The sequence below is a fragment of the Streptopelia decaocto genome (genome assembly GCF_964273445.1).
Source record: "Streptopelia decaocto genome assembly, chromosome: Z".
NCBI classification, from domain to species: Eukaryota; Metazoa; Chordata; class Aves; order Columbiformes; family Columbidae; genus Streptopelia; species Streptopelia decaocto.
The window spans coordinates 24,292,142-24,364,230 of record NC_138657.1 but is presented as its reverse complement, the minus strand read 5'-3'; positions in this window follow the sequence as shown (position 1 = coordinate 24,364,230).

Genomic DNA, 72,089 nt, shown 5'->3' with positions numbered 1-72,089 from the left:
AATTGATGCTTTGTGAAGTAAATGGGGCATATTGATCGTGCAATGGGCTTGAATGGGGAACCTTGATCACCCAGGGATCTTAGATGTGATCACAGACTAGCCAGAGGGTAAGCATTTCAGAGTATGGCCAGAAAAGGAGGTGATATGTGCTGAAAAGGCCCTACTGTATAATAACCTAATAGCAAATAGCTTTCTGCAGCCTCACCATTTCTGCACCTGGCTTTGCTTGCTATCTTGGCGGTTCATTACGTAACACGAAGTATGTTTACGTATTGGATGTTTGCATTATAATAGGGGCAATGTTTGTATTCTGAAGTGGTTCACTCCTGCAGCTGGCTCTGCACCATACATCTGTCTGGCAGAAGAATAACAAGCTGGATCAAAGAGAGGGGAGTCTCTAACAGAGCTTATAAGTCTATTTTGATATATTCCATGTGCTTGTCCAGTGAGCAGGTGCTTCAATTTAAAATAAATGGTGAGGCGAACAGGATGTGAACTGTAAACAGTTCAGTTTCCTTTTACTCCCCAGAAACAGTCATTTCTTAAGGATAAATAGCAAGATACTATGACTTTGTAGATGCCTTAATGCTAAAATGTCACAAAATACATATATCCATGACATGAATAGTGAATAAAAGACCATGAAGTTTGAAAGACAAAGTTAGTAAGCTATTAAAAAAATCTGTAATTTCTTAATAGGTGTTCACATAGAATTTGTCTTTGCAGAACAGAAAATATATGGACCTTTTGAGAGCAACACAACTTTTCCATATTATACAATGACTATGTATTGCAAATATACATAAAGAATAGAGGAATATATGTATATATTTCCTTGCCAGTGATTTTTCTCTTTCTACTGGGAGCAATAACCTTCTGTACTTCAAGAACTGTAGAGATTTTTGTTTATTTTTCCAAAAAGAATTAGATGCAGGCAGTTTCAAATGGATGTATGACCCATGGGAGTAAAAAGGTCCCTCAAAGGTAAGATCATTGATGAGCCAGAAGAAACTCATCCCACAAATGTTATCCATTGATATATGGATTAATTAAAAACAAACAAACAAAAAAACAAACAAACAAAAACAAAAAAACAAAACCAAACAAAAAAAAACACAAAAACCAAGACCAACAAACCAAATCAAACTCCCAACAACACAACAGGACTACAGACTTATGATTCTTCAGTTATCCAATAGAAAACAACAGGCAGAAACACGTTTGCTCAAACTTGTTCTACAAATTCATCCCCACCTCTTTCTGGTGACCACCACAGTTCTTCATCTTTGAACAACATAAATTTAAGCTTTGTGTAGAAGTAGTTATAAAGAGTGTCAAATGTCACCATAGTTCTCCAAATAATATCTTCTAATAGAGACTACTGGAAATAAATCACAAGGATCAGAAAAACACATATCACATATATATTGGTCACTACATGTCATTCTGTGAACTGTTTACCTTGTGGTAGTGAACTGACTGAGAATCCTGAGGGAAGGAACTGAAGACCAATATGGCAACATCACTGAAAACTGAATGAAGTGATGAGTATCTTTTGAATATAGATGAAATTACATGACCCTGCAGCTGAATAGCTGTCTGTTGGTTTTCAAAGAGCTGAAAATTCAGGCAGCATTGGCATAGACAACTAAATTGTTGTATGAGTATTTGAAAATGTTTGCATAACAGTTTGGGCATGAAAAAAGTGAAACAAAAATTAAAAGAACAACCCTACCCTTATTCTTACTAGGTATTATCAGTTTTGTACATTGTTAGCTCATTAGAAACGTAGCAAGGGAAATATATTTAATATCTAGTGGATATACATATATATATATATATATATATATATATATATATATACAGATTTAGAAGGCACTTGGAAGTCTTGAGCCATCTGCTGTTCCCCTGTCGTGAAGGGGTTGGAGAAGGTGAACTAATTCTGACAAGATAAAATGAGTCATGGAAAAGAACTACTATACAAAGTATATGAAGCTGCAAAAACTGTAAGAATATAAATGTACTTAAGTGCTTTGTAGAAGACACTGCCCACCTGAGACTTAGTTGGCATAGATTTACTTCGTGGTTATTTTGAAGATATTTTGAAAGGCCGTTATTGCAGCTCAGCCCTGGTTCTGGAGTACAGAATTGTTGAATAACATGTTGGAAAGGGTATCTGGAGTTGAGCTGGTCTTAGCCCTGCTAGAATTAAAGAAGACTTCCCAGTGCCTTGTCCAGGTCAGTTCTAATTGTTTTCAATTAGAAACTCCTCTGGCCAACCTGGTCCAATTTGTGACTGCCTGCTTTGTGAAAATATTATTCCTAATATCCAATTGGAATCTCCCTTTATACAACTTATCTCTTGTTTCTTGGCCTGTCACCTTGCCTATATACCTCCAAGAAGAGTCTGAGCTTGTCTTTTCTAACATCAGGTGTGGAATGAAGTCAGCTGTAGTCATCATTTAGTGTTGTTCTCTCAAGGCAGATCAAACTTGATTGTCTCAGCTTCTCCTCATGGGTTGTGCTCCAGACCCCTATAAACATCTCTGTAGCCCTTCACAGAACTTGCATTGGTATGTATGTCAATGATCTTCTTTTACTGGGGAGAGCACAAGCAGACCCTGCAATCTCATAATTGTGAAATACGAAAAAATATCACTTCCTTTCTCTTGTTTAAGTAGACTTTTGCTAATATAGTGCAGGATGTAGGCAGCCTTCAAACCTTCCAACACACACGCTGAATTGTGGTCAGCTTGTCTACCAGGACATCTTAAGTCTTTTTTTGCAAAGCTGCTTTCTAGTTAGTTGGTATCCTGTACTGCTGCTTGGGATTATTCCAGCCCAGACTGAAGACATGTGATTTGCCTTTAGTAAGCTTTGAGAAGTTCACATCAACTTAGTTCTCCAGAACTCCAAAGTAGCAGTCCTCCTCTCCACCTTAAGACCTCCTCCCTCCAGTTTGCTATTATCTGCTAGTGTGCCAAAACTGTACTCTGTCCCATTGCCCAGGATAATAATGAAGAGGTCAAACAGCACCAGCTTCTGAGAAACACTGATAGTAGTTGGGTGGTAGCTGGACTTTGCAACGTCAAGTTTGTGAACTTCCGTAAGGTTGCAAACAAGAATACTGTGAGAAGCCTCAGACACGTGGCAGAGTTATGCTTTTACAGCATCTTCTGGTCATCTGAATTTGGGGTCAGATGGGCTTCACAGTCTCTTCTGGGTACCTTAGCATCCTAAATTTAGAGAATGGTAATTATGATAAAGCAGTTCAGAAGATTAATTTCCACTGGCACCAGTGAGGGATAAGTGGGAAAACAACCCATAGATATTAAGTCAATAATTTCTGACAGTTTCTCACTGCAGGGGGTGGTGATTCAGCTCTTTTTAGTTTTTTACTGTTGAAGACAAAACTGTCTCTTGCTGTGAGGAAGGTCCCAGAACCACTCACAGACAACTGGGACCATATGAACTGCTGTGAGGTGCAATTTATTTCCTGCTATATCACAGTCCACTCATTTCATTTGAGCATGCTAGCAAATCAAAATGACTTTTCAGTATGATTTCTGATACGGTGAAAATCCATTACGGATATAACATATTCTAAGTGGGCAGTAAGAAAAAACATATCTCTTTAAACGACTAAAGAAAATTGAGCATTTCTGAAAGTCAAGCATTTCTGAGATATTTCTAAGAACCAAAAACTAGTAACTAATGTAAGAGAACAGTAGCATATTTTGAAAGCAGAGAAGACAACATAAAAAATAAATGGAGAGAGGCAGGAGGTTTGCATATATTTACCAGCTGCCAGGACCTTGTGACTCATATTCACTGCTATCCAGATGGTCTTTTTAGAGCTTTAGTGGATGCTAATTCATTACCTCTAATACCTTGGCAAATAAATCTGAAACCTTAACCTAGAACATAATGAAAAAAAAAGGGAGAAGGACAGGTAAGGATGTAAACAGCCTGAAGTGAATTATTTCATTTTTATTCCTTAGATGGAATTTGGAAAGAAAAACAAACAAACAAACAAACAAACAAAACCCCACAAAACAAATGAACAAACAAAACCACTAACTAAAAATATCATTCTAATTTTCAAGAGACTCCAGATGGATGTTAAGTAATTTCTTTTAGTTCCCAGACACAGCAAACTCTCTGGTTTTCTAAGGCAGTTTTATCAGCTTGGACAATGTGACCTTAAAATCTAAATAACATTGAACCAGTGACTTTAATGACTTTTTGTGTTTTGGACCATTATATATAATACCGCTGTTCAATGCTGTAATTTGCAACATAGATTTTATCAGTTAGTCATAAAAGTCAGATGCAAGAAAAAAAAAGCAACAAAGGATCAAATTTAGAGATCATTTTAGTGGAATGATTAATGAGTCAAAATTTTATTAATTTTAAACATAAAACCAGCAAGCAGTTTCTTGAATGGAAACAAAAAAGTGAGCATTTCATAAAGAAAAATTGGTCTGAATTTTTAGTTTTGCAATATAAATTATCAGGAAGAGAAACAAAATTTACAATAGGACTCTGGCTTTAACTTTCATAAAAGCTTCAGAAGACAAAAGGAGGCAGAGCTAGCATGCCATGAACTTGCATTTAGACAATTTTAAACCTTCTCCTTGCTTTTTGAGCACACTGTTTAATGTCACAATTACACTGAGTTCATTCTTTTTTAAATGTAAATATTTAAAATAGTTTGTTCAGGAAATTATTAAATATTATCATAATTTTTCCTGAATCAGAACCATCAAGTACTGCCACAGATTTTGGAGAAGACAAAGATGCCAGGGACATAGGAAAAAACAACCTGATTATTCTTTTTCACTATTTACCATTTGAGCTGAATGGACCAGTTGTGACAGATCAAAGAAAGCACAAGGTAGTCTGTACTTGCATGGGATTTTGAACCACACTGAGAAGTGTGATAGGAGGCATATCAAACAACATGACCAGCCATGGTTTACTGGCCTCCACAAGGAGATGACACCCTTCCTTCCTTCCTTCCTTCCTTCCTTCCTTCCTTCCTTCCTTCCTTCCTTCCTTCCTTCCTTCCTTCCTTCCTTCCTTCCTTCCTTCCTTCCTTCCTTCCTTCCTTCCTTCCTTCCTTCCTTCCTTCCTTCCTTCCTTCCTTCCTTCCTTCCTTCCTTCCTTCCTTCCTTCCTTCCTTCCTTCCTTCCTTCCTTCCTTCCTTCCTTCCTTCCTTCCTTCCTTCCTTCCTTCCTTCCTTCCTTCCTTCCTTCCTCCCTCCCTCCCTCCCTTCCTCCCTCCCTTCCTCCCTTCCTCCCTCCCTTCCTCCCTTCCTCTCTTCCTCTCTTCCTTCCTTTCTCCCATCCTCTCTTCCTCTCTTCCTCTTTTCCTCTCCCTTCCTTCCTTCCTGGAAACATAGGTGCCTGTGGACTTCATTACAGTCGGAAACTTATGGAGCAATTTTACTGGAAGAAACAAAGACTTGAAGTAAAATCAAGCAAGCAAGCAAACAAACAAACAGCACAAAAAACACCAAACAAAAACTAGCTATTTTTACTACTGTTTCGTTTTCTTGTCTGTGACTTTTTATTTTAATTTACTAATCATTATTGCAATTTTGGAAATGGGCTCCATAATATCAGCATGATCAAAGACACAGGAGTCCTTTGCCTGTGACACTAGTGATTCAGAACTCTAAGGGTAATTGTGCATTTAATTTTGAACAAGTGAACTGTAATGTTTGTAGCAGATGAAATCCCCTGAGAAAAATTCTCATCTCTTTCATGCCTTTCCTGAGGCCTTTCACGTTGTGGAGTTATGTTCCTGGAAATAACACTCTACTATGAAAATTGCTGATCACAAAATCATTTTAATAGAACATTTTGTTTCCTGGCAACCTGGAATGTTAAGAAAACCTTAGGATGCCACTGTACGTGATTAACCTTCCTTCTCTAACCCCTATGACATTTCAGCTTCTGTTCAATAAAAATAATTTTCCTCTAATAGGAGTGTTAGCATAATTTGTGGAACTGGTGATCACTCAAAAGCTAAATAAGCATTTTCCTTTCTTCCTCTTTGCTTCAAGAAAATGTGTTAAGAGATTTCAGATGTTTATGCATATCACAAAAGGTGAAGGACAAGATCAAAGGAAGAAGCAAGGTTCCTCTGGCATCCTACAGTGTTGGAGTTAAAAGTCTGTGAGAATTTCAGAAGAGTTGCTGTAAGTTTCATTTTCTGGTATATTTTTCACTTTTTTTTTGGTAACAAATCCATCTGTGTGTCCATGTAACAGGGATGTAGCCTTGCATAGAAAAAGAGACCCAAGGCTTATCATAATTTCCTGGCTAATCAATTTTAAATTACCTGAACTCAAACTCCAGTTATGGAGGGCTGCAGTAACTACAGTGCCACATTGTTAGGGACTTCAGCTCTAAAATTTGTCTGAAGAGCTTTTCTGTGACTGATACCTCATTATCTGGTAAGATCTGATCCTTAAGGGGCAGATGAGGTGGACTAAGAGCAGTACACATTTCCTAGTTAATTTCTGTTTCTTTCCCAAATGAACACTAATTTTAAAGTTAGGTAAAAGCTCTGTCAGAGAAAGAAAAAAAAAAAAAAGATATAAGCATAACAAAAGCTAAAAGAAAATGTAGAGTGAGACCAATACCCTTAGATATAGAATACAAGGAGCTAATTAAAGAATAAACAAATTTTAAAAGGAAATTACTGGAAAAATCAGTTTTATGACACCACCAGTGGGCTTTTTGTAGACCACAAACATGGCAGTAAGCAAGCTTTATTACAAACCTGTGTTCTTCTAGCAAAATGCAGGCTTATGAAAAGGCTGTCAAGGCTTATGAAAAATGGGGCTGTCAAAATGTCCAGGTATCACCCATTTAAATTGAAATCTTATGTATTATTGCTGAGTCCCATGTCTCTACATTTGAGGAAAAACCCAGAGGTAATCCAATCTAATTTGTTAAAAATCTTCCATCTCACACCAATATAAAAGTAAGGTAGTTCAAGATGGGAAAAGAACCTGCCATTAGCTCCTGAGGGTCAATGTAGTGACCATAAAAACAACAATCCCACAGAAGTCTGATCAACGCTTTTGTGCCAGCCTAGCCATTGCTGCAGGGAATGCTCAATGTTGCTGTACATAGCCTGCTGTAGAGGTGGTTGAATACCATGTAAACATCCTGATACTCCATGATACTCTGTTCATGTTGGCCACAGTTCTGATCCATTGCATTTGCTGACACTAGTGTACTTAGCAAGGATTTCCTCCAGATATAAGGATTTTGAAAAGCTAAGATTTAATTTAATTTTTAATTTGCAAATTTGCAAGTGTAGAAATACTTTGTCTGAATCTGGTTTTGTTTTGTTTTGTTTTGTTTTGTTTTTTTCTTTTTTTTTTCCCCTCTGGAAGCTGCCTTTGCTATTACAGCAATAACGGGAGTTCCAGCAGGGAGCAGACAGCAGTAAATGTTGCTGCTTCTTGTATCAGCTTACTCTCTTAGCAAAATAACCCACCTGGTGACAACAAAAACCTGCAAGCAGATAACGAAATAATTGAAAATGTGTATTAGTTGTGATCCTCCACCATCTTCCATAGCCATTAATATTGAAACAAAGTGAATGCAAAATGCTGGTAAGCCTGATAATTAAAAAAAAAAAAAAAAAAAAAAAAAAAGTATAAACTAAAGAAATGTATTTCCCAGATTTAAAGACTATGAATTGAAACCCTACTTTATTTGATATATAAAGCTACAGGAGGAAAAACAGTTACCTGCCATATTTCTGGCTTTCCTACTCACCTCTGCCAACCAAACACAACATCAAAACCATCCAAACTGTCCAGTTGCAGTATCTGTACCTGCTGTGACACGTCACTGCTATGCCAGTCAAATGCCAGCTATCTACCTATGCTGGTACTGATTTAGCTTATCAAAAGAGTGAGGAACGTCAGCTGAAAATTAGGATCTTGTGCCTAAACTGCAGTGAAGTTACTCTAGGCACATGTTGCCACAAAACAGATTCTGACCCATATAGATTTGCCTCTGTGTTACACAAGCATACAAGTTCAGCAGGTGGAAGTGATTAATGTCATGCACATGGCAAATGCAGTGCAAGTTATCATCAGGGCCAATGGAGGAAGACACAACTATTGGCAGCTGCCTGAACTATTGGCCAGACAGTAGTCAAACCAGTCCATAATCCCAAGGGTTGTGTAAAAGTGCCCTCCTACAGTCAGCAATCCAGTCTATCTCTTCTCTTCAAGCAGCTCTGCTGGACATGTGGTGTCCACGTGCTGAAAAAAATTCATAGTTTTCCCATGCATGTGAATACTGAGTGAAAGAAGGAACATGCTAGAGCAGAATACTTTCAGAGGCAAAGGTGAAAGTCCTGGATTTTCAATGAATGGCAGAGGTAAAGGGTAAATTTCTTGATGTCTTCCATGAAATACAACAATTTTCCTATGCTTCCAAAAGTTTCTCCCTCCCTATTTGTACACCCTGCTTATTTCTCACACTTGTTCCTATGCAGACAACTTTTTCATGAACAGCTACCCTGATAATATTTACTTCAGGTTTATATCTTGAGCATCATCTTACTCTCTCTTCATGCCTTAGGTATATCTCGATTTGAAAAAATAAAAGGATAAAGAATCAGCTTAACAGGTTGTTCTATAGTTAGTCAGCCTCACATTGTAATGATACTTAGGATCATGCATTGCTTATATGTATTAATCTGGCTTCAATATTTTCTTATTAGAGAGTTTGTTAGTGTATGATTTTTTGCTAGGTAGAAACAACTGGCATTCACAGAAAAAAATAATGTACTTTAGGGGTAAAAAGGGGAATTGGGAGGTACATATATTGGTACATTAGTTTTGTTTGTTTATGACAACTGTAGTTGTTCATCCAACAGATGCTTTCAGTTTCTTATTAATTTCTTGTTGATTTTCAGTTGTCCTTCCCCTCTCATATGCTGCATCCCCCACCCCCAGTTTCTTCTTTTTATTTGCCACTGACCTTGCACTGGCTTTTATTTAGGTTATGCAATTTATGCCAGCTGTTCCTCTAAGTTTCTCCTATAGAATACCTCTCTCTCACTTGCATTATTGTATTTTAATTTGTCCTTCAAATCAACTTCATTCAATTTCTTTGGCAAATTATATACACCTGATGCTTCTCATGGTTCGAGATTGTCCTTTATTTGCCTACCGAAAATGTAATAGGTCACCATTGCTGGTTCCTAAGCAACAAGGATTAATTAATCACTGGACTGGAACCATTAATCTTTATCTTCCAAAATTAGATTGAAACTTAAGATACCTCCTGTCAGATGCAATAACACTTGCATTGGGAAAATAATCACCAAGAAGTTTTATAAATGTTAATGTCATGTTCCAAGTTCTTCTCAGAATCCTGAAAGGCTGTACAAGAAAATTTTCAAGACCAGGGTAGAAGCTGTGGGTATGAGGAAGGCCTCAGACAACAATGAACCTGAACAAATGAACAAAAAGTAGAGGAAGCAGGCTGAAATAAAAGAGCTACTTGTAAGAGTCAGTCTCAAGATGGAGCAATATTTGCCTGAAACGTTATAATCGGGAACTGAGAGAACTGAGGCCCTGACAGAAAGAATGCATGGACAATTACTTGAAGAGAGGCCTGAGGAGAGGCATTGTGTTGCACAGGTCTCTCTGATTCAGGGGTGCTACTGCTAACAATGGCTGTTGTATGGACTTCGCCTGCTGCCTCAGCCAAACTAGCCCCCCACCTCCTAAAAAGGATTGTTATATGGGTCTCTTCAACCCAGGGACAATAGTTGCCATACAGAAGATGGATTCTCACCTGCAGCCTCAGTCACACCTTGTCCCCCACTTCCTCCCTTAGACAAACGCCAACGAAGAAGAGCATGCCCAGAAGCTCGCCAAGGGTCCTGAGGTCACCCAACAGACCAGAAACAGACCCCTGAATGCGAGGCCATGCATGCATGGATGGGTCCTGGCAAGAGAGGCAAGGATCTTTTGAGCCTGCATAGTTTAAGCCTGGGTTGCAAAACAAAGGTGGAGACTAGCCTCAAACAATGGGAGTGAGGGGGAGTAAAGAAGCATAAGAGATTACTCCCAAATGGACACTGTTGAGATCTCCCCACCAAAGGATCACACATCATGACAGAGGACCGGCAGGATGCTGTTCGGGACCTGGGACCATAGGTACACCTTTGGACCTGTGGTGGTAACCAACCCTCTTTCCCCCTTCTCTTTTTCTTTCCTTTTTTTATCTACTTTCTCTATCATGTGCCGCTTTATGGGCAAAATAATAAGGTAACACTGTTTGACTGAATTATAACCCCTTGGCATTTTGGTTGCCTTAATTTTGTGCTTCGAGATCAAGGTAAACGAACCATCATGAGTCCATCACCGAATGGACCGTGACATTAAATTGGCGACGAGGATGGGATTCTGGGAAACAGAGGAGTGCAGGTAGTGTAGAGGCATCTGTCTCTCGGAATCAAACCAAAATATCTCAGAGTGTGAAGGGGGTGTTGCTTTCATGTTGATGGGAATTTTCTGCTAGTGAGAGTGAGGGGGTAATCTTGTGTGTTAGTTCAACTAAGTTGAGCCTCCCTGTAGCAGATTCTTGGCCCTTCAACCACTCGGGAAAGAGAAGGGTGATGCAGCAGTTGCTCTGGCTTTTGTAACTAAGTTGTGCCTTCCTAGAGTGAGCTCCACCCTTTGGTAATAGGAGATGACTCCCAAATGGACACTGTTAAGATCTTCCCACCAGAGGATTCCAAACCACGATGGAGGACCAGTAGGACTCTACAGGACTGGAGACCAGAGGGACGCCTTTGGAACTCATCTGGCGGTAAACCAATCCTCATTCCCACCTTTTTTTTTTTCCCGTTTCTTTTCCTTTCCCGTTTTTCACTACTCTCTCAGTATCACATGCTGCTTTACAGGCAAAATAATCAAGTAACACTGTTTGATTGAATTATAAGCCCTCGGCATTTTGGTTGCCTTAATTTTGCACTTCGAGATCAAGGTAAATGAACCATCACGACTCCATCACCGAATGGACCATGACGCCACTTGAGACCATGTCTTCTCTGTGTCATCAAGATTGCTGGAGAGTGATGACGTAGCTCCTCTATTGTTCGCTCTGAAGGAGACTGAAATACATGGGAGAAAATTGCAGGAGAAGAATGACATAAACTATCCAGAGCTATTAAGTACTAAACATTCAGGAAAGCCATAGTATTTACTGAAACAGAAGAGAATGCTGTTATTACTGAGATGGAAACAAACATAACAGTTTTATTACTGTAATGTTTGTTCCTGTTCTTATGTAAAAACAGAGTTCATGCTGACCTCTACTTTTCCAAAAGAAGCTAATAACAGAAATACCTTTCCGGAGAGTATAAAATTTTGCTAAAAAAAAAAAAAAAAGGTTAAAAACTATTATGAGTTCTGATAAATCAACTTGGGCAAATGGAATGTTATCCTCCTTTCTCTTTCCATTCATCTGACAGAGAAAGTTCAAAGGTAAAAATATTCTCCAGTATTTCCTTCTCTCAACTTATAATGGTATCAGCAGGGAATTCAGATTCTGTTGAAAATTAAAGTTGTGCAGCTGTGTGCTGTTGACTGACCAACCCAAGAATCAGCAGTAGTTCTCTCAGTTTCATGGCCTTTGTTGGAAATCACCTTCTTTTTCTAATCCATTAAAAATTCTATTTACAGACATTTCGTTTTCTTTCGATATCTACATTGAAAAAATAACCACTTTGTAGGAAAGGAATGAATGTACAATCTCTATACACTGGTTTTACTTTTAAGTGGCAAATTCATGGCAGTAATTTGCATTAAAGATAAAAGCATATAAGGCTTCTCTTGGATTTTATAGGTCTTTTTGACAGAAATGAAAATATCATACATCTAACTAAAATGGATGGAATGGTTCAGTGCACAGAGTGTTCTTTTCATCAGTAAACAACCTGAAAACTCCAGCATGTGAAAAATGAAACACTGATTTAGTCTAAAATTGAAACCTCTCAAACACCCTTCTGCTTAGAACCATTAGCTTTGGGCTAAAGTCAAAAAGCATTAGCAAGTTTTTCCTCTGGAAATACACTATGTCATCATTAACATAAAAGACATTTCTAACAGCACCAGAGAACAGAGGAAAACATCAATAATCCTCAAATAAAGAAAACCAAAGCCCAGCCTGCTTCAGCCGAGGGCATCCAAACTCTGTTCAGCTACAGTTTGTGCCAGCAATACACTGGGAGAATGCAGGCTGCATATAAATTACTTGTAATACTGATGCATCACCCCTGAAGACTATCCTTCTGTCTTTCAAGAATTAAATCAGTCTAATTTAATGTGCAGTGCATGACTGCACAAGTAGCACTGTGAAAAGTTCAAGTAGTCATAATCTATGCAAAGAGAGAGGGGAGTTTGTCCATATTTACTGTTTCAGTAACAGTAAGAGTAAAAAAGTGCCTTCTCCTTTGGAGTACAGGAGCGAGCCCTGGAGATACATAAACATAAACAATCCTTATATTAGCATTTATAAAATTAATATATATGCAAAACCTCACCCATATATATACACATTCATAACTTCACCAATCAGTAACTGGTTTTACTAGGTCAAATATTTTGCCATAACACCTGCTTTTAAAATGTAATCATAAAGGGCTGTTATTCTGGAGAATTTTTGTATATACAAGAAGTAAGTCAATAGAACTCCTCCCATTATAGTTTTTTTATTTGATAATCTTTTAGTCAAAATCATTTGCAAAGGCCCATGAAGACTTATTCTCACACTACTCTCAATTTTGTAAGCATTGGTAGACCACAGAAACATACAAGAAGTGTGACATACACAATCTAAACCAATCCAAAATATTTCTAGTAAAGCATAATCACCCTCTGTCACCTTCTATCCCTCCTCCAGTTAGTCATTCTGCAGTTGCTAAAAGGTAACATAAAAGTTAATATACTGCCAGTCTCTTCTTTTTTTTTTTTTTTTTTTTTTGTCCAGAAAAAAATAATTTATTTCCATCATTCCAAAAATCTGACTTCATCTAAGAAAAGCTATGGCAGCACCTTCCTAAACACACATTGCCTTGCAATCTATCTGCTGGCTAATCTCTCTAGAAAACACACAAAACTAGATTTTTATCCACTTAGGTTAGCAAAGATCCTCAATGATACTGTGTTTAAAAGTCATGAATTTAGAAAAAATACTTTTAAAAAGAACTTTGCCACTATTCTCCATTGATTTTGTCTTTGCTTGGTACAATACAATTATTTAAAATAGCAAAATCTGTCACTGTCTAATCTCTTTATCAATGATCTGAATGAAGGGATTGAGTGCACCCTCAGTAAGTTTGCAGATGACACCAGATAGGGTGAGAGTGTTGTTCCACTGCAGGGTAGGAAGGCCATACAGAGGGATTTGGACCAGCTGGATCATTGGGCTGAGGCCCATTGTCCTAGGTTACACGAGGCCAAGTCCCGGGTCCTGCACTTGGGTCATAACAACCCCAGGCAGCGCTACAGGCTCGGGGAAGAGTGGCTGGAAAGCTGCCTGGCAGAGAGGGATCTGGGGGGTGTTGATTGACAGCTGGCTGAACATGAGCCAGTAGTGTGCCCAGGTGGCCAAAAAGGCCAACAGCATCCTGGCTTGTATCAGGAACAGTGTGGCCAGCAGGACTAGAAAAGTAATTGTGCCGCTGTACTTGGTGCTGGTGAGGCCCCACCTCAAATCCTGTGTTCAGTGTTGGGCATCTCATGACAAGAAAGACATTGAGGTGCTGGAGAGAGTGCAGAGGAGACGACGAAGCTGGTGAGGGGCCTGGAGCACAAGTCCTGTGAGGAGCAGCTGAGGGAACTGGGATTGTTTAACCTGGAGAAAAGGAGGCTGAAGGGAGACCTTATCGCTGTCTACAACTACCTGAAAGGAGGCTGTAGTATGGAGAGTGTTGGTCTGTTCTCCCGAGTAACAAGTGACAGGACAAGAGGAAACAGTCTCAAGTTGCACCAGGGGAGGTTCAGATTGGATATTAGGAAAAATTTCTTAACAGAAAGGGTTGTCAGGTATTGGAAGAGGCTGCCTAGAGAAGTGGTGGAGTCATCATCCCCGGAGGTGTTTAAAAGACATGGAAATGAAGTCATTAGGGACATGGTTTAGTGGTGGACTTTGTAGTTTTAAGTTAATGGTTGGACTTGATGATCTTTTTTTATTATCTCCATGGTCTTTTCCAACCTAAATGATTCTATGATTTTATGAATATATAATGCAATGAGCAATGCAGTAGTGCCCATTATACTTTACGATACATTTTGTGACACACCTGTCACTGTTTTTAGTAGTCCAGGTGCCATGTGAGACTGCTTCTTCAAAGGCTAAATGTGGGATTTTTTTCTTTTTTTTGACTGTTATAGGAGAGTAAAAATTTTTATTGCTGTTTCTAAAATACAAATCTAGAAATTAAAATTTATCACTTTTTAAGGTAAAATAGTGATCAAATATTCAACAAACATTGCTGTAAAATAAAATGGAAGGATGAATGACAAGACTTGCCATGGAGAACCTGTATTCAGAGAGAAATCTAACTGTTCTATGCTTTCTTTCTTTTTTCAACAGGGAGATAGCTCTGAATGCTCTAAAAAGCAATGGATTTGTACACAGAAGGAACAAGCAAAACTCCTAGTGTGCAATTTCCGTGAGCATCTACTTTTTTTTTTTTTTCCAAAATGGAAAAAAAAGTAATAGTCCTCAGTAAAGAACTTCCGTTTTTTCTTCTCAGAGGCTGCTCAAATATGAGAATCAAAAAATACGGACTTAAAAAAAAATTACTTCCCACGATTATCTTTGCACAATTCTTGTAATGATTTTATCTATATTCAAAATAGATCATGCCTGCATAGTGGCCTACCACTTCATTTTAAAGATTCCAGCCAAGGTTCTTTTATATGCAGAATCTCACAGATACAAAAAAAAAAAACAAACCTGTTTTGAGCATGGCTAAAGCTACTTTAAATTCAAATACATAATAGAAGAGATAAAGTTATAGTAAAACATAAAGTACATGCAGCTGAATATAGCATTCTTTTGATTTGCATCCATTACGTACGGAATTAGACAAGTATTTCGCTCCAAAGTATAGTTCTTAGAACTCATATCTATGAACAGAAGGTTACTAAGGAAATAATTTCAGAATGTTAATATTTTTGTCATAAATACCAGGTATTGAGTAAGATGCTATGGCACAAGATGCCACAATACACTTGGAACTGGAAAGAAATTAATTGCTTGTGCCTGACCCACTTGTGTATAGGACGTAGTCTAAGAATGAAAAAATGATCCCTCTATCTTCTCTTAGAGGAACTGTCAGCCTTGATGGAATGCAGGGCTGACCCAGATTTTATTCTGGGTTGTACTAAACTGTTTTTAGAAGTGCACCCTGCCTATTCCAGAAGGTAAGAATCACTAAGATTAGTCTGTATTACCTCTTGTTTTCTGCATTGAACTTGTGGAAAAAGTTAGGATATAGATACAATCAGATATTAGAAGATTCCTGCAGGACCTGAAGAAACCATGAAAGAAATTCAAAGCCTGGATGAAACCTGAAGTACAGGACCCAAACCAGTATTCTGATCTGTGTTACCTTGATAACAGTGCATTAATTGAAGTCGAAGTATATGATTTTCAACATTTTAAAATAAGTACAATAAAATACACAACTTTGCCTGACATTCAAATTTATGTTTTTATTCTCCAAAGTAAGTACGGCTAGAAAAACTGAGACAAATCCTGCTTTGATTTGATGTGAATTCCAAAGCATAGATCTATTATTGTTGAAGGAAAGAGCATATTTCACATTCCAGACATGTTTGGCCACTTTTCAATCATACAATCTCACATTAGGATTAGGCCTGTTGTTTAGGGATCTTGTTCCAGTTCCCAGGCAGAATAAATAATACATATAGACTTTAAAGTGATTTCACACTTCAGTATTTCAGTAAGTGGAACAAATTTATGAACCTTGCTGATGCCCACTTAGGGATTGAGACTTGCAGGGTTTGGCAGCACTGCAGGGAATATTTTTCTTCTGGTATTCCTTTGCTGGAGATCAAGCCCAGCCAGTCCACCGTGCAAAACATCAGGTTTTATTACAAGTACCCAAAGCAGCCGGACTCAAAGGATAGCCAGTTGCAAATGTGCAGGTTGTTTTAAGTAGAGTGCTTAGGGACTGAAGAGTGAGAAAGAAATGATGACCATCCCTCAAGGGATTTTGTGAGGTTTATGGGTTGTGGTTTATTCTTTAAAGACCCTTATGCTTCTGCAGAAGCCCAGCCTGTGGTCACTAGTGCTGTACCCACCCAGATCACCTGGCAGAGCAGAATGGAGACAGACTGAGGCATGTTACTGCCTTTTCAATGGAAAATTTAGTGCAAGATTATATTATTTAGGTAATGTGAACCCTAGGTGTGTCATCTTCTGTATGAAATGTCTTCATACACAGCATTCCGCTCACCTGCAGTTGTGCTGTAGAGAGTGTGTGTGGGGAGAGGTCTATGCCTGATCTTTTCTTAATGGGATCAGCTACAAGCCTGGGAAACAGCCTCCTGAGAAGGATCATCCTGCTGTGTTTTCATCCCAGCATGCAGGGGCAACACACCACTCTCACCTTCCCCAGGGTAGCAACAGCAGCTTTATAGATCCAAGCTTGGCCACAGTTGTACAGGAGGTACATCTCTCATACGTTGTCAAAGCTCCTTCTACAGAGGTCTCACATATGCAAGTAAACAAGGAGGAAGTGCTGCAGCAAGTGAAAAATTACTATATTCTTATAAATTCTCAATGCTGATGAAGATGAATGGATATCATACACAGCATCTGAGACTGTGAATTAGCCATTGAATGGTGGCAGAGGGTCATACTGTGAACGTGGCAGGACTGCTAATGAGAAAAGAACTTCAGGGCAGGGAAAGCATTCACAGGTGAGCTCAACACAAAACTGACTCAGAAGATGATCAAGAGAGAAGTGCAGAACAGGAGAGTGCTCCTGAACCCAGAATTAAGCCAAGAGTTGCTGCCATTGTTTACAGGTGCTTGTCCTTTCCCTTGACCCATGGAAAGCAATGCCAGTTTGGAAAGGTGAACTAGCAGTTCAGTAAAGCAATCCATTCTGAAGGTAACCTCTGTCCTCTGGCTGGTTTTGAGCCTTAAGAGCTCACAGAGAGCTTTTTTACTGTGGCCTTCCTTATTTGTGTTGGCTCTATTGGTGGACCTCTTAAGCCTTAATCACTGTTGCCTCTATCTTGGTCAGACACAGATTGCTCTCAGCACACAAGGGTGTCTCTCAGCTGAGTCACGGACTTTTAGACTAGGCTGCAGACATGTGATGTTATCATCTTGGCTAACCCACGAAAGGTGTGAGAAATGTCTTCCACAAGACTTGCTCCACCTCTGCCATGCAAGCATGCTATCTCAGCCACTGTCGAATCCAAGTCCTGAGGCCACCTCTACACTGACTTCACTGCACTGCATTGATTTCATGTTCCTGAGCTAGCAATCTGTTGAACTGTAACCTTAAAAGGCAAGAAAAAATTTTCAGCTGCTGTTTGACGGGCTTAATCTTAGTCATGAAACATGAGTTCACCTCTCTGGTAAGGTAAGAAAGAGCTGAGACTTGGGTTTGCTGTTTAGCAGGATGTTGTTTACCTACAGTGCACTGTACAATGCTTACAAGAGCAGCAATACACATGGTAAGAGGTTGGGAAGTCCAAAGAAAACATCATTTACTATCTATTGTTGCTGTGGCTTGTTCATACATCCACAAGAGACAGGAAAGTCAAATTGTTAGTTCTAGCAGATTACTTTATATCAGCTATTAATGGCCACTTGTAGTGTAAAGTAGGGCTTGCACTGAACTGAAAGTAATACAGTAGTTGGCTGCATTTCTTATTGTTTGCTGCAGCTTGCTTTCTCTCAGAATGTAGGTTTACAGCCACAGGCAATACAGAAACTTTTGTTTCATTTCAAGAACTCCAGAAACAATAATTTCAATTCCTCCACTGAACACAACAAAAAGAATTTGATAAAAACTGTAAAATAGACCTCCCTCTCTCTTCAAATGCAACAAAGTTACTTAGAGATACAAGCCAACAGAAGAACAGGAGGTTAAGATTGCCAATGTGGGCTGTCTTAAATCCTTAGATTCCATTTCATTTCCAAAATTTCCCATCAGCATCCATCTTGTGACCACAGGGTCTGCCATTAGCCCACAAGGAGTGGCTTGAGAAAGGGTGGGCTGCCCAATATTGTTTTCAGAGGCGAGGTGTACTGAAGATAGGCTTCAAGACTCATTGCACGGAACACAGAGAGACATGAGATGGAGGAACATCATAAGCACCTGCTGCTAACCCCACCTAAATTGCAGTTAGCAATAGGACAAGGGGGCATGGGCTTAAACTCTGCCAGGGGAAATTTAGGCTGGATATTAGAAAGAAATTCTTTACAGAGAGAGTGGTCAGGCATTGGAATGGCCTGCCCAGGGAGGTGGTGGACTCGCCGTCCCTGGAGGTTTTTAAACTCAGATTGGACATGGCACTTAGTGCCATGATCTAATAAATGGACTAGAGTTGGACCAAGGGTTGGACTGGATGATCTCTGAGGTCTTTTCCAACCCAGTCGATTCTGTGATTCTGTGATTCTGTAAATAGCTCCTGGGGTGTATGGCTTTCTTAAAGAAGGTGGTTGCTTACTTTGGAATATCAAACATCAGATTTGCTAAGCCTTCACTTTTTGTTACCTTTATCAGTATCTCTGTTTTCTTTCTTGTGTACTAAAACTTCTTTGGATCCAAATCTCACACTGTAAGTAGGGACAGGTGATGGATTCTAATGCTCTGAGCTAAGCCAAACCTCTATACAGTTATCCAAGGATGTGTCAGCTGTACAAGGTCCAAACAAAGAGCAGAAGGGACACACAACAGTAGAATTACAACATGCAAACAACAGCAGCATTTTTATTCAGTGCTAGGTACACAGAATCAAAGAATCACAGAATGTCAGGGATTGGAAGGGACAGATGATCGAAAGATCATCTAGTCCAATTCCCCTGTCAAAGCAGGAACACCTAGATGAGGTTACACAGGAATGTGTCCAGGCTGGTTCTGAATGTCTCCAGAGAAGGAATCTCCACAACCTCCCTGGGCAGCCTGTTCCAGTCTTGTTACCCCTACTGAGAAGAAATTTCTTCTCATATTTAAGTGAAACCTCCTGTGTTTCAGTTTGTATTCATTGCCCCTTGTCCTATTATTGGTTGCCACTGAGAAGAGCCTGACTCTATCCTCGTGACACTCATCCTTTATATATTTATAAACACTAATAAGGACACCCCTCAGTCTCCTCTTCTCCAAGCTAAAGAGCCCCAGCTCCCTCAGCCTTTCCTCATAAGGGAGATGGTCCACTCCCTTAATCATCTTCATTGCTCTGCGCTGGACTCTCTCCAGCAGTTCCCTGTCCTTCTTGGACTGAGGGGCCCACACAATATTCCAGATGTGGTCTCACCAGGGCATAGTAGAGGGGAAGGAGAACCCCTCTCCACCTACTAACCACCCCCATTCTAATACAGCCCAGGATGCCATTGGCCTGACTGGACACAAGCGCACAGTGCTGACTCATGGTCATCCTGCTGTCCATCAGGACTCCCAGGTCCCTTTCCCCTACACTGCTCTCTAATATGTAATCTCCCAACCTATACTGGAACCTGGGGTTGTTCCTACCCAGATGTAAGCCTCTACACTTTCCCTTGTTATATTTCATTAAATTTTTCCCCGCTCAACTCTCCAGCCTGTCCAGGTCTCACTGGATGGCAGCACAGCCTTCTGGCGTGTCAGCCACTCCTCCCAGCTTAGTGTCATCAGCAAACTTGCTGATAGTAGCTTCAAGCTGGTTGTACCCTGTTGGACAGCCTCAACCTTCTGCTTTCACTTTGCTGGCTAACTAGCAAGGATAATCAGATCTGGTACCTCCCTCAGGAAATATAGCTACTTAAACCAGAAATCCTGTCTCTTTCTGAGAATTCAGAAGTCCCGTGAATAAAAACAGCTAGCAATGGAAGAGGACCAGTGACACCTCACCCCTAGAGGAAGAAACAAATTTGAGGATCTTAATCACATAGCTGGAGAATCAATAGAAATTGCCACATCTAGCAAAAATACAGGCCATCTGTAAAAAAAAGTCGTATTGCAAAAATTTAAGAGTTTCTTTGAAAAATCTAGCCTGCCTGCCTATTTAATTATCAGGTATAATTTTATATGTGTTTATATGGGTAAATTGTAGATATGACCTTTATTTCTTCCTCAGACTTCACTTAGTTTCCATCTACCCTTGCATAAATTTAGAAAAAGTCTTCAATAGACTTTTAGTAGGAAATTTTTCTTTCTTTTTTTTTTTTTTGCAATGATATGCTGTAAAGAGTACTAAAATCTCTCTTTATCTATGCATTTAGTGATAGAGTAAAACAAAAAACCCAAGTTGGAGTGTCTTCTAGAAAGCAATGGGCTATGAATTGTTGATTAGAGAAACAGATTGCTCACTTAGCTCTTCCACATTTGGTGGCAATTTTGTTGATAAATATGCCCATTATCAATCTAGTTCCTGGAATATCCTCATACACTTTAAATGAAGAGTTTAATATATATAAAGACATATATGTTTGTATTGTATTGTTATACAAGATGAAGGAAGAGTGAGGCACAACACTGGAAACAAAATGAAATCTGATACATTTTAAGTAGATCAGCACTGTTTCAGTCTTCCTTATCTCCCTGGAAGTGCTCAGAAAAGTTGTAGTAGATTCCACCCTGAACAAATTTACACTCTGCTCTTGGAATAATAAATAGTCAAGAAAATAAACATTTAATTGAGTGCAGGGGCAATGTTAGGTCAAACACATATTTTGCACAATTACACTTTGGAAGCGTCTGTGGTAACAATCAACTATTCAGATTACCTTAAAGCTATTTCAACTGCTATTTTGTTCCCTATTGACTTTTTGCAGATGTTGGTAAATAACATATTGTAGAGTTGGATGTTGCAGGTCACCAGTTATCCACAAGAACTTCTTATACTTTTTAGCTATTACAGCTTAGTCATGACATCGGCATCATGGATCCACGATGGTGTATATGAATATAACAGTGCCAGAGAGGACTGAAGAGAATTAGCATTGGTCAGAAGCAGCACAGGCAGGCAGTACAGCAGTCTATACCTGCTGAAAAGCAGGTGCGTTACTCCACAAACACTTTCGTAATATAGCTATAACCTTGCTGTTACCTGAGTTAGCTTCTTCAGAGATTTCTAGGAAATCTGTGCACACCTGAGAATTAACATAGACTGAAACAAGAGTCGGCACTCTGATTGTTACAAGGAGAACACTGTATAGGTGTATACAAACCAGAAAATAATAAATATGCTTTGCTTTTTGCATGGGCCCTAGAGGCTCTGTCCTTTTTACTCCTCAATTACTTTAGCTCCTGGCTGTTAGCCATATCCATTCTATCAATCATAGAAATTTGCTAATGGCTGGTATAACCACGAAAAAAGTACTAATGCCACATGGTGTCTCCTCAGCAGTCAGTTAGCCCAAGACTTTAGAGTTCAGTGCTGCTGATAGTAGCTTGAAAACTGCAAACAGAAGACTTCTCAAGCAAAATGCTTTAGCCATTACAAATCTATTTGTGTGTGCAATATTTGCTGACTTTTCCACAACATTCTTATTTCATAATGATGTTACTCGCAGAAACAGACATGCAGAGCAGAAAGAACAAAAGTAATCTCATTATACTTATCTCAAAATAAAGCTTGCAAATACAGTTATGTTAGATACGCACTTTAGCTCTGCTTCCTGTGCTGGTTATGTGCTTACACTGTGAGCAATGACAGTACATTGTCATGTCACAGAAGTGAAGAATCATATCAGCTTTAGATAGGTAAAGCGTAGCTGGCTTCCCAGGCCTCTCTTCAGCTGCATTTCAAACTTCTGAGTCCTGTATACCACATAGTGAAAGGGTCTAGCTGTAACTTCACTTACCTTAACATGGACCAGCTATCCTTCAGGTCTTTTTTCCATGATAGCTGCAGGCTGTTGTTGCTCTTAAGTTGGAAGAATGTCACAAGAGTAAAAACAACCCTCTCTTTACCAATTTTCTAGCCTTCTTCAAGTCACAGCCTTCCCATTTATCAAGCTATCTCATGACTAATTTCCACAGTTGAGTGGGCCTCTTAGGTACCCAGAACTTAGGCAAATTTAATTCCAGCTTGCAAAGAGTTAAAATTATGCCATTGCATGCATCTACAATTTACCTAGCTGATGTTGCCCTCCCATAAGAAATCAGGAAAAGAGCTAGAAATTAAACAGTAACAAAGCTGAGGCTTCATTTTAAGGAAGACCAGACCTGTATGCAGTGCAGGACAGTGGCAACGCTCCCCAGTGAGGTAGTTGCAAACAGGGTTTAGGAGAAGAACTGCCTGTGAGGGATGCTCTGCTGCTAGGTGAGACATCGAAGGCCAGGTCGTATAATTAAAATCTATAGGATTCTAAAAACGTTTTGAAAGTTATATTCCTGACAATTACATTGGTTCAATCAATAGCCTGGAAGCTTGAGTTTATAGCCGTGTTCTGGAATCAATAGGAGTTCTGGCTGCACAAGATGTGCAGAATGTTGCTATTCATTACCGACACTGCTGTTTATTACTGTAAAGACTTTTAAAAAATGAGGGAAAGGAAAGAATGGTATGCTAATCTTTTTGTCACTGAAGAATATCTATGTCCAACAAGTACCTAAGTGTCTGAACCATATCAAAATAACTTTGCCAGCTGTTAAATAAAAGGAAAATTTTGTTCACCAATTATTATATTTTCTATGAATACCTAGCAAGGACTTTTATTTTCAATGAGCTACTGCTGCTATATCTAGCCCCCAGCCCTCTTGTAATCTTCTGAAGTGTTGTCAGAAGATGTTGTTTGGAAATGCTTGTCTTTTCTAACTAGTTATTATTTGGAAAAAGACAGTAGCATAAGACCGAGAATTCAAAATTACTTATTCCTTAGTGCAGAAAAATAAACTAGAGATCAAAAAAATTATATTCTCATTATAATTTGTCAGCACGAGGGTATGCTATGAAACATATTAAAAATGTGATACATATTTAAGTTCAATTCTGCTTAATAGAAGACAAAAATATACGTATATGCATTTGGAAAACATATCTAGCTACTGAAGATTATCAGTAACTATTGCTGTTAGAGGTTTTTTGGTATATTTTTCACAGAATAAAAAAAAAGGCAAACAAAAATACAAATAAATGTGGAGGAAAAGCTTCAGGAAAAATGTCACCTCAGAGATGGAGCAGTTGATTTATCTAAACATTGCACAATGTTTTTTAATACAGGCTTAAAATTAAAGGCAAGTAACTGAGCATCAATCTAAGCTTCATGTTTCTGTGATCACTTTAAATGAACGTGTGAATTCCTTGGTAGCTAATAAGCAGATACAAGAATTTCCATGCCACACGGTCCAAAATATCTGTATCCTCTCTGGATAAGAAGTAAACTGAAAACTTTAAATCTGAAATAGAAGTATGGGGAGAGAAAAAAAAAAAAAAGAGAGAGAGAGATGTGAATATTTTCAAGAGATCAGTGCTTCAACTGAAATCAAAAGATCCAGAAAGGTTTGTCTCACATTAATGCTGATGCTTTATTTCTTCATAAGGGCATACTTTTGATTGATTATTGTAGTTTAGAAGCCTCTGTCAGTTCTTTATGGGCCAGGTACACCAGAACAGATTTCATCTTCTTTAAAGTAACCAGGGCCACAAGAGTAGACAACACAGTCAAGGGGATCTCCCACTACCTTTATCAATGACAGAAATACTATTTTAAGTGGCACAGTCTGTAGGAGAGCTAGGTCTTATACACAGTTGCCACAAGGGAGTGAACAAAAATTAATCCCACCTGTGCTAAGATCATGTGCAGCAAAATATCAGGCATAATTATGAAAAGGTCTATATATACTTAAATATGTATATGTGTATATATGTATATGTCTTTATACAGATATTTACACATACATGTATAGGTGCATATACACACATGTACACACACATATATCTATACGTGCTAATCTACTTAAGATGAAATATCTTCTATCAATTTTTTGCAATTTCTTTTAATGGCAAAACACTGTATTGAAAACCTTATGACAAAAATTACTTACTGATAAAAAGCATCTAAACCAATTTTCACTAGCTGAACATGTATTTAACTGTTTGTTCATGGAAACTGTACATACAAGGATGATTTCTGTGTACAGGATGTACAGTTGCATGCCCCCTGCTTAGAAACTCTGGAATGGAGGAAAGACAGAAACGTTCAAAGGTAGCTCACTTCTAATTGGAAGTCTGTAAAAATGCATTACACCTATGCTTGCAAAATATTGTGCATATTTTAAAAGCTATCATATCGTCATTCTCTCAAGTAATTTTGCAACTTGTTTTTTAGTCTTTAAACTCCTGAGTCATTGCTACACTCACAGACCAAAGCAGGACTGGGAAGAGTGGAAGTAATTTCTGAAACGTTCTGCAAATTGTAAAGATGTTTAACATGTGTCCATGCAAAGACCAGATGGGTTCTGAGGGTTAGACACACATCTAAGGAATGTTTGGCCAACATGGGAGAAGATCACCATGATGAGAAGGCGATGAAAGAAAACAGCTTGCAGCTCTGCCTGATCTCTGTGATCCGTGGATGTAGCCAGATAGCTTCTGACAGAAAGACAATAAGGCCAGGCAGAAGTCAGGCAGAGACCATATGTGGTGTTGTAGAACCACTTTGTTTATTCATACCATCATCTCCAGAGGCCTCAGGAAATCATCAGACAAAAAGAAACACTGGAGAGGTGATGTGTAGCTTGTTGAATTTGGTGGCTTATATTCTTGCTCTCCAGATAAGCACTGAAGAGGTCAGACTCTGACTTGCCCACATAAAGGAAAAATACCCAGGATTTTCATGAACTAAGTCTTTGCTGAAGAACTGTCCGCAGGTTGCCGGTTTACATAATCTTCCTGCAATGCAAATTAGCTGGAAACATGCTCTGCTAGCTCACAGGATGCAATATGTGCTAATGCAAATCCTCCTGAGGCTTCAAAGAAATTGTAAAATAATCCTTGTATGTTACAAGGGTTACAGAGGGTGTCTGCAGAAGGATTTCTCTACAGGCTGTAGGAAATATTCCCGCCCATATGAAGAGAGATGGCAGTTGGTCTACAAACTGGGAAACTGCAGGGTAATGTCACAGGAAACATCTCCTAATCCCTTCAGGAACCTGCCCAGCTGCATCTGGATAAGAGAACTGTCCTGGTTTTGTTAAAAACAAGACCAGTTCACTTTTAGTGAATTTTCCTTTCAGCTAAGTTCTTCTAAGTGCCTTCTAAGTAAGTGTACTTTTCTGAATTTTTGCCTGCATGTTTTTCGGACACTGTTCTCTGGACTGATAAGGATGACCAACGGAAGGCAGAAGAAACTCATGTTTATGTTTATATTTATTACTCTGATAGCCAAGAATTCTGATAAAATTTCGCACATTCCATCGCAAGAGGGGTGTGCTTGCAAGGAGGGGCAAACAGAACAGGTGACTGAAACTGACCAACTGAGTATTCCATCCCATACGCATCATACACCCTATAAAAGAGGGAAATCACGAGGGTCTCGCTCTCTTCAACCATGGCCAGCATCTAGAGAGGACCCTGCCTGTTGTCCCTGCAATCCAAGGCCTGAGACCCTGAATCCCTGAATCCCTGAATCCATTTCCAGTTTGCTGTAAAGTCCTGCCCATGACTTCCAGGTGCCTGCCCTGCAGCCGCTGGAGCCTCACCAGCTCTGTGTACCACAGGAGGGGTTAAACACTGCTACCTGGGATATTCAAGATTGGTTATGGATATTTTGTATATTTTCACTATTTATTAGTAGCATTAGTAAAGCATTTTAAAACCTTTCCAACTTGAAGTCTCTCTCCCTTTTTCCTTCCTATCACCTTCCCTTAGCAAGGACTTTCCTATGCGGAGACAGTAGAGGGTAGGGGGATTAACAGAGAGCATCTGCCACAGTTTATTGTCTCCTTGCAATTAAACCTTGACAAGAACAAATTAACTTAAACAGAAATTAGAGAAGCTGAACTTGTAAATGATGGGTTAACAGATACCTACATATTTGCTAAACTCTGTGAAAGCTGATAATGGGATCACAAGTGAAGTGTCTCAGTTGTCATACTCTGGGTTATGATACAGGAGAAACTTAGATTAAGATTTTCAAGTGAAGAATTACAAACACTTCAGAATTTCAAGAACTGACCCTTGTGTAATACAAGAAATCTGAAAAGTGGTGTTTGGTGTTCAGATTGCCTACGTGTGATATCATGTGCCCTGTTTAATTAAGCTTCCAGCAAACTCCCCAGAACATCACTGTATCTGGAGTTCAAAAGCTACCTTAACTGTTTATTATAGACATACACACAGGCTAAATATTTGAGGCAGATACTAGAAACCACAGTGACTGAGATTATTTTCAGATGCATATTCTGTACTATCACTTAATAAGTTGTTGACATTTCAGATTTTTTTCTATTATTTCTGAATTTTATACTCTTGTTGTCCATGCCCACAAACTAAGAATAGAAATTAAAAACCAAAACCAAAACCAACCAACCAAACAAGCTATTAGCTTTTTAGACTTCATAATCAACTTCAATCTCTTATGACTTATGACACAAGACAGTATGAAGTAGTACTCCTATGGAAACTAAATAGAAAATATATATACTCATTTTACTACTCTCACCCTGGGACAATGTCTTGAAGTAAAGTGACAGTAGAGGAGGAGGACCCTGCTGTGTGAGGAGAAAAGAGGTTCATGTTTCCCCACTTGTGTTTTACTGACTAGTGAAACTCAATTAGCTAGTTCTATAAACCACTTAGTTTCCAGGACTTCATTTCAAATGAACAGACAGCTCACAGGTGAAAACAGAAGGTTTAAGCAAAATTAATAATAAATGCATCCAACAGGGGTCCAGGTTGTCTAATATCAGTCTTCAATCAGTTGCAGCACTTTGACTTCAAGCTCACCAATCAGTTCATTTGAGCTGGAGCAGCAGGGAAACCCTGAGGGACACACACACCATTGGATAGAACACTGCAGCACACAAGTACATCAATCCTCAAAAGGAAGCAAAGGGAACTATGCAATAGCTGTCTCAGGGGATAGGTCATGATGACTCAATGGACACAATTTGCTTTTGTGCAGGTGGAACAAGTAATCAATTAGCTACAGAATCCTCCTACCTAATTCCTGTATCTCTCTCCCAAGTCTCTGGCTCTGAGAGAAATGGCTCACAATTTTCTTAAAACTTGTACGTTTGAACTGATCTCAAGTCACTCAGATGCTTCTGTATCTCAAACAGCTTTCACTATTCTTTTATGCTACTGCTGAACATAGGCAGTTTTGCAGAATAAAAGGTTCAATGGATTAAAGGAGTCCAAGCAAAAATGTCCCAACAGCATCAGAAACACCTGGGGAAGGTAGTAAGTCATGCTGAACATAGTAAGCTAGATGGGGTCTCAAGCATGTTCTTCTTCAGCAAGAGGACTATTGAACTGATGTAATCCGGGGTAACCTTTAGTCAAAGGGTAACATGAATTTGAATCATTAAACTGTGATACTCAGGCAGAATTTGTTCACAGACATTTCTAATGACCAAGAACCACTCTTTTGCCAGAAGCTCCAATCAGTCCTGCATTCCTAGCACAATATCTGTAAGCAGAAGTGTTAAACACAAACTCCTATTGACAAGGAAATGGGACAGAGTGAAAGGCAAAGGCTGGTGTTAAGACTGTGGGTTAAGAGAAGTGTTTTAAGGCAGAATGTAAAAATGGAGCCTCCCCCAACACTAGCTGCATTTGAAAACAAAATCTGCAATGATTTCCTCTAGCATTTATTTTTTTTTGCACAGGCTTCAACAGTTTCCTGGGAAAAAAATAGAAGGGAAGAGAATGTCACACTCAAAGACATAAGGCATAGGGCCATACAGTAGGTACTTGATATGCACCAGCACTCATCCTGGCATGCACAGAATGAAACAGAGAGGTACTATCAGCATTATATTTATGCAGCCAACAGGAACAGGTCAGCTGCCACTGACAGAAAAGACATATGTGGCCAAGTTTGAAGGGTAATTGACCTCCTAAATGTAGACTTGTACATTATAAGACCCACAACAAGGAAGAATACATGAGGTGGTGTCATGGTTTAACCCCAGCTAACAACTAAGACCACAATAGCTGCTCGGTCATCCCCTCAACACTAAAGTGGGACGGGGGAGAAAACCAAAGAGTAAGGGAGAAACTCATGGGTTTCACAAGGCACCAAAAATAATTACTATTACTACTACTGCTACTACTACTACTAATATATAAAACAAGTGATACTCAGTGCAATTTCTCACAAATTCTATCTGCACCAAACAGACAGTGCCAGAAAGGAGAGTACTCTGGTCCTGAACAGCCAATCCCAACCAGACAGCAAAAAGGCAAAAGCTAAACAGGCAAACAGCCAACTGCAAAACAGCAGAATAGCAAAAAAGGATTAATTCCAATGGAACTCCAGTTGGAGTGGAATGGAACTTAAATCCCAACTAGAACCAACTGGCCAGAAAAGCTGACTCTAGTTTCACTGATCAACCTAGATGTCAATCCAGGTGCTGTTCCGCTATTCTCCCTCCCTGCTGCCATTTTGCACCTGCTGCTGGACAGTTCAAAAGTCCTTGGTCTCCTTGACAACAGCCAAGATATTAGTGAGTTCTTACATTCTTTTCATACTGACTCCAAAACATAGCCTAGTTACTGAAAGAAATAAGTTAGTTCTTCTCAGACAAAGCGCAGGGAACCTAGTGTGTTATCTCATTATTCTTATAATAAAACTGAAACAAAAGACCATGCTAGCTACTAGTAAGAAAACTTTCTAACTCTGTGAAGGAAAATTAACTCAATTTTGATCGAACTAGCACAGGTGGCACAAACCTGGTTTTCAAAAAGCATGTATCTTCTCACTCTCCCTGACATGGAAAAGCAAAAAATAATGTGTAATCTTTGGTAAGATAAAAATTTAGTGGAGATGACCTGATATAATTTTTGTTCACAGAAGAAAGGGTAGAATAATGAGGCAACTGTTTCTCTGGTAGGTCTAGAAGGGGTACTGTAAGATCTTAAACACTAGAAATGTGCAGCCTACATCAAAAGACTAATCCCACCTCAGGACTTGATATTAAATTGTAGCTAATGGTTTATGATGGGCATCTGGCCTGCAGAGGACTGTATTAGGAACTGATAAAAGGTACACCATGCACATTTAGATTTTGACTTCTGCTTGTAAAGCTAGTATTGGAAAAAATGTATTTAGAATCATTAGTCTTCCTAAAAATGCCTATGAAACTGAAAGCTATTAAAGGACATTTTGCAGATTAAGAAAAGATTATTTGGCATTTTGGATGGACTATCAGATCACTGGAAAAATAAAATTATTTATTGATACAGTCTCAGTAACTCATGTATGGCAACCCTCCTCCCTTGGCAAAATGCCCAAAACAGAGAAGATATTCTAGCCCACAGCATATCCTTGAATATTTGGAAAAGAAAAGGAATCATTTCCAACTTAATGTTGGAACTACCTTCCCATATAAATAAAAAAATAAAAATAAATCAACCATTGTTATCCAGAAATGCACTCCAAATCTAAGTTAAACAGCAACAGCAATAACTGGATTTCCATCTAGTCCCTCATATGGCATAGCTCACAAGTCTTCCTTAGCAAGTCCAGTCAGCATGCTTGATGTACAATTCAACGGCAAAATACCATGAAAATGAGGGTATCTTCATAGGGTCATTTGATATACTGCTTTGAATATGTGTCAGGTCACACAATATAACACAAGTGTAACTCATTGCTGAGGACTCAAGAGCGTGACTTAGAAGATACAGCAAAAGCAATAACCTAAAAGGATCAGAAACCAAGGTAGAGACTGGTATTCCAAAGCTCACACACAAGACTGGCAAAGAATTATCGAACCTTCACAAGATCTGAGATTTAGCGAGAGGACAACTGCATCCTATGTAAAGAAAGTTTTCAAAATCTGAATAGTTGAAAGAAGACTAAATACTATGTTGAAAACAATAAAACGGTACAAACTAGTGAGAACTGTTAATAAGTAATGAAGACCACAACAATCACATGCGCTAAGACAATCATATTCCTAAATAAGATTATTAAACTCTTCGGGGCTTAATCCATTGTCAATAGTTTTGGCTGGGATAGAGTTAATTTTCTTTCTAGTAGTTTTGTTTTGGATTTAGTATTAGAAGAATGTTGACAATACACTGAAGTTTTGGCTGTTACCAGTAGTCAAGGACTTTTCAGCTTCCCATGCTCCACCAGGAGCACAAGAAGCTGTGAGGGAGCAAAGCCAGGACAGCTGACACAAGCTGGCCAACTGGGTATTCCTTACCATATGATGTCGTGCTCAGTATATAAATTGTCGTGGGCCAGAGGGCAACTACTGCTGCTCAGGAACGAAAAGGTTATTGGTGTCACGAGTGGTGAGAAGTTGCACTCTGCATCACTTGTTTTGTATATTCTATTATTATTATAATTATTTTCTCTTCCTTTTCTCTCCTATCAAACTGTTCTTATCTCAACCTACTAGGTTGTTTTATTTTGTTTTTGTTTTTTTCCTTTCTGATTCTCTTCCCCATCCCACTTGCTGTGGGAGTGAGTGAGAGGCTGCATGGTCCTAGTTGCTGGCTGGGTTTAAACCATGACATTCATATAGATGTAAATGACCAAAAGATTCTAATCAAACATATCAGCAACTGGCCCTCTTGCATGTGTCAGATTAGAGATGAAAGATACAAGAGTTAAGAGGCGCTTAACTGTCTGAAAAGGAAAGATCTACTAGATATATTCATGCCTTGACATTTTTAATTCTCATGAGAAGTTCTCTTATTATGGCTTGTAAAATGTCTCCTATCATGAAAAATGAGCCAGTGGCACTCCAGCCATATGTACAATGCAACCAAGAACATCACTTGCAAAATCAGACAGATAAGACCAGGACTTTATATGCCCTAGGTGTATGTAGGGGGGTGTGTGTGTTACACATGTGAATGCAGAGTAAAACTTCATGGTTGCATGAGCAAAACAGCCTAAGGCAACAGAAGAAAGGCTACTACACCTTGAAAGGTGATTGCAGTACTTCAGAATCCCCACTGCCTCCTCAGCTGCCTATCAGAGACATAGCCATTCCTAATGAAAGGCAAGGGGAGCCAGCACTAGCCAGAGTTTCAACAAACTTGTTTTATGCTTTACAAAAAGAAGAGATCAAAGAAAACCAAAGCAAGAACATTGTTAAATGCTCTAACCTCTGGAAAATAATTGGAAAAAAATTTCTGGAGCCTTTGCCAAACAGAGAGAAGAAGGGCCACAATACACACCAAGTGTAGTCACCAAGCAACATGACAGTCTTGCTTTAGATGTGGAGAAGATCCAAACCCACAATGGGGAAGTTTTACACTAGCAATAAGCAGAACCTTCAGGACTGCTATCTGTAACTATTTTGGATTACTGAATTGTTGTACTGTAATTAATATTATCAAACTGTTACATCAGCCTTTCAACATTGACAGGAGATTATTCTTAGACAATTCTCAGATATTAGCCTCATTCTGCATACACTGAGCTTTCTGGAAAACTGATTTTTATATGGAAATTACAGTAATTGTCCGTAATTAAACCAACTCAATTCTATAAAGGAAACTCAATAGTAAGAGGTAGTTTTACAGCCTGTCTTCTGCATGGAAACCTGTTTTAGGCCTACATGGATATTAGTTATGACTCCTTTGAGTGGTATACTCTCTCTGGGTGGGCAGCTCTCAAGAATACTTTACTGTTTGATCACGCAGTATTGCTGTTTGGAAACATAGCTCAGAGCATTTATTTTGTAAGATACTATGCCAGATAGTATGACATTTTCTAGCCAAACTGGTAGAGATCATTTCGCAGGCAAAGAAATCAGCAGTAGTGCACTACATTCATAGCAGAGCAGAGCATCTGGTACCTTTCTATAGGAGTAGGATATTAGTCTTGGGCCGAGAGGTGTGCTAGCTAGTTTTTATGTATGTATGTATGTATTCTGCATGCTTATTACTAGCCACTTGAGATTTTACTTGCACAAGTCCTGTCACAAGAAAGTCTATAAAACCAGCTCTGGCTGAAAACATTTCCTTTGGAGCATTTTAGAAAAGAAAAGGAACTTTGCATTATGATATAAATACTTATTTGTAGGTGATGGTTTTCCAGGCAAAAGGAAAAGAACAGGGGAGAAAATGAACATTGAAGTTCAGTATGAATAGCAACCAACATGAAAGTGATTTCTGAAATGAGCAAAACTCAAAAATATGTTCTGCTTTGCTTATAAGCAGAGGAGTCCAGTTCAAACCTTGCTTATCTGTACTTCATTAATCTCTGTGATGGTCTTGTTGGCTCTTTCCACCTCCTAGCAAATATGTAAGCTGAAGCTGCAGAGACTGTCACTAAGGAATAACCAGTGCTACAGAAAATGGTCCAACATACTCAAATACTACCAAGCACAAATATCAGTCATCAAAATCATATAGTAAATTAGGGAACAAAGGACTTCTTCAAACACATTTAATGTATGACTCACTGTGTTTACATATTCACTAACTGACAAAAAGCATTACTCTGCAAATTTTGCCCTGTCTTTAATGCAAATATGTTCCAGACTTCCAGTTTGTGCTTCATTAGGTCCTTTGCCACAGGCCAAACTCTTGTGATATAAGAAAACCATGTAGGCACCTGGTGCACACATTATTGATAAGACTATTCAGCTATCCAGACAATGAAAAGTGTAATCAAAGAGGACAGAATTTGCATAAATTTGAATGGGAGGTGTGTGGGCTTTCCCACACAGCTCATGCTGTTATGCTTTTCTGCTTCTCAGATGGGTCAGCAGCAATGCTTCATAAAACTTCCTTGGCAGTCTTATTTACTTCACTTTAGTCAATGGGGAATTAATTTGGTCCCTGATGTTTAATAACTCTGAATTTGAAACAAATAATTTGTCAGTAACCACCAAATTAATTCACTTTTGGGCCTCAAGAGTCAATTTACCAGAGCAATTTTCTGTGAGGAAAGGATTTAAATTGAGACTGTCTCCCTTTCATGGATCAAATAGCATGCAACAAATTCATTGTGCCACCTAGGCCACCAATTCTGTAAATTGATTTGTTAGTACTGACCACTAGATGTGCTTTTCTCATGCACATCTGGACAGATGTTCAGAGACAGCAATAAAATAAGCAATATTTAAGGGGGAGGAGGGTTGTTGTTTGTTTGGGTGGGTGGTTTTGTTTGTTTGCTTTACATTGATCACATCTTTCAATATCAAATGTTCAAGTCTTTTCAAGGCGTGTGGGGAAGGGAAAGGGGATGTGTACAGAGTATACTTGTCAGCTCAATATCATTTTGATACAAGAAAAATACTGTTCTGGCACAGCTGTCTCCATTACATCCTTCTAGTATTTGACAAAAGAATTATCAAATACAGACACTTCCAGTTCCAAGAAGATGGTGTTTTAGGAACTTATTCTGCTTTTCCTGGTGACATCAACTTCATTGAGACTTGCACCAGTAAAACTTAGGGCTCAATTTGTCATGAATGAGGACCTAATTCACATATTTGCCCAACAAAGATGATGGCAGTCAGAACACCTCTATGTATGGTTAGCCTGCTTGAGATACTTAAGAGAAGTCTGGTTTTTAAATAACTATCAAATACTCACATCATAGGCATCAAGGTCAAATAAGTTATCTTCAGGTGGTCATTCAATAAGAGGATTCTGATTGAGCTATTTTGAAGAATCTTTGCACTATTAATCCTTTTTAAAGAAGATTTCTCTGTTTCTTATCCCTAAGCAGGAAGGGGGCTTATCGCACAGACTGTCAAACGTTTCTTCACAAGGCGGAAGAAAACCCACAGCCTGGCAGCAACGAGACATTCACCATATAATCGAAGTGTACAGAAAAAGTTGAAAAGAAGGAATCTCACATTTGCACTTCCCAAAACTCAACAACTTTTTCTGCATTGGATCCTTCCAGGAGACAGGAAGAAAGGAAAACTATCCCTTAAGATATTCAACAGTAAAGAGCTGACTCTACATGAAAGCATCCCTTTTCTCCTTCCTATCCAGGAGGAACAGATTAAATATGTTTGAAGGAAGAAGATAAAGGTACCAGAAATTTTATTTTACTGCAAAGTAAAGCTACAAGTTATTTCACCAGCCCATCTACAGGGAATGAAATATATAGATTTTTTTTCCCTTTTCAACACTTTTTTCTGTAGATATTCTTGATAACTAAAACACTTCAGATTATGATCCTGTAAACCAGCTAGTATCAAGAAAGTACACTGAAGGAAGCAAAAAAGTAACTTTGGCTCTCTGATTCAACCTGAAAGATTTGTATCAAGACCCAGTCATGAATTGTCATGTCTTTGGTCCCACTGATGAGAAATCCTATAGGTTGTCGTTTAATGGGACATATTATAGCCTGAGGTGGGGTAGGGGGTAAAGCACCATGTCATCAAGAAATAGACAATGTGAATAATTGTGGGTTTGAAGTACAGATTATTTATATATTTACAGATGAAATGTATGGGGTGAAAAATACCATAGTCTACTGATAATTTCTTCGCTGTATGAATGGGTAAACTATTCTTATTTTCATTAAAATTCAGCGTGCACCAACGTTGAAAAACAGAGCATCTTTCTTCATGGCTGGAAGTGAAGAGAAATTTATGATTTCAGAATCTTGCTGTGTCCAGCAAGGAATCAGGTTACGTAACTTATTTTTCTAAGAGACAGAAACACACATGAAGACAACTAACAGGACTGTAGTAAGAACACTTTCAAACAGGATCACTCCAAGCAAGACAGTCAATGTTTAAATTCCCTTTCACTGCAAAGGGGACATTTTTAGTGTTTCACAACATGTATTATAAGCTTCACTTCTCTTCAACTGACGGGATTTTTGTCTGCATCTATCCTTTGAAACTGTTGCTGTACTGCTGTGATAACCAAGTGTCCGTAAAAATTATTAAGAACACTCGGAGCAGAAAGACAAAGCTTTCTTGGAGCATTCAAACAATAGCCTAACTTATTCAAATAATGTTCCCAAGACTGTGGATGGAAAAAAAACGTATTATGCAAGTTTTGTCATAATTGTATATATTAAACATTTAAAGACAGATTTTAGCTAAAGGTGAGAACACACATGTATCTGCAGTTGTTATCAGAACAGTTTTACCTGAAAGGCCAGCTTCTTGGATTATATCATGTGGCAATCTGGGGAGCTGCTGATAGTTAATATACGATGTCCATACTGCTTAAATTCAGCTGCATGATTCTGCACTGCAAAAAAATGTTCATTCTTGTATGAATACTTCATTCTAAATCTCTTTTACATTGTTTTTTCCCACCAGTGCACATCTGTAGACTGAAAGCATCCTTCCTGTAGTGTAAACACCAGAGACAGAGTATGCTTCTAGGGAAACACAGTATAAATCTATAGAAGTCAGTGTTTGTTTCCATACTTCTAGTAGAGTAAACCAAGCAGGTTTACTCCACAGTCCAGTTCTCCTTTTTCTTTTAGCAGTGGAGTTATATTCACAAGGATCTGATATCATTAGAAAAGAATCAAGGCAATCAATAAAACAACAGACCACACAATGCATAAAGACGTCTTTACAGGCATTTTAAAGTAATGAAAGCAGATATCAGCTTGGATATAAAGAAAATCATTATTCATAGCTAATAACATTCTCCTTCCACAAACTTGAGTACATTTTGTTGCTGTCTATGAACTTGGATTCTAATTTAACCTGGCCAGCACCTCCTCACAGTTTATCAGAGGCATCAGTCTTCATGATTGTGTTCTGTGAAGAAGCTGTTCTCTCCTGCAATGTCAGGGTCCTCCAGCCTGCACCTCCACAACAGTATTGAATTTTTTTCCCCTTACTAGCAGTTGAGAATTTATTTTTTTTTTTTTTACCCTCTAAGAGATACCATTTATAGATAAGCTGTGTTTGATTAGAGTAAAAGACAGGACTGCACTGATAAACATACAGGTAATTGAAAAGGAAGCATTTTGATTTCCTCCTTAATGTACAGAATCTGCAGTTAAAACTGTTGTTCCTTGTTTATCTTCTCCATAAAGTTGGGATATCCACCAGGCTTTACTACTGTCAGACATTTCATATAAGAAGCCTTAAGTGCACTTTCTGTGCACCTCCCTTCCCCTCAAGTTCCCTTCACAATTCATGAAAGAAAGACATATTTCCTGGAGAGGGCAAACAGTTCTCCCTGAAAAATGAAGTTATTGTTTTGTTTTATACATTACTTCTGGTGTTAAGATCTTTATAAATCTTTCTTTAACTAAGGGACCAACTGTCACTCTCTATGCAAATAATACATTTGTTTGCATCTATAATTTAGGACTGACTTTGAGTTGAACCCGTACTGTATCCCTCAATGGATATCTATGAAGGGATATTTGTAATACCTGTGGACATCTTGCATTACACCAGTGGGAGTTTTTGTCATCAGTAGATGAACAGCTGAAACATGGACAGAATAAAACATGGCAGATATATGCAAAAGACAGATTGAACCTGATGTATTTAGCAGTTTATTATTTACTATAACCCTTCTAGGTCTCTCTCTGGGGTATGTGAAATGACATTATTTCCTGCAACAGTAAAATAAAAATGGAAAAAAAAAAAAAAAGAAAAAAAAAGCAGCACACGTAATAAACTACCACTTGAATAAAAGAAGCTTAAATCACGAATGTTATTTCCTGGTTCTTAAATGCAGTATATTTTCATAGAAGCCTTCAACAATTTCTATTGTTGTCAATCCCCATGTGAAAAAAAGTAACAGGATTCTTATTCTTATTTGTTTTTACTATTTTAGAGCACTCACATCAACACTTGGCACTCTATAGGAGTACAGAAGGAAAAAGAGAGCTCTCAGCCTTGACAAGTATACAGACTCCCCAGCAAACTGTTGCTGATGAAACAAACCCAAAGAGGAAAAGCAAAGCAGATACCTGGATGACACGTATAATTATGTGAGCACTCGAACAAGCAGGACTAGCCATAGAGTTTTATCTTAAACATACAAAACTTTTTTTCCAGTCCCCAAAATACATATTATGGATTTTGCTCTCCACAGACTTGCATACCAGATTTTTAACCGCCTAGCAATCTAGAAATCAGTCTACCAAGATCCAAATCCACTTTGTATTTACAGTTGTAGATTATATTAATCAATATGACAAGCAGGAGGAAAACATACACTCTTACTTCTGCTACTTTGATAGAGAAGATATATTTTTTTCATCTTAGCATGCAGTAAAATCAGAAAGGATTATGTGGAACTGGTGGAGCTGGTGGAGATAATGTCTGCTTAGAAAACCAGAGGAGGAGAAAAGAAGTGGAGAAAAGGTACAGCCAACAGCGTAATTACTCTGTTTGTCTTTTATTTAAAAAAGATTAAATATTTGCATTTAGACATCACAGATTAAAAATCTGGGTCCCAAAAAATGATAAGGGTGAAATTCTAGCCATGGTAGTCCAAGCAATGAATAGGATCTTACTTATCTTCTCACAGTGTGGGATTCTTCATCTCATGCAACCAGAGGTCACCATGCCCAACCAGGGAAGAAAATACTCTCTTGTTCCTTGTTTGTTGCAGAGGGGAAATGCCTGTGGCTTCCCAGACCAGTTCTTCCCAGAAAGTCAGCTCCTTCTTCAAGAACTTGACGTTTTGTTTGCAGAAGAGGACTAATATACGGGACATAATTTCCAAAGCCGCCTTCCACCTGAAAGGCAGGTACTGAATATGCAATGCCATGCAGTGCTAGTGTGATTGTGGTGTGTGTCACCCTTGCTCCTGGACACCTTTCCTATATCTTTACCATTCATTATGTCAGCTGTTGAAGTACTGCCTGGTTTAGGGTACAGATGAATTTTAGAAAGTTAAGTACCTGAGATGATGCTTAGCTAGCTTGATTCATCTTTATTTAAGTTGATTGCAATAGTGGATCATCTGCTCAACAACTGAAACACCCCATGATCATGACTAAGTTTAATGTGTTTTCTTGACCTCGACAAGGTATAAAAGACTCACAGAATCAAAGAATCATGGAATGTTAGGGACTGGAAGGGATCTCGAAAGATCATCTAGTCCAATCCCCCTGCCAGAGCAGAAACACCTAGATGAGGCTACACAGGAATGTGTCCAGGCAGGTTTTGAATGTCTCCAGAGAAGGAGACTCCACAACCTCCTTGGGCAGCCTATTCCAGTGTTCTGTCACCCTCACTGAGAAGAAGTTTCTTCTCATATTTAAGTGGAACCTCCTGTGTTCCAGTTTGATACCCATTGCCCCTTGTTCTATCATTGGTTGTCACTGAGAAGAGCCTGGCTCCGTCCTTGTGACACTCACCCTTCATATATTTATAAACATTAATGAGGTCACCCCTCAGTCTTCTTTTCTCCAAGCTAAAGAAACCCAGCTCCCTCAGCCTTTCCTCATAAGGGAGATGCTCCTCTCCCTTAATCATCTCTGTGGCTCTGTGTTGGACTCTCTCAAGCAGTTCCCTGTCCTTCTTGAACTGAGGGGTCCAGAACTGGACACAATATTCCAGATGTGGTCTCACCAGGGCAGAGTAGAAGGGGAGGAGAACCTCTCTTGTCCTACTAATCACCCCCCTTCTAATACACCCCAGGATGCCATTGGCCTTCCTGGCCACAAGGGCACTGTGTTGGCTCATGGTCACCCTGCTGTCTAGCAGCACCCCCAGGTCCCTTTCCCCTATACTGCTCTCCAAGAGGTTGTTCCCCAACTTCTACCTGAATATGGGGTTGTTCCTGCCCAGATGTAAGCCTCTACACTTGCCCTTGTTATATTTAATTAATTGTTTCCATGCCCAACTTTCCAGCTTGTCCAGGTCTCACTGGATGGCAGCACAGCCTTCTGGCTTGTCAACCACTCCTCCCAGTTTGGTGTCATCAGCAAACTTGCTGACAGTGCACTCTATTCCCTCATCCAAGTTGTTGATGAATATATTGAATAATACTGGCCCCACCACTGACCCCTGAGGCACTCCACTAGACACAGGCCTCCAACTGGACTCTGACCCATTGACCACGACTCTCTGGCTTATTTCCTTCAGCCAGTTTGCAGTCCACCTCACTACCCGATCGGCCAGACCACACTTCCTCGGTTCAGGGGATGGAGGTGAGGTTGAGCGGTCTATAGTTACCCAGGTCCTCCTTCTTGCCGTTTTTGAAGACTGGAGTGACATTTGTTTTCCTCCAGTCCTCAGGCACCTCTCCCACTTCCCACCACTCGGCAAAGATGCTAGAGAGTCGTCTAGCAATGACTTCAGCCAGATCCCTCAGCACCATCGGGTGCATCCCATCTAGACCCACGGATTTATGGATGTCCAGATTGCTTAATTGCTCCCTAACCCAGTCCTCATCAACCAAGGCAAACTCCTCCACTGTCCTGACTTCCTCTGGGGCTTCCGTGGTACAGGGCTCCTCAGAACAGCCTCCGGCAGTGTAGACAGAGACAAAGAAGGCATTCAGTAACCCTGTCTTCTCTGTATCTTCTTTCTCCAGGGCACCCACCTCATTCATCAGTGGGCCTACATTTCCTCTGTTGTTGGTTTTATCTGTCATGTATTCGAAGAAGCTCTTTCTGTTGTCCCTGACCCTTCTTGCCAGGTTTAATTTTAAGGAGACCTTAGCTTTCCTAGTTGTTTCCCTACATCCTCTGACAATAGCCTTATATTGTTTCCAAGTGACCAGCCCCTCCTTCCATGATCTGTAAACCCTCCTCTTCCACTTGAGTTTGCCCAGCAGTTCCCTGTTCAACCGGGCAACAGTCTATGCTCTACCACGTTAACTTTCTCATAGTATCATTGATCAACCAAAACATGGAAAATAATTGAACTAGGAAAGTAGTTAATTTGATATTTTATTTTCTCAATAAGGAAGGTGAAGATACTGGTCCTTTGATTATTTTGAAAAGTCATCTGGATTTCAGTTATGACTATTCAGTTATGTTGTAAAATAGAAGTTACCTGATATTAAGAAAGTCATGAGAGAGGTTAAATGAATAAAATCAGCCCTTAGGCTATCATTTAAAATTGAAGAGAAACACCGCGAAGATACAAGCCAAATTAAATTAAATTTTCCAGACTGAAAATAAGTGTGTAAATTACAGTCATGCAGACTCACCACTGTTACTGGATTAAAGTGAAAAACAAAACCAAGGTGCAATAAAACAATGTACTGATAAAAATATAATTCAGTGCTTTTCTCCAAGTTATCTTTCCTAAGATTCATCAAGGTCTCATTCGTGGTTAAACAGATACAGTAGTGTGGGAGAGATTTGTTTCTTTTTTTTTTCTTCCCTGCTTTTCCTGTTAAGTTATTTATTTGGGAACAAATCCTGCCTACAGCCAAATTTGGAAGGCAATATACCTTTCAGAACCACATCACATCCTCACTTTCACAGAAGAGAATCAGTCCTGAGAGCTTCATCAACTTGGGAGTCAAGGGACAACTCTGATGAATGTCTCAAGAGAAAGACAAGAGTAATCTCTGGTGTTGGGAGGAGAGCAAGGATTCTGCCTGAAATTCTTAGAGTACACGCATAACCTCAGGTTGCCCTTGTGTATTAGTATGAATCACTGACTGTCAGGCACAGGCAGAGAGTCAGGAACAGGAGCCAAAAATCTCATGAGTTACTGGCAAGAAACAATGAGTGGAGAAAAGCAACAGTATTTTGCTTCTTTGTTAGCTGCAAACTATATAACTTTGAGGTAAAATACTCTTTTGAAGAAACATCGTTCTAAAGCAACAGCACAAGCAGAAAATGCGAACACATTTTCTTGGATACTACTAATAGATTTGACTATCCTGAGCTATGTTTAGCCAATTATTCTCACACTTTTTATTGATGTTTAATTCCTAGCACTTTCAGAATATTTTCAATAAAACTTTTGTAAATTAATCATGATAATATATTGCATATTTTCCCTGTTTTTAGGGAAGGCAGTCCCATAAGGAGCAGACTGAGGAGCATGGACTCATTTCTCAGTTGATAAAAAAGCCTCCCGGAATTTATGTTCCAAAAATACTTTAATCTAATGTTAAGGGAATAAAAATGTAATCTTTAATTCATAATCTTCTGCTTTGGTGGTGCAGCAGAAATGCTACATTATCTCCACTGGTAGGTGATCCAGGAACACTAAAGTTGCTTAAAACAAGCAGAAACTCCAAACTCACTGATATAGTATTTCTCTATTCCTCATTAAGAGTCAAAAGAAAAGTCAAAAAGTATTAATGGGTGATATGGACCAGAGCAATGCAAGACATTTTTTCATATAGGATATTGACATGTTTACCTTAGAACTTATCTTTTAACAAGATAATTCTCTTGCAGTGTGCAAAAATATGCCGAGAGTGTCAAACAGAGAAAGATCTCACAGTTTACTAGGGAAAAAAAAAAAAAAAAAAAAAAAGAAAAGAAAAGAAAGAGGAAAAGAACTATATCAGAAGAGACAAGTGAGTAAGTTTTGTATAGCAAACACCTTGAAACACTTTCATTTACTTTTTCTCTATTCTTAGCCTTCCTCTCAGGCCACTTTTTGCCTCTGGTTCACCCCAGAGTATCTTCTCTCTCCATCTGAAAGCAGGACACCACTGCCCTCCCAGCCTGCCCTCCTCAGATCCTGAACAAAGCCATTCCTGGGCAAAATGCAGTTAAGCCCTTTTAGCCTGCATTTGTCTGCTACCTAATTTCCTTTTGCAAATGGGCAAGTATTTGAACTAAATTGAGTTCATATCTGCAATACTGTTCACTAATTCACAACATAAAAACACATCCTTTGTGAAAAGCTTTCTCAAAAGAAACAAATAGAGAAAAGGTTCCTTTCTGACAGTGTTAGATGATTCTGTGTTTGAACACAGAAGGTATTGCACTAGTAGCCAAACAAAAGTTTTCTTTGGTGAGTGGCGGTGCGAGGCAGGAAGAAAAGAGAGAAATCAACAAAAAGAAAATTGATAATTCTGCATAGATTTATTTGATATGAAAACTAATTTTAGGAAAGACTCAAAGGAATGTATACTAAGCAAATATTATACCAGCGAAACAAAATTTCTGAAATGCACTCAGCCAGCTTGCAAAACAAACTTGCTTTTACTTATATATCACAAGTCTAAGGTTACTTTTGAATTGTAGATGGTAACAGTGAAGACTCTGTGAAAATGGTAACAGTGAAGACCTTCAACCAGGGAAATGGTTGTAAATGCTGTTCTAATTTATGCACAGATACTGATGCTAATTAAGTAATAGCAGAGGTTGTCTTTGAGTTTATGGAGCTATAATCAGCTCCCTTGTGTTCAATAAATGCCACAGCCACAGTGTTAATTTCATGCTACAGTGGGAAATGGTGATTGTTGCCAAATATAATCATAAGTCACAGGCAATTTGGATTATTACAGTCAGGTATGGTGCATGGAGGAATGACTTAGTCCATAATCACTTTTTAAAGTCACTACCAGACATCTAAAAATTATGACTTTTCCACCTCTGCTACAATATATTGTATCTCCTGTTCTTAAGCTGCAAGTTATCCAGAGGTAACATTAGATACTTAAACTTGCTATTCCAAAACAATTTAAGGCGTTTTATTTTTTTATGTGCCTTTTCAGGCAGAGGAGGTCTCATTAAGATACATCGTTCCTGTTAGCAGGAGGCTGAGAGTGTGACAGAGGCTCACACTGAGTCAGTTTTGCCTAGATATCCCAAACCCAGAATGCTCCTAAAGGAGAAATATGCTTGTGCTCTCCTCCCTCTCTCTGCTCATTGCTGGTGCCAGGCAGACTGTTCTTGTAGTGAGGCTTAATGCTGGTGTTGTATTAATGGAGGTGTCACAGAAAGAAAGACAGTTATTGGACAAAATCTTTCAAAATTGGTCAATACAGAAAGTTTTAACCTATATTGGAAGGCTACCTCTGTTATTTGAATAAAAATGAGACACTAAAATAGAGGATTCCACTTAGTCATCTCAGAGAACCATTCCAGCAATATCCATCAACATAAGCATTTTATCCAGAATACCTTCATTCACAATTTCCTCTTTCTTCCTCCCTATCTACAGAAAAAAGCAATAAGAGAAGTAGTTATGCTGTGCCAACACTGATGGCCCCCTCGTTTTTTGCAAACTTCTGAAAAAAACGGAAATTGATTAGAAATGGCATTTATAGCAGCTCGTTCTCCCATGAGATTAGTACACAAAAGTCACCAAAAGAGTGTAAAGCACTGGCAGATTACCACATCCCATTCCCAGACATGCCAGCAGAAATTTTCTTTCTCTTGCAAGTCTGAATCTGAACAGCCTTTGTGAGCCATGCCCTGGAAATGGCAAGTGGGAGGGCCCTGAACAGTTATGGAGACCGGCTGGGGTGGGAGAACCCCTCACAGAGGTGCCCTACTTGGGCCTCAGTGTCAACTGAAGTAAACTTCATCAGGCTACTAGCACAGCCAAAGCATGTCAGCCTAGGTGTGCAAAGCCTGCTGAAGGAAATTTGCTGCCCACAGAACCTTGCAACTCCCTGTTTCTGTCTGCTTAAGAGAGCAGCACCCTAATTCCTTCTACTGCTAATCTGGTTTAACACATACTGGCCACACCAGAGGATAGGTTACTTATGGTTTTAATGCAGGGCCAGGCATTACTGTTGAGAGGAAAACAGAAGGGAAAATTGCAAGGAAATCCACTGAAATATTTCTGTCTTTGTGTCTGAGCTGCTTGCCATTATAACACTTGGCCATCATAAGTGCCCTAGTAGAAGTTTTTCATTTTTAGAATGTATGATTTCATATATGTAGGCGCTCAAATTCTCTTCTGAAACCACTCAAAACCCCACACTCCACTGCATCTTCATACAGTGTGCTGGTTTGACTGAAAATGAGTTAACTTTCTTCATGCAGTTACAAACCTTTCTTTTTCATAGCTAGCACACTCATTATTTGGACTCAGTTTGAGAACAAGAGATAATACCCTGGGACAGAGTTAATGTTTCTAATTGCTCTGGTCTGAGAGCCACGGACACTCTGAGCGCTCTGCCCACAGGTGTGAGGCATCAAGGAAGAGGGGCATGGATGGGCCAGAGCTGACTGACATCCAGACTGATCAATAAGAGTATTCCATACCATTAGCGTCATGTTTCATATATAAGAGGAATCAGGTTCTTCCACTCTCTCTTGCTCTTTTGGGCATTCTTGCTCTTGTTTCCTCTGGAGGACAGCCAGGGGAGTTTTGGTCAACACATTTAGCACAGCTTTTTGCCATTTTGCAGAGAGCTCTGGGCTTTTCTGCCTTGTTTCCTTTTTTACTCTCTAATGGGATTGGCTGTTCAGGACTGTGATATCGCTTCCTCGGACTGGCTGCTTAGCGTGAACAGAGTTCATGGGGAGTTGCCTTGAGTATATTTTATTTCTATTTTATATATATATTTATTAGTAGTGTATTGGTATTTTGTTATTTTTATTAAACTGTTTATCTCAATCCACATTTCTCCCTCCACTTTTGATTCTCTCCCTTGTTGTGGGGGAGGTAGGAAGGGGTGAGTGAGCAGCTATCGTGGTTGTATTGCTAGCTTGGGTTAAACCACAACATACAGTCATCAGTTTTAATTCAGAATAAACTCAGAATCACAAATTATGGGTCATTAACATAAACAGCTTCACTTATTAACAAAGCTGTATTGTAACAACTTCAGAAACTACCCTTGCTGCTAAAGAGTTTAGTCCCACGACATGTCCTCTTTCTTGCAATACTATTTGTCCTTTAGTGAAAATGTGAAATAATGCTCTCTCTAGAGACCAAACAGATCTCTTGCTTAATTGCCTTCAGATCCGTTTGCAAAACATCTTCTCTTCCCTGCACAAACCCCCAGGTGAGGTTTTTTGTCTATGAACCCACAATTTCTCACTTGATCATCACCTTCTCATCCACTTTACAAGAAAGTAACTTATTGCAGGTCTTCTGAGCCCCTTTGAGACCATTTCTGCAACGCTGTAACCCTGCTGTTCAGCAGATAGGTAACACATTTCTGTGAGAATGTGAAGACCATGGCTTATTTATGTTAGTGTTTGTTACGCTTGGCAGACAAAATTACAGTGAAAAAGAATATAGTTGGATAAATCAGGCCTGGAGTCACAATATCTTCCCAAATATTTGGCTTAAAAAGAAAGCAATAAAAACACATGAACACTCATTATGGCAGGTAAATGGTAGATAAGTTTTATTTACTGCTGTTATAAAGTATTAACAAGACAAATCTTTTTATATTAAACTTTGGAAATACTATCAAGACCATTGTCAGGAAAGGAGCTAGAAGTTTCAGAACTAGACTAGATGTCCTAGTGAGCTAAAGACCAAGGGGGATAGCTATCTGCATAAATGCATGACATTAACCCAGCGTCAGAGTCCCTGAATCATTTGAGTAGCTACCAGCTGGGACTTGCAGTAGGTTCTCTGCAGCCAGACTCTGTGTAATATTCTTATTTACATAGTCATGGCTACTTGGTGGCCTTGTAGCAGTACTACTATGTTTCATCACATGACTTTAATTCAGCTTGCCAACATTTTCACTGCTCATATTAGCAAGTTTTTAAAATACATTATCATTTTCCTCTATATCACACAAACCACAGGACAGGCTTTTCTACTCCCTCATGGTGTTTCCAAGTAAAATTAGCTCATGGAAGACTCCCCACAGGTGATGAACAGCAGTTTTCCAGGAACAGCATAACTTTATGGCTCACTTGCCTGTTGTACAGAGAAGAATCCTTCCTCCACACAGATATAACAAATGTATTTAGCAAAGTGTAGATCTGCATAGAAAATAAACCATAACTCAATCAGTGGGCTTGCCAGATGTCACAATTCACAGCTGTATAAGAAAGAACGAAAAACTAATTGCAAGGAAAGTTATTGCTTCTAATATCATTATTGATTTTCCAAAGTGTGTCAAAATGATCTTATTTAGCATTTTTGAAGACAGATTTTAATTTACAAGACAGAAAAATAACATTTCTAAAGGTATTTGCTGTTTCAATGCATAAAGATATTATTTATTTTAGAGAAACCACTGAAAGACACTGAATAAGTCCAGTTGACTATTCTCTGGTGTGCAGGCAAGTTTGATGAAATTATTCTTTGGCTTATTTATTCCTTTTTTTTTTTTTTTTTTTTTTTCCCCTTTTAAAGCTCCAAGTTTGCTTATCAGCTCCCTCTACTCCACCCTGGTGAGACCACATCTGGAATATTGTGTCCAGTTCAGGGCCCCTCAGTTCAAGAAGGGCAGGGAACTGCTGGAGAGAGTCCAGCGTAGGGCAACAAAGATGATGAAGGGAGTGGAGCATCTCCCTTATGAGGAAAGGCAGAGGGAGCTGGGTCTCTTTAGTTTGGAGGAGACTAAGGGGGGACCTCATTAATGTTTCTAAATATATAAAGGGTGAGTGCCATGAGGATGGATCCAGGCTCTTCTCGGTGGCAATGATAGGACAAGGGGTAATGGGATCAAGCTGGAACACAAGAGGTTCCACTTAAATTTGAGAAGAAACTTCTTCTCAGTGAGGGTGACGGAGCACTGGAACAGGCTGCCCAGGGAGGTTGTGGAGTCTCCTTCCCTGGAGACATTCAAAACCCACCTGGACATGTTCCTGTGTGACTTCATCTAAGCATTCTGCCCTGGCAGGGGGATTGGACTAGATGATCTTCTGAGGTGTCTTCCAATCCCAAACATACTGTGATACTGTGAAGTCAAAATATGTACTCCAACCACCATGTGAGAGACCCCTGATTATCACCTTCAGTAGAAGTCTGCCTCAAAACCATTTACTGAACAGTAGGGAAAGGTTTCTAAACACTATTCAGAAAGATTTGTGTGAAGTGAAGGACACGTGAGGGAAGTCAAAATAAAAACCAACTTTAAGTAAAACAAATGAAGAAATAAATACTGGAAATGGCATGAAACAAAATTACTCATTAAAGAAAAAAGTAGATTTTTTTTCCTGAAACAAACAATCCACAGGATTTTTTTTCATTATTATTTTAGTTTTGTACTTCTTTGAATCTACTGATGTAAAAAGAATAGCAGCATAAGATTTTTCCAGAAAGCCTTCAGAGGTGAGTTGACCTTGTTCACTTAAATCATGAGGTGTAGAATCCAGTAATTGCATGTACTGTGGTATAAGTTGCACATCAGATATATGCAGATGAAGCTGCTTTACCATTTATCTTTATTTTGATTTAAGAATGACCAGTTTTGCAAAACTAGTACAGGAAGTTTACTATATGGGAAGAGGGATTGCAGCTGAATAAGTATTCACAAGATCTTTGTAAAATAACAGTGTTCACAGAACTAGAAAATTATTCTTAATACTGTTTGTTATTGCAGGCAGTAGACATGTTTATGCTAGAACAATGATGAACTTTTCAGCAAAGGGAGACAAAAAATGTTGTGTGCTCTATCATGTTGCATTAGATTTAGGTTCTTTCTGAATCAGACCTGGTGAATTTATTTGAATTGTTTCTCCCCATAACAGCCAAAACATCAGGATCTGGTGTGTTCTGAAAACAGAAGTGTGTTGCGTGTTGCTTGTGGGGAAATATGTAACATCGTAAACCAGAAACACTGCAATAGAAGGAGAGAGATGACAGTGGAGGTGGGCTAAAGGCATGCCAATGGCAGTTCTCCTTACAACGCCCTGCTAGTGCAAGGAAAGCAGATGGAGCAAGACTTACTGCTTCACATCTCTTTCAGTGAAGCCAACACCCATCTATAGGTCTTGAATGGGATCATGTTATTAGAAGTCTAGTGGAGATCTTTCCAATTACGAAAGCATGACCAAATCCTGGACACCACAATAATGAAAGGAGCTTGCAAGGTTGGAAATGAGCTAGCATATTTCTTCCCTGGAGACACCACAGGCAAATCCTACAGCCATAGAAACATCTGGACACAGAAAACAGTCAGGGCATCTGATGGAGGCAGTGAGTGCACTCCTGGTGTGGAGTTAGGGAAAGGCTGCCAGCCTAACCTTATCAAAGAAAAGCTCAGCAGAATCCATGTTTGCTTATTTTCAACAGTAAAAACTGAGCTGCAGCTTTCAGTTATGCAATAGGGAAGGCATTTTCCACATTCCTGTATCAACGGTGTAGATCTGCTTTGGTATTGTGACAGAGGAGTGGGTGTATGGAGAAATGTAGGTACAGGACTATAGACTGCTTTCAGAATCAAACCTCCTACTGTGCCCTAACTCCCACACAAATAAATCCTCTTGCATCAGTAGGAACATACAGAGTTCAACATAAGGGCAGAATCCAGCTGTGCATTTCTATATTTCATAATAATGTGATTGTGTTGGGATACTGCAAGAGAGGGACAATGCTGAAGCCTTTGCAAATCAAGTTTCAGCATGAAAACATGCCTAGCCCTTATTCTGGGGAAGCAGAGTTGGAATTGAAGGGTATCTTGTATGGAGCTCTTATGCAACCAGATGATATGCATTTGCCATTATAGCCTTGTTTTGCAGGGGAACCAAGCCATTGGTGGGAAAGGAAGTGAGAGTGAATAATAAAATCATCAGCTTTACAATAGGCCTTTTGCTCTTACACTGTTTGTATAGGCAAATTACTTGGCAGACTCTGGTCTGACAGCACAGAAGCAAGATTTAGCCTGCTATTTTTGAGCCACAAATTCATCACAGGAGCTTTATTAAAAATGTACTTTCCATTCTTCTGCAAAAAAGTACCAAAATCTGCTCTGTGAAGATATCAGAGTCATTCATTTTTGAGGCTGGCAGCACTGACTTGGAGAGAAGAAGTTATGTGTTATCATTTTTTTCAGAGCAAACATTTCTTTTTATCCACTGGAAATAATGAAATATTAAACATTCCATAAAAAAAATTAAAATGTTTTGAAGAGAACAGAGAGCACATCAGGCAGTCTGACTTGAGTTCACCACGGGGAATCTTTCTGATGCCGTGGAGAAGCATAAGAGAGTGCTGTCAACGTGCATCCACAGGCTGCCCCTCTCATGCAGCCTCAATACTAAAGAATTCAGCATTTCTAGGATAAGAATTCCTATGTTCTATGAGCAATGTACATAACTCAGCAGTCCCTGGCTGGTGGTTCAGACATGTTACAAATTCAGAACAGATTCACCTCATATTTCACTGGAAACCATCCTTCCCTCATTTCAGCTGGCTTTGCCCAGGATAGCTTGGAGGCAGGACAGCAGAAAAGTCACCTCTTGATGTGGATGCTCTGGCTTGTGTGCTGACCACCACCATCTTTGCTTGACACAACATTGTTGTCTACTGACATGGCAAAAGCTTTCTAATATGATCAGGGTTTGTTTTTTGGGGGGAGTGTTTGGTTGATTGGTTTCATTGGTGTTTGTTTGGTTTGTTAGTTTGGTTTGGTTTGGGGTTTTTTTGTCGTTTTTATGTTTAGGCTTGAATTTTCCTCTTAGGATTAGAGAAAACCCAGTGATCAAGGAAATGCTAAACATGTGGTTACAGCTGTTTGAACAGCTAGTACCTTTACGCATTTCATTACCAACAAGTGTACTAACACAACACCTCCAGCAACACCTCAGAGACAGGGCACAGAGCACAGTAAATGCCAATTTCCTCTTCCTCCCCCAGTGAGCCAGAGTTACAGTAACACCTTGTTCAAATGCAGTACAAAGAAAAAACCACAGTATTTAATAGCCCTTGAAAGGTCTTGCCTCTTATCAGCAAGGAACAAAGGCTTGCTTCTACAGACTAACTGAGAGTCTTTCTAACCTGAGGTACAGAAAAAATAATGTAAGATCCATTAAAATACTTAGAGTACCTTAACTGCAAACTACTTATGGACTAATTTGAGAAGGGCAAGTAGTCATTCCGAGATATATGCTTAAAGAGACCAAGGTCACATCCCAACAATTCTTCTGGATGGCATCATGATGACACACAGGCAGAAGATGGAGAGATAGACTGTGGGTGCTGATATCTCCCCTCCCCTCTGCCACCTCCAAGGAAGAGGTATGGAGCCAGACAGCACCCAGAAACTTCAAAACTTCAGCTCTGCCCCTGCAGGGCTACATGAGGGCAGGGATCACTCCCTGCCACAACAGCTTGCAAAGCCACATTTCCTGGGCTCCATCACACTGGTCCCATGGAAGGCATGTACATCACTGGTGTGAACAACGGCTCAAATTTACCTCTGTCACAACACTCACAGGAGAAAGACCAGAGAACAACTCACAGATACCAATAGAAAAAATGCTACACATGTAGAGCTCAAACACTGCCCTTAGTTGCTTGTCTGATGTACTACTGATTTGTAAATATGGTCAGAAACAGCACAGACTTGGCTTATAAAAGCACAGAAAAATAGATATTTTCCTTATAATAGCAGAGATGTACATGTGCAAAGCATTGAGGCAGCAGAAATAAGCAGAGCTTTGAAAACATCATCACAAAACCAGGAGGTGTGTTGTTTAAGAACTTTGTCCTACTACCTTTTCCATAGTAGTATTATTTTTACTGCTAGAGGTTTGTGGTCTCTCTTTTGACTTAATTGTAAGTGGAATTCAACGCTTATATCCTACAAATATAATGTATAAATTAAGCTAAATTCCAAGGTCCATCTTTATATGGACTTCACATGTGTGCATATTTGGCTTAACAAAAATAATTATTTTCAAATTTTGAAATGTGTGATGTGATATGAATTTTAAGTACTCAATTTCAAAATGTTCATTTGGTATTAATGAGTTTCAGCCGGTCTTCTAAATCACTGTGTGTATTTCTTATTCAAGGGGGTGAGCAGAACTTACCCAGTTATTTGGTTTGTGATAATATATGCTCAGGGGATTTGAGCCAAAATCTTGCTAGTTATTGATAGGTTAGCAATTTTACAGTCAATTTATTGGCTTTTCTGTATTTCTAAGAGCACTTTAGCTATTAAAAATTAGTTACCTGAGTGTCAGCAGAAAGCAGACATTTTTATTTGTGGTTGTATCTTATACAGTAACAAAGCCAAACCAAACCCATGCAATTCTTGCTCAGCTTTGGTTTAAACCAGCTTGTATTAACTTGGTTGCAGTTTTGGAGAGAATATGTTAAGGTGAAGAGAGGAAATAGTACCGGAATGCACCTTCTTTCCAAAATTCATGGAAGAATGAGAGTATAGTGACTGCAGTGGGGCTGATGAGGCTGCTGGAGACAGTTAAGATCCAGACAAGAGGAAGCTGGCAACAGCCCAGTACATGCAGACGTTGGCTGTTTAGAGCATGGTTTTCCATAAGTGGTTCAATGTCCACTAAACCAGACCTTTAAAAGAGGACACTGAAGTGAGTGGGCCAACATCCTCCTGTGCTAACTCTGGGCTGCAGTTCTCTGGAGACCTGCTCTTTCCCTAACCCCCTCAGGAGCTTATATGGCTGACCAAACTCCCTCATTGACTAGTTAATACAAGTACAATTTTAACAGTAAATAATGTTAACATTAAATTATACTTTTTAAGAAAAAAATTCATTGGTTAACCTAGCTACACCCTATTTGCCTCCGACTGAAGTAGGATTTGTAATCCTATAGGATAAGCTATGACAGTATGGTGATCATACAGATTCACAGGAAAACAATTATGTGTGTAGTAATGCTGGAAAACTCATCCCATCAGTTGAGTCATTTTATTTACTTGGAAGACAAGAATAACAATTGATAACCTGGTTCCCTTATTGCTGTAGCGATCCTCTATAAAAGGATGTAGCAGATAAGGAAAATATGCTCTAATACAGCAGGAGCCTGCCATTTGGCCTTCTCAAGAGATACTTATCTATCTACATACCAAGTAGCTGGATTAAAGGTCAACAATGATCGATGTGACACTGAGTCACCATTAGGAGAAAACTATTAAACACAGCTAATAAGGGGACAAAGCAGGACCTAACCCTCACCATTCTTAAGGTTTTGGACTTTCTACAAATAGTAAAGCAAAAGAAGCTCCTCCAAACAGATGCTTGATGTGTGTGATTTCACACCCATTGTTTTCTCTTTATCTTTTGCATTTAGTATTCCTTGCCTCCTGTGAAGGAAGTGCCAGATATCCAACAAAGGGGCAGGCACAAAATCGAGCACTACATTTCAAGGTACTTGAGAGCAAACAGTCACTGGAGAGCAGACAGAAGTGTAATCAATAGCAAACTACTGATATGAATCAACTATTTACCAAATATTGGTGATTTGAAGAAACAATAAGTAGTTTGCAAGTGATTTAAAGCTTAAATTTGTAGGATACTTTATCCAGATCTGGTCATACCTATCCTGCCAAAGATACAGCCCTAATTCTATATATTTAACAGGATGGTTTTTGTAGTATTCTTTCTTACAAAAATAGACAACAGAAGCATCAGACATCACAGACAAGTTTCTTATAGTGCCACAGCTTTCCAGACAGCCTATTTTGGCTGTCAGTACAGTTGATGGTGAAAATCCTGCAAGACTCCAGAGACATCAGATGATTCAAGACTAAGAACTTCCTAATTTATACTTAACCTCGGTCTGGAAGCTCTGTGCGTGTGTGTACTACCCACTATTGCTTTTTAAGTCCTACGTTCTTCATGTTTAGTCTGCTATGAGCTCTACTGCACTTCCATTAACATGTTTCCAAAATGTTAATCGTACTGATCGATGCAGTAAATAAATGGCATGGTGATGCCTGAGATAGATTTGTCAAAAATAAGCAAAGTTATTTCAAGGATTAATGTTTTAGCAAGGATTTCTTTTTTCTGTTTTGAGCCCTCTGTAGCTTAAATTCATCTCATCAAGCTCCATGTCCTTATTAATTCTACAGCACATTTTCTACCTCAGATTTCACTCCCTTCTCTCTTTCCTTACCTACTTAGTTGAATGTCCCACATTCTGAATAAAAAGACTCTTTCCTGATTCATTGCATATCACAAAGTATTATATAATGAAATCAAAGCATAGAAGTCATCTTCCAGTCATGATACAAAAGACAATAGCAAAGACAGCTGAGGTATTATAAATGAAAGTCTGATCAAAAAGAAGAGGCAAGATAATACAGGTATGATTGTGCTAGATATTTGCAAGTAAGGTACAGAAAATGTGTTTACGCTCACTTGTACTAGTAAAGAAGGTAGAAAAGTAGACAAGACAGAGGGATATATCCTTTCGAAAACTTTGACTGGCTTTAGCTATGTTGTTTTGTTATACTTAGTAAATTCCCTTCCTGACAATTTCAGTCTCTCTACCGCAGCAGTAGAATTAAACATATTCAAATTTATATGGTACATTAAAGGGTGACAGGTAAAAGGGAATCTTAGGTAGAGATACAGTGATATGCAAACACAACAAACCAATTCATAGGTTATTTGAAACAAAATTTCAAAATTTTATTCTTGTCTTTTCAAATTATGAAGGGGACTGACCAGATCGTGCTAAATTCTGATTTCCTGGGAACAATATTGCACAAGGTGCTTCCTTTGCCAGTGATCAGTTCTTTAATTTGGTGCTATTGGCCTATACTCACATATTGGTGTAAGTTCCCACTGCAAGCTGTAGTTCTTGATTTGCCATGTCCCTGCCTTGCCACACAACTACCATCACACCCTTTAACTCACCTGCTCTGCCTGCCTTAGCACAACCATCCACTGCTCTGCAGCCCAAATGGCACAGCCTGGCAACAGCAAGACAGGACTTAGAGCTGCACATACACAAAACCCAGGGCTGAATTTCTAATCTGCACCAATACGCTTGCTGCAAAACATCAGTGTTGATCCGCTGTGTGAGGTGGCACCAAAAGAGCTGGCCCCTCTCTTCTGAGGGTGCATCTTGTTTTCAATGCCCTTTCCAGAGCAGTTAGTACATGTTGATGGAATTTTTTTCATAGCTGTACCATATAGCATTGCTGCCTGAAATATGCGTCGGTTGTCAGGCCAATGCTGGGCATACCAGCAATAGTAATGTTATACTGGGAAAAGAGAGTGGGCAGATAGAAAGACCTTCAGAAAAAAAATCTAAAATGAATAGACCTGCAGACGTCTGGGGCTGTTTTAACTCACCCAGCTACTGCCTAAGCCCAGGTCTCCAGCGGTTTTACATCTCTCTGCAGAACTGCCATCAGCAGTGGTGTTTCAGTAGGTGGCACTCTGTCCTTTGAGTCTGCCTGGAGCCCACCATGGCCTTCCAGCAGATGAGAAAGTCAACTCTACTTCAGTCCATTAGCTACTGCAAAGGGCTGCTGTGGCTGGTGCAGCAGTGTCCCTCATGACCCAGCTCAGCACTTCTTTTCCTACACCCTGGATGTGCTGCCCTCTAAGAGGGCTGAAATTCATTGGTCAGTGGGGCGAATCATCTGAAATCTGTATTAGTTTCACAGGAGGTAAAGGACATTTTCACGTTCAGCAAGCAAATATTTCACTTCTTAAAGTATTGTAGATCAGATACAGAATTGCACAGGATTTTGTTATACACTACTCAGTTAGGATAAGGAAAAAACAAAGGCAACACACAGGAAGAAAAAAAGTGCAGTCCAGGGTTCAACATTCATCTTCAGTGGCTATCTGGAACCCAAATATTCATTTGGCTTTCCAGAAAGTATGTCACAGAGCTAGTTGATGACAGTAACAACTGGTGGCCAGAACAGAGAATTCCCCCTGAAATGTAAATCAAGGAACAGGGTAGTTTGCTCAGTAGGTGAGCGAACAGCTGTTTGTCTGCAGAGGTCAGCACAGAAGGATCATTAACTTCTCCTTGAAGTTACTTTTTTTTTTCACTCAGGAAACCTGGTCGAGGCATGATTACTGTTGACAACACCCACTATGTTTTGTTTTGCTATTTATCCCTGAAATTCATTCACACTGGATGGATTTGCAGGCTAGCTGTTGTTCAAGCTCACAGGGAGCCAGGACTAGTTTATTGTTTTGCGTGGATTTTTTCAGCTACAATTAATGACACTATTGAAAGCTCACTGATGAAGGGATTCAGCTGACATGTATAACAACAGAAAGTCTGCAGGGCTGGATAATAAGAAAACCAGGCAAAATCTGCACAACAACTATCTGATTAAAACTGTGTTTGTAAAATGACTGAACATTCAATTTAGTCGTAAGGTGTCATTCTAGAGGAAATATGGTACAAAGGCTATCACTAGGTAAAAGCAGAACACTGTTTTTCATTTTCTCAGAGCTGTTCATGTCCAATCTTGACAAGTATCTCCTAAAGTAGCACATTGAAATGAAACAAAGCTTCATGTTGTAACAAGGTAGTTTAGTATATGCAACCAAATTTAAGAATTAACAATCATACTTCTAATATAAAGTTGTACAGGTTTCCACACCGTAAGACTTAATTTCTTCAACATTTGCTCTCAGTGAAGTTCACAATTACTCAACCTTATTTTTTCCTACCTCCAAATAACTTACAGGTAATTGAAAATGAATGTTTGTATTTATGAAGCAACACAAGTCTTGTAGGGGAAGTAAGTCCTTTCAGAAGCCCAATGGAGCAGGGGGACCTCCCCAAAATATCACTCTGGTTGGAATAGATTGGTAAATACTAGCAAGTTATCTGGGGACCTGTAGTCATAACTTTCATTAAGAGACAGCTGGACAGAGAAGGTGTGCACTGAGAGATTTACACCCACCCTATCCACTTCAGTCCTGCTCCTTACAAATATCAACCCAAGTACATCGGTCCACCATTATTGTTTATGAAGTAACCAAGAAAGATGTGGCATTTTCTGGTGTCTTTTTGAAAGCATGAGAGGGTGTCATGATCTCAGTTCCCTCATGACAGGCAAGAGTGATCAGAAAAGAAGCCTTTTCTGTGCCTCCCTGACATCACCATGATTTTACATGCTGATTAAAAGTCTGGAGAAACTGTGATCCTCTGAGCTGAACACAGGTACTCCAAAATCCTTAGGAGGGTTCTTCCTCCTCTTCAGCTGCTGCATTTCAGCTGCATTACAGCTCACTCTTTTGCAGTTATTCTCACAAGGCAAGAAACCACAGACCTCTAACACTACATTTATCGAGGAAAGGTGAAGAATATACCTTTTCTAAATAACAAATGGGCAAGAAACAAAGATTACAAGTCACCCCAGTAACCAGACATACGAAAAATGAAACCAAACCAAAACAAAAACATTAGCAATTTTGGATTTTTGTAGTTAATTCACATGCCTCTATGTGGTTTTTAAAATCCTTTGTTTTAATTAAATAACAACATATGATCACGTGAGTAAATTGTTTAAGCGGCAGGGACAGCTGTTGCAATATTGCTAAAGAACCATCAAAACCCTGTCTCCAAATAACCCTCTCAAAGAGGATGCTTTGTAGGAACCTGTGTTGAAATGTGTCCTATGGATACATGTAGGTTTGTACCACTACAGGAGTCCACTCCAAAAACTATAGGAAATATTTGAACCTGATCTCAGCTGCGTATCACAGGTTTGAGATCTGGGGTTTTTTTTTCCCTAGTAATTTAACTTAGACCTAGCAAGACTGACTTTTCTCTGAAGCTGCTCTCTTTGAATGCTTATCTCTTGTTTCTGTGCTTTCCCTTTTAACTTCTTAATCCTATTCCTGGATTTTTCTTCTTATTTTCTATTTTTAACTTTCCTTGTAAGCCACCTATTAATAACATTGTTTCACTCTACTAATAAAGAGTACCTCCTTATTCCTAATTCTGCTTGATGTTGTTCACTGCTAAACTTGAGCAGTTAAACTAGAGCAGTTAAACTAAACCAGCTTGTGGCTGAGAGCAACAACTTTTGCTGCTGCTGTGAGTTAGAGTTTTGCCATTTCAATACACAGTTGAGCAATAAAGTGAGTGTGAAAGACCCTTTACTTCTTCAGTGTGGAACTGAGACCAGTGAGATGGAGAAAACCAGGACACCACCATAAAGGCACTGGCAGAACAGGAATTGTTGCAGAGGGCCACGGATACAAACCACCATAAAAAACCACAGCTTTTGAAGCTTCCACAAGTGGATGTTATCTTCTTCCTTTTCATGGCAATTATAATAATCTGGTTTCCATTTGGTTACAGGGAGTTTCAGATTCACAATCTCATAACTTAAGTTTCTGTTGTCATTTTTCCTACAAGACCAAGTGGGGCCTTGGAAAAAAGCCCTTGAAACCTTACTTAGAGGATTGTTAATTTTTGCTCTGTGGAATACCACCTGATGGTGTGACAACCACCAAATGCTCCTGCAATGAGCAACTCTTGGTGCCTTCCTGGCTCAGTGCTCACACGTAAGGGAACAGTAAGCTGAGAGCAGATGGAAACCTGAGTGTTCACAGGATATCAGAAATTTATGCCAGAACTTCCTCCCACTTGTCTTTTAATTTTTATTAAAGATTCTGCATTTTTAGCAGTTTGGTGCTGTCATTTAATAATTACATTTTTCTTCATATACTATTAAACAAATTTAAAAAAAAATTTTTGATCACCATTTCTAGAATCAATATGTAAGTTTCATACTAGTGATATGTATTTATATAAGACAGGAAATGGAAGGATTAGAGCTGGAGAAGAGATGCTACAGCTCATACAAAACTTGCTTGTATTTTATAAACAATTTAAAAAAAAGGCTTCTCCAGAAGTTTTCTATACCTCAGCTGTCCCCTTTTTCTGTGAGCATTCTGGTCTCTCAATGCTACTCAAAGAAGAAATCAAAACTCATAAATATTAAGTCACAAAATAGAGTCTCAAGTAACATTGAGTTTTATTTAAGCCTGTACAAATGTAAAGATATTCCATCTGCCCTCAATTCACCCCGTTGTGCAAGCACTTCCACAGAATAAGGACTCTTGCAGACCATACATGCCATGGTATCTATGCTAAACCCTACATCTCCCCCCTCCTGCTCCTCCCTTTCAAATTTAATTTGGACTTTAAACGTTGCTTTTTGAATAGGCAAGGGGGAGCATGGGGAAGGAGGAGCGACTCACTTGCTAGTTTTGAAATGGTCTTTGTTTCCATTCATATTGTTCTGTAATGATGCATACTATGAACTCTCGGTAATCCTGGAACCAGCATTTCAGATCAGGCTACACCCTTTCTCTGGTCAGAAAACAGCACCATCATGTTAAACAACATTCATGTAAAACAAATGGTGGAGCAAAAGACAATGACAAATAAACAAAGAAAAATAATGAACTAGAGAGTGGTTTCAATGAAGGGCATTAAGTATGAAAGGCAAGTTTTCCTCCTGGCATAATCCTTTAATATGAATCTGTGTTGATTTACGACCAGATCACAATGGATATTTTTGTATATCTGAAATGAGAAGAGAGAAGCATGCCTTTAGAGAGGGGCATCAACGCACATGCACACAAGATGTTACTGTAGGTTTCCTTCTTTCACTAGTGAATACACAAGTCCTGGATGCAGATGCAATGTAGCTCATCCCAGACCATTAATGCCAACTTGAACTACATGTTCCTCAAGAGGAAAGGTAGTTAGGGGACGTGGTTTGCACTGCCCAGGATACTGCTGTTGCTCTTAGGAAAGTCAAATAATATCTGTAGAAGTCAAATTTTTCCTCTCTAAAACCTTTCATATATTTAGACACTTTGCAATTTGAAGATCATAAGGGGATTTGAGATTTTAGGACAAAAAAAAAAAAAAAAAAAAGGCACCTTACAAACATTGATTCATAGCAATTTACATTAAACATTTCCAGAAATCTGATCATTTCATTACCACTTACACATTTTCCAGCCAGAATACTTACATAGCATGACTTTTGACTTGTGGAACAACTAATGGGAGCACAGCATGCCCGCTGCATTCCAGCCAGGCTGGGGTGCATTACTTTTGACTTCTCACTATGTTTGTTTTGATTTCTGTTTTGGGTTTATACACAAATGCAATGTATGCCCATCCCTGCAAAGTGTAATAAGCCGAACTCCCAAATTCATTTGGACTGTAGTGAGCAGCAGCTCATCCATGGAGATGCAAATCCAGTTTCCGTATCCTTCTGTATCTTACAGACACTAAGTATGAACTTCTTTGACAATTGTTCTGTTACCCTTCACTGCTCCTGCTCTTCCAGTGTTGTTTGCTCTCCTAGTTGGACACAGATGTATCCCATTTCAATATGTATTAACCACACAGGGAGTAGAAAGATATACAAAAGGAGGACCATTTGGTGCAGAAATAGTCACCTGCTTCTTGATTAGAAGACCAACTGTCCAAACAAAAGAATGAATTGCATGCCTGGTTTACTGTGATAGAGTGAAAGGAAGCCTCAAATTACATGATTTACAAAGAAAATGACACCTCTGGTACAGCTCACTTCTTGCAGCATATAATCAGGAGATGACCAGGTCAGATTTTTATACAATGATTAATTATTTTTTCCTCTTTTCTTTCTTTCTTTTTTTTTTTTTTCATCTTTAGAGACTACTAAAAGCCTAAATGTCTCTATGTTAAAAAAAAAAAAAAAAGAAAAAAGAAAAAAAGAAAAAAAGAAAAACCAAACCCAAAAGTTAAGTAGTTAGTCCCAAACAACTACAGAAATCTACCCTTGGCATGAGCTTCTTTATTCTCTGTTGGTTACTTGCTGCAAGACGTTCTATTTCTCACATTTTTCACAGATGGTTTTAAACTTCTAAATTACAATGTGATTATGAAAAGACTCTAACTTAATTTAGCCAAAACCTACGTGCAGGTAGTCCCCACTGCCTACAGAGATAGTGATGGGATGGAAGTCTAAGAATACTTTAAAAGTTTTTATCTGTCAAGCCTCCTGCCTCCTGCACCAAATCAAAGGGGGAATTTTTAATTAACAGATTGCATTTATATGCAGAATATTACTGCTAACAGAAATCTTTGCAGGGTGCAACTGTCTTATGAGAAATTACAGACTTTTGTGCACAAAGACCCTGCCCCTTTATTTTAAATCAAGGCATTTCCATGTGATTTGGGATGTGCAGAGTTCACATTCTCTCTTCAGTGATTTGTTCCAGTCTGGAGGTACACACATAATGAGAGCTGTCAACACAAGGTGTTGCTGCCTGGGGCTACATACACTATATACATATATGCATATATAAAAAAATATATATATAACAGAATTCAGTACATATATATATTAATTTGGTAGTGGTACCTACCCCTTGACTTTTACAGTATTGTCTGAAAGCAATGCAAGTCTGATCATCCTGGGCTCACCACTACAGTCTGTCCAGGCAAAATTACATTTCAATTCAGAGTGCGCTTTGCCCACATAAGCACTAAGCACCAGGAGCATTACTTTTCCAGGTATCAAACCTGATCTGGGAAGGTAGTTAAGCCTGCTTGTTCTGCTGGGTCAGCCCGAGGTAAGATCAGAATCTTTTAAGCATTAGCCCCTTATTCTGGGTTTATGCAAATAAGAATGATAGAGCTCATGAGCAATCTTCTAAGATGTAGGTCATCCTTCAACAGGAGTCAGGGTCTTGCTTGCAGCAAAATGTGTGCAGGCTACATACGCACACACTGTGTCTTAAGGGAAGAATAATGATTAATTGCAAGTTTCAGAATAGGCAGAAGGAACCCAGCTGGGGAAATCTATACCAGAGTATCCTATTTGCAAGGAGAGAAAGAATCCTTTGAGAAACTGTTCTCAGGTGGCACCAGCACCTGGCTCAAACAGTTCATCCCCCTGGACCAAACAATTTTACTCAGGGTTTGCTTTGAGCACAGAGTTTGGATCTTGCTCCAAATTCTTACCAAATGAGCAAGAAGATATCCCACTCACCCTCAGCTTCTCACTTAATACCCTGCTGCACTGCCGAAGAAAGAAGGCAACAAATAATGCTCAGAAAGTGAGAAGCAGAATGACCCCTAGGTAATTTTTAATGTTACAGCAGCAGAAGATGAGATTTGTTTATGCTTTGGAGAAATCTATGCATAATGGCAAGGAAATCCACTTGGCTACCTGGAATAATTACTAATTCTAGACAGAAAAACTTGCTAATCTGGTTCCTTACAATTCTACTTAATCTTTGCTTGTTACAAGTAAACATAACATATGTTATGTATTTTGACACAATATTTTAAGCTGATTTGAATGAACAGATAAATTAAGCTTTCTAAAAGAAGAAACTTGCATTTTGCCCTCTCTGAGAACTTTTTCAAGATGAATGTGAGCTAATAGAGGTTGCAAAGCCTTGTCTTATCTCTCCCTGAATTTACAAGAGTAGAGCAATCAGAATACAAAATGCTTGTGCTGTGCAGTCCCAAGCAGTAGTCACAGATTGATACACACAGGGCTTATTAATTAAGTGACAACATCCTAGGCGTTTGGCATTTCTCTCTGAAATCAACAGTCTGCATTAACAAAACTCTGTTTGCTGTCACTGAAATACTGCTGCTGTTGATAGTGTTTAGGTGTAAAATCTGACAATACAGTTGATGTTGTTTCAGGAGCTCTTCATATCTATGTCCCTAAACTGAAAAAGTGTCATATCATAGACAGTTACAAGCCAGAGCATCTACATTGACTACAAAAGAACAATGCTGTCTGGTGCCACAGATCTCTCTGTGATCACAAAACAATTTATCTGCTACTGCTTTGATTCTCTTTTAACAGAAAAGATTATCTCCTGTAGCTCCCTGCTGTTGATTCATAAAATAGCCAGGCTATGCATTGTGACTACTGAGATCTTTTGGAAGTTTCAACGCATACCAAGAACTACCAATTTTCAGAAATGTTACTTTGCTGTTATTGCAAAGCATCTAACAAAAGATTAAAAGAACAATATAATACTTCTTCTCTTTGAGTATTTACAACAAGCTTATTAGAGGCAATTGAATAGCTAAAATTCCAACATATAAGGTAAATTGCTGCAAAGTCATCTAAGGCCTTTTGGAGCTATCATTAATGTTTTGATAATTACATCAGTTCAACTGGGTTGTTGCTTAAAGAGAAGAAGCAGCAAATATCAAGTTAGAAGAGAAGGTGATCTCCATGAAATAAAGAGGGCTTTCAGTTCCCATCTGCAGTGCACAAATATTTTCTAGCAAATACAGAAATTACAATCCTACCACTTAAACTCTCTGTACTATTAAGAACAGGGTACTGAATTAATATGCTTTCACAAAGAAAAGGAAAAGATAGTAATTCCACAATAACAAAAAGCCAGGCATATTGAAAAGATTTACTCATTTCTTTAAATGGTCTGACTACAAGCCAGCTTCTACCTCACTGCAACTTCTGCACAGCTCAGTCAAAGATTTTGTTTCTACTTTTTGGTAAAGAACACGAGCCAACATGGGAAATATGCAGCATGACAGATTTTGTCACAAGAGGGTTTTGCATCTCCATCTACATTAGGCATAGGTCTCTGGAAAATGAAGGAGGTCATTCCCTATTTCCTCCTTTCTCTCTTCAAATGATCCTTTAATCTTTCTCACTCAAAGACATCTTATAGGCTTTGTGCACAGACTATCAAGCACTGTCATGCAAATGGACACGCACACAAACATGTTAAAACCATTGGTGGCATTCCAGGGAGAGTGCATTGAAGCAGTGAAGAGGTGAAATCCACTGACACTTCTAACAGACTTCAGTTTGTATGGCTAGAGGCGATTACACTAGCTAAGTTGGAGCAGGGAATAAGAAATGGCATAAAAAGACATTTAAGGCACAAGTTATTAAAAGAAACCAAAACAGGCAAGATCCAGCACCAAGTACGGGAATTGTGGAAGTGTGCAGATGGCAACGTCCTATTGATCATTTGAGGCCAGGGGAGAAAGAGAGTACTCATTCTCTCCCAGCCCTTCTGAAAATGAAATCTTCATCCAGGCAGCCACACACTATATTGGAGGTCTGGTTGTTAAAGATAAGACTTCACATCTCTATTGCATATTGCGTCCTCTGCTCAGAAGAATTTTACTAGTATCACCAGCTCTAAACAATAAAATATACCACATAGCTCTAAATTTAAAAAAAAAAAAAAAAAGTGAAAGGATAAATTCTGTGTCATTTTCATTTGGTTCCTTCATTCAAGCTTTCTCCAAGGTTCTCATTATCAGTGCTTTCCTTTCTTCAAGGGAAGGATAAGATTCACAGACAATGGGAAGAAGAGGAAATATTGCAAAATTTGAAGTAAAACTGCAAGTATTTGTAATTCTGAGTGCTTACTTCAGAAATATATGATTAGGATTAATTAATGGAATCACTGCTGTACAGTGCAAGAAGGCTGTGTAATTCACTATGGGGGAACTTTTACATCTGTCCAACACTCACACATTCATCTTTTGCAGTAGTCAAGCCCTCACACACAGTTGCAAGTATTTGTACACCCACAGGGATCTGGCTCAGGCAGCTATCATGCTATTTATGCTACTCAGAGGTGCGCACATCTGGTTTGAATGCTGGAAATCTGTGGTGGTCTAGAAACGGAAACCAGGTATTTTGACTGAAAATGAAACAACACAACAAAAAAGTGGAAAAACAGACTTCTTTTCTGACTTTCCTATTCTTGGGTAGGCAGTGCTGCCCGCTCCTTCGTACCTCTTTTGAGGTTTTCACTGGCCCAATTTAATTTGCTAAGCTGGCAGAAAATATTTTTTGTCAATTATATTTTCTGTCAATTTTCTGCTTTGAGCAAAAGGGAAGGGACACTCTTCTGCTTAGTGGTATTGGTAGAACTAGACTGTTAAAATCAGTTCAAACCAAAACATATAACTTTGTATTTAAAATTGTCCATAATCAGCCACAGTAAAATGGGAGTCTATAATGTAAAAAAAGAACTGTTTTAAGACCTTAAAATAAACAAATGTACACTTATTTTAAAATAAGCGTGATTTTTTAATGTGAAATTGTGGGTCGGCTTTTGTTTTACTTCTACTTTTTCCTTGCAATGTATGCAAGTCCTAAGTATCAATCTCTTGCCTTCATTGTTTCAGTGATGTCTTTTTAATAATAAATCCCATATATTACCAGTAATCATGACAAATTGGCACATTAAACAGCACTGCTGGGGTAATTTTAACATGTGGCTTTGTTTTTCCTCCTAAAAGTAACACACTTGAAGGAGGAAAAAAGTGACTTAATTTTGAAATGGCAAATGGCCTCTATTTCTCTCATACCAGTGAGCAGAGGAACCAAGAGCAAGGGCTAATTGTTACTTTGAAATTAAGCTTTTTGTACAGAAGGGGAAAAGTTCAGCTCCTTCTGTCCTTCCTGCAGCATAGGCTCATCCATGCAGGATTTTTTTACTGTCACATGTGTTGCATTTCCATAGAGCTGAACGGTTTTCACATACTTACCAGTTTGTTTCGAAACGGAGCAGATAAAGGTGCTACCACCTAGCCAAAATGCAGCAATGGTGATTCAGATGTCAAAAAGTCCTTGATTTCCACAAATGCTGCCGTAATAATTAAGTTTCTTCCCAGACAAGGATAAAATCCTGACAAAAAGTTGCAGATTCACTTCAGTCAAGCCTATTGCTTAGAAATGTCTTCTTTATTAAGAACAAATCAGCTGTTGTTTCAGCAGCTAGAGAAAGCTATGAAATATGCTGCTCAGGGCTCAAATACGTTAGGTATTTGTGAAAGAAAAAGAGGAATAGAAAGGATCACAGACAGTTTCCAAGGTTACTCATGAGGCCCTGCTAGACTGCATCTGCTTTCGTCTTCACACGTCTCTGCAGCTCTCCTAATGGAGAAGCTGGGCAAGGGACGTAGCAAGCTCCAGACATCACTCTTTGCTTGAACGGGTCTCCCCCTGATAAAGGCAGGTATGACTCCTACCTCTAAGATCAGAGAGGTGCTTATATTTGGAGAGCTTTTTTTCCTGTAGTGTATTTCTTACATGATCTAACAGACCGTACCTTTGATCAGTATCAGTGTGTATGACATTTTATCAACTAAAAACATTCCCTCCTCAAAAGTTTCCCCATATTCCATGTAGTTATAATTCTTCAGATTACCCATGTAAGTACTGAAATAAGTACTTTTCGTTGCCTCAAAGAAAAAGGAGGATAAATTGTTGTTTGTGGGTTTTTTTTTAATCTTCAAGCTACACATTCACTGTATCTCCACAATCAAATGGGACAAAATATCAAACTGTAACTCAGTTTTGGCAAATATAATCTATGTCCTTGTGAGAACAGTCAGTTCAGATGGAGCATAAGGCATCAGTTATTATCTGAGGAAAGCTTAAATCATCAGAAGTAAAAACAATGTGATATTCTGGTGAAGACACACGCCACATTCAAAGACAGCTGCAACATCTTGGGGATTAATATTCTACCCATGCTTCTCTGAGTGTTTTAAAGGTTGTCAAAGTACTTGCTGAATGAAACATTTTCAGAATAATTTCTCCTTCTTTAAGGACTTGATTGAATAAAAAATAAAAAGGGTGCCTGCAGATGCAGGGGGCCTCAGAACTTGGTCGGACAGCATTTTCTACTGAATGGGAAAAATCTTTGGCTATTACACCATCGCAGGTTTCTCTGGTGAAGTGTAGTTGTTCTGATGAAACAGAAAATAAAAAGGGCAACAAAGTCCACTATCCCTTATATTTTGTAGAGCACGATTTCCCATATAAACACGTTACCATACCAGAGTGTTGATATTTTCAGGTTGTCTCAGTATAAGAATAATTCTGAAGTTTTTGGGCAGGCCAGGCAGCTAGCAAAATATGTATGCATGTACATGCAGATATATCTTGAGAAGTCAAAATTAATTTACCACGCTGTTTAATGAAATCTGCCTTCAGTACCAATACCACCTTAAAACATATACACAAAGAGTGCTATCATTTTAGTATAACATGCAAAAAAATCCCTTGAATATTTAATTAAGCCTTATCTTCCTCAAAATATAGAGAAGCCACTGAAATGAAGTAAGTATGAACAAAACATGAACTCAAACTCATTTTAAATAGTCTGATGGGAAATCCTCACAACTTCATCACCCAGCTGCTGCACTCTAGCCTTCATGTTTCACCATTTAATTTCTTCCGAAAGGATCAACCATCCTCTACAAAATAATTTCTAAGTTTTTGAACATAGAACCCAACAGAACCTATCTTTTCTCTCAAACAAGAGAAACAACATAAACCTCACATACTCCAATCACAACCATCCAAACCTTTCCAGCCACTGCAAGATCTACTAATTCCTCCACAACACTCCTGTCCAGCCCCCACTCTTTTGTGTGTCACTAAATTTCTGTTAATAGGATTATTTCAGAGAAAATATGTCATCATTCCAGGATAGCATCTTCCTTAATATGGACTTTATTTGATACAGCAACTGATAAAAATAAGGAAACTGCGGTGATAACAGACATTGAGTCAACTCCATAGCATTCAGGATGTCACAAATGCTATGAGGATGTATGCTGATGCATGCCACAACAGACTGAGGAGAAATATATAGGGAAAACCACAGCTCTTGTGGACTGCAAACTAACCAGTTCTTGCAGACAGGTCATGATAAATTTAGGGGAGTGGAGTTGTGGGGTTTGGTTATTTTTTCTAAAAAAAAGGGAGAAATAAAGTTCAAGAGTACGTGGAATTCCTGCAATGACCTGTCTCATGACTGGCAACCAGACAAAAGCGATGTTTATTACATTATTCATACAGCAATCTTGTCAGAGATATTCAACATGTTTATTCTTATGCTAATGTTTAAAGAGGAGGAAGTGGTACAATCAAATAAACTGCATGTGTTCACAGTAAGGAAAAAAAACACCACAAACCACACAACAAACTGGATGAGAAAAGCCACTTATGGACATGGATGCAACCAGTTATACTTAATAGAATTTTAAAAGTTGAGAAACCATGCAAAACTGTATACATATTTTTGTCAGAGACCATATGGGAAATCTCTGTAAATCCCTATCTAAATTAAAGCATGCACACATTTCTTCGATGCAAAGAAGAAACAATATGTAGTACTTGGCACCATGCACTGTTTTTATTTATTTGAGTGGGCTCAGGCTGTATGTGGCCACTATATCAACTAATAGTCTGGGGAGAGAAATATTAAGGAATAATTAACAACTTTGTTAGGCTGTGCACCACTGTGCACAAAATCTAAGCCGGAGCTGCCTCGTAGTCTATTTTTCTAAAAGTCAATTGTACCCACAAAGCAAGAAGGAGGCATGACAGCAGGTCCTTATGTTGACTCTATTTTCAACTTTCGACAGCAGCAACTTGTTTGTTGAATACCTCAGCTGTGAATAAGAAGGATTTAAATGAAATATACTCAAATCCTTGGGCTTAATCCTACAAGGAAACCTCTGAGCAAGAATAAATCTCATTGAAGTCAGCAAATACGTTGAGTCCTTTATAGCACCTGCTTGCATACATTCCATGGTGCATAGTCGTGCTCTCCAATGGTGAAGAGGGTGCCCTGTGCCCAGAGCACCCCCCATCTGTGGGTGCAACCACTCAAGTCAATAATGTCTGGGAGGAAAGTGGTGCCACCTATAGCAGAAATATGCCATTTTCATGTAGCTAGGAAAAGACAGAAATTCAGGTTTTATCTATCAGATGGACTGTCACAGTAAAGGAAAAAAAAAAATATGGTTATAACAGACTATAAAGAACTCTAGTCACCCTTTTCACAAAAGAATCACTCTGCTGAAACAGTTTCCCACTGTCTTTTCCTTGAAAGAATAATTGCATTCTGTTGCAGACTATCTCTTCTATCACCCAAGCTCTGAATGAGAGATATGAAGCACATAATTATTTACAAGGACTGAAAAGCTTTATATTGTCCTCACAAAACCGGTGTCTATACACCTGCCTGATTTAATTTTGCTCCTCATTGACAACAGTAGAAATGAGAACAGAGCAGTGTGACTAAATATGTAGCCATTTGCAAGGCACCAGAAGTGTACAAATGTGCTTGCCTGTTAATGTGGGTTTTACTATCTGGCTGTGAAAACAAGATAGACTAGAGAGCCAAAGGATTGCATCTTTTTAATTAAAAAAAAAAAAAAAAAAAAAAAGACTAATCATCTGGTTGGAAGACATTATTTTCTAATTATGTGTCATTTGATAAGTTCTCCTGGGTTTATAGAACTTATTTCTTAATGCTAGTGATTTGAAAACAAGACTGGGCTGCAGTATATGTTTCAAGTACAGTGCTAGAAAATCAATTTCATTGTTCGCACATATTTGTCACTTACATACAAGTTTAGAGAAAAAGTTATTAATAATTAATGTTTTGATGTAATCAAGTACTGCAGGTTTCTTTCTAATTTAGGTCAATATTTTGAATTCTATAAAATATTTGCTGTATTCCTTGAGACAGACTTAAGCACACCCAAAAGGACAAGGAAAGGTTTTGCTCATTGAAATGGGGACATCCTCTGGGTGAAAAGCATTCAGCATAATTTAACAGCCAGGAGAAAGCTGTTCTGAAGCAACATTACGCTACTTAGTGCAAGAGACAATATATTTTAAAGGTAGATGTAGGCCAATTAGGCCCAAACTAATATTTTACTGAGCAATGACTCACTTTGCCTCAGCGTGAAGTGCGGCCTGGGAAGGACATGTATGCTGTATGTTGTCTTTGGGATGCTATGGGAGAGCTTACCAGGCATAAGCCTGAAAGCAGGGAGTATATCCCAGCATCTGCCTCTTCCCTGCTCCTTTTGAGCTGCCTTTTGTTAGCCCCTTTAGCCAGGGTCACATCCTACCCATCTGCGAGATGACCACTGCACTTTGTGAGAGACAGCAGAGACAAAGGAGCTCCCTTGGTTCTTGCCTTTTCATTCCACCTTCTCAGGGAGTAGGGATCATCTACCCAGTGTAGAGTGTCAGAGCAAATATCTTTCCATGCAAAATCTTTGGTTATCTACATTGTCCTGGGTTAATTAAGGTCACAGAGCAAAAAGATGTGAACATAATGTAGACTTTTGTGCAGAAAGAAAGATGGGAGTGTTAGGCTCAGTCCCAAATGGAGCAAATGCAACTGGAGAGAAGCAAGGAACACTTTTTATAGTTAGCAATTACACTAAGTTAGACAAAGGTAGGGTGAAGAACACCCACTTGCCCTGAGCACATTAATAAGTAGAGCTGTGTATGTTTAATAACCATGTAACAGTGTCAAATGAACATTGTTAAAAGCTTGAGTATTATGCAGTGAGATGCATAGCATAGTTTTCTGATGTTTCAGTTTATTAAGAGGTGGTGTGAGTTCTTCCTCTCCTGATAACAGCCCTCAGCTTTTCACCTTTAGTGTCAGCCTTTAAATAGAAATATCTGTCAGTTTTCACAGTAACAAAACCTACAGAATTATCCCTGATCCATCAGAAGTAATCTAAATGCAATTTTCTCTTTCTCACAGCAACGCAAACAAACTATTTTATCTCTGTCATGTGTCTTCTGTTTTCATCTTTTCCATAATGGCATTAGACTAAATAACAAAGTCAAATGTAAAACAAACAACTCAGTAATGGTTTCTTTGAAGTTTGGTTAGTACAATGGACTGACCGACCAGAATTCATATCTAGATTTTGAAGCAGCCACCATGTGTTTGGTGGGCTCAAACTAGAACTGACAAAAATTTTTGCTATCTTATCCTGACATAACACGGTACTCAAAAGTATGATCATGAGTCACCATGCATGTATCGTCTGCAGCGTCAGGCATTGCAGCAAAATGATCAAGCACTGTCTTCTTTCAGTAACATGTTTACTTCAAGTCCATATCATTATGTATTACCAGACCCACCAAATTATTTGCAAACAAGATGTCCAGTGAATGTAGCCCTGTTTTCTGGCCTGCTTCCTACAGAGACACTCACTATTCAAACATCTTTGTTATTTCCCACAACCAGCCTGGCAAAAGGCAATTTAACAGATCCCAGGTAACTCAGTTGGCTTCAGCTGATCAGGAGACTGTGTCACCTCTGCTGACCCTTCCCCAAACTAGTAACTGCCAAGGATCAACAGCTGTTCTGTGCTAACAAGGAGAGTAAGAGCACAACTCAGATTGACACTTCTCACATGCAAAGTCAGAACATGTGGAAAATTTCTTTTCACTGTGGGAAAGAATCCCTGCTTATTAAGAGGAGGTGTTTATAACAGCAGGTTATCACTATTATTTTTAGTTTGTAAGAGGTGTTTTCAGCACACAAAAGAAGCCAGGTCCTTGGAGGGCTTCCATCTCAGCAGAACAACTTCCTTCTCCTTACAAGCACAGAAATACATCTATTTTCTCTACATGCCATCTGTAAACAGAGGATGCAGTTTGATAAGGGCCTCTCTTGAGGTGTTACATGGTCTGTACACATGTAGTGGTGGAAAGCAGCTGAATCATTAATACCAGGGTAGCTCCAAAGGCCACTTGCCGAAGTATTTCTTTTCTCACCAGCTTTGGGGTAAGTTTCAGCAAGAGAAGGGGCCAAGTTCTGCGGTTTTGTTTTTTTTTACTGTGTTCGACATTGAATCTTTGCAAGTAGAGAAGGGTGAGCAGTTGATTCTAAGACCACCTATGCACAAGTAAAGCTGGATTTTGCCTTGAGAGTGCTGGAACTGTGCTTTACAAAGACTAATGACATTTTCTGTCTTTTCAATGAAATTCAGGCTTGGGGTTGTGGGTTTCTAACTGCCTTCACACTTAATTGTAATTCTCTGAATATTCTTTTTTCAAGCAACAGGGCCTTCTATAAGCTTCCACATATTAAATTCACACAAAGCCTTCAAGGCACAAGCACATTGAAAGCTACAGGCAAAACAAAAATCTTTTGGTTATTGTATAGTATTGTGGTTCTGATTGTGGTTCTGATTGTGGTCTTTTCATTGTCTGATTCACTAAGCAGCCTCACAATGGAGCTGAAACTGTTAAAAAGATACCTGGGGATACACTCATGTTAAAAACAGAAGCTTTAGTTCATTTGGAAAGGTTTGATGTTCTGAATAGAAAGACAATTTTTTCTGTAGAAGCACAGGGCTGATAAAAGTGTCAAAATTTATGCCTCTCACTATTTTTTGCCTCCTTTAGCAAGGGCTCTTCACCTGTGAAAGTACATGTTTTAAGACTATGCTGGAACAGTGGTGCTGATTGGGGCACCACTGCAGAAAAGCAAGTGATTTTGTCGTGTAACAGGGACATGGCATATCTGAAAGTAACTCAATATTACATGCAAAATTCAGAATTTATGGTAAAAAAGCATAAATAATAATATTGAGAGAGGATTTTATATATATATCTAGCAGTGATTTTTGCAAACAGCTCAATTTCTTTGATGCATCTATTAATAACAGGATGAGAAAGAAGGGAATAACATTTATCTTTGGTCCCATTTGCCTTAGGAATGATAGTGTACAGCATAATTGAGCAGGAGCCTAGAAAAGAACCACAGATCTACTAGCTGCTGACAGGGGACTTTGCACTTCCAGGTAGGTGAAGATGAGCAGGAGGCTTATCTGTAGCTGCCCTCAGGTATCTCTGGGCTAGGGGCAATTGCACCAGATTATGCTCTGCACCCAGGTATTTTTCATATCATGAATTTGAGCCCTAAACTGCAATCCAACACTTTTTCCTTCCAGAAAATCCTTAAAACCAAAGAGTAAAAGCAGCAGTGGGCAAGTTTGACTTTGTCAGCCAAAGTGCTTCTATTTTTAGCTAACTGAAAGCCATGTTTCTTCAGAGTGCCAAAGTAATCACTACACTCCATTATTTAACACTTAAAAATTGGAGAAGTGTGGTTTTGAGAAGTGATTTCCTGTATAATACAATCAAAGCTGAGAAGTGCCAT